The sequence below is a fragment of the Poromitra crassiceps genome, assembly GCF_964638095.1.
Source record: "Poromitra crassiceps genome assembly, chromosome: 1".
Taxonomy (NCBI): Eukaryota; Metazoa; Chordata; class Actinopteri; order Beryciformes; family Melamphaidae; genus Poromitra; species Poromitra crassiceps.
The window spans coordinates 25,915,435-25,987,523 of record NC_139623.1 but is presented as its reverse complement, the minus strand read 5'-3'; positions in this window follow the sequence as shown (position 1 = coordinate 25,987,523).

Here is a 72,089-nt window from a genome sequence, read left to right as displayed (position 1 = left end):
ACACAATTATCGAAAGTAGGCTACAACACCACAAGAGTTAAAACGTAAACATTTAAAGTTTAACACAACACTGCAATACTGCTGATGCTCCATGTGAAAAACTTAAATCTCCAAAACAATAATAATAACAGTACTAAACAAATGCCGTGTTTTTTTATCTTCCTTTTTTAAGAGAAGAGCACAATACACACTAAATGGCCAACGGGCGATTTTTACCAAACAAATGGTATTTCACCTTGTCTGCACCAATACTGTAAACAATAATTTAGCAATGCACTGGTATAACCACTTTATAAAATACAGCATCAAAAAATAAACATCACTTTTTCACTGTGATATGATGACACAATAGCTACGATTCCCGAAGTAGACTATAACAACACCAGAGTTAAACAGCACTATATATAAGGCAATGATGTCATATAGGCTACTGCTAATGCAAAATTTGCATTATAAAACATATATACCAACAACACAAACATGGGTTCCAGCCTCTAAATTTCCCCACTGGTAAAAAGAAAAAATCCTTTTTTCTGCACGTTAAAACAAATAGGCAGTCTGCTCTCATGCAGTCTTGAAACATCACCGACCGGACAGATGCGCTCTGTCAATAAAAAAATAAAATGTATATTCAGTTGCTAATTCTAAAATATGAGACTATGACAGTCACAGACGCACAATATACAAAATAACCGAACAACTAATACCCTACTGTAATAGCCTATAGCCTAATATCCTGCATGTATTTATGGGGTTTATTCAGCCTATTCATATTCCTTTTTCGGTCATATCATGATGATTTAAGCTGCATATTCACACAAATTATTACATTTTTGTCCATTATGATGTATGACCAAAATAAACCATTCATTCATCCATTAGCCTAATACATTAATCCGTTAGGCTACTCACCAGTGTGTTGTTTTACAGAAGGACGATGCGTCTGTTGTTATGGTTCAGAGCAAATGCGTCGATGATCTTCTGGACATCCAGGGCCTTGGTTCTTTCTGCATGTATGGAAAGGCAGGCAAGGTTGCTGAGACGAGGGTTTGCCATTCTGTTTCTCAACCAGGTCTTGATGCGCCGCATGCAGGAAAAACTGCGCTCACATGACGCAGAGGTTACTGGCAGTGTGAGAGATATCCTTAACAGTTTATAGATGTCCACGAATGAGTCTTTGTAAGGTTTAAGCATGGACAGAAACTCGTGTGTGCTGCCAACTGTTTCACCCTGTTCTTTTTTTCGTTCCAAGAGCCGGCGCACTTGGTGCACCTCTGCCAGCAGGTTATCCTCTTTGATCCCATAGTGCTGTGCCATGGGCACAAGATTCTTTTTGTCAATGAACGTGGCATGCTTTGGGTTGAGGGTGGATATGCCCATGAAAACTGGGTGCCGCGCCTATGTGCCGACAGGCCGCAGTGCCGACAGGTCGCAATGCCGATAGCCCACAAGCAGAACCAGCTGAGCGAGGCGGCGGAGCTAACCAATCCCAGCCCCCACGCCAAACCTAACCTCCCCCCATGCCTAAACCTAACCTCCCCCAGACCCTAACCCAAAACCTAACCTCTCCCAGCCCCCACGCCAAACCTAACCTCCCCCCATGCCTAAACCTAACCTCCCCCAGACCCTAACCCAAAACCTAACCTCTCCCACCCCCACGCCTAAACCTAAGGTCGGCATTGCGGGTGGTCGGCATAGCGGGTGGACCCCGAAAACTGCGCCTGCTTCTGTGGAAAAGCGTTGGGTCATTTCATTCACCAGTCGGTCAATGAAAGGGTAGTATGAGGAATCTTCTTAGTTCATCAGGAGAGGACATGGATGGATGCTCGGTTTGAATTGGAGCTTCAACTATAAAGTTCTCTAGATGGCGAGGCCTTTGGGATTGTCTCTGCGGGGGCTGCAGCGGCTGTATGGCAACACCGACCTTTACGCACAGAGCCTCTGCCTTGCTCCATATGGCTCTCCAAGACTCCTCCGTGCACTTCTCTTTTATGCCCGCATTGACAGAGTGTGCAAGGTCAGTGGCAGTCTCGAGCAGAAGATCAGGGGACTGTAGAGTGTCAGACATGAACTTTGCTGTGCGGAACAGATCCTCAAACATGACGAGATGTAGGATGAATTCAGCATCAATGAGTGCGAGTATCGAGCGCGCGTCGGTCGATCTGCGTGGATTTGGCTGCGACTTAATATCCTTTAGGGTCGCAAGGATGGCGATGGGAGTTTTTTTTTTACTGGCCACAGGGTGCCGCGTCTATGCGCAATGCCGATAGCCCATAAGCAGAACCAGCTGAGCGAGGCGGCGTGCAGCGTGTCGGTGGAGCTAACCTCTCCCAGCCCCCACGCCAAACCTAACCTCCCCCCATGCCTAAACCTAACCTCCCCCAGACCCTAACCCAAAACCTAACCTCTCCCAGCCCCCACGCCAAACCTAACCTCCCCCCATGCCATGCCTAAACCTAACCTCCCCCAAACCCTAACCAAAAACCTAACCTCTCCCACCCCCACGCCTAAACCTAAGGTCGGCATTGCGGGTGGTCGGCATAGCGGGTGGACCCCGCCCACAGTGAGTCATACTGGCAGGACCATCGCGTATCAGAGAGCCCTTTTAGTTCAATGGGCTGCTGTGAAGGCTCAAGTTCCCATTGCTTCTTAACTCATTGTGTGCCAATGACGACTTTAGTCGTCAATTCGGATAGTAACGTTGAGTGCCAATGACGACTAAAGTCGTCAATTGCGTTTTTTGACGGTGGGACGTGGATCAAAGCCAGATCCATCTCCTGTAAAATTTTGGGGCATGTTGAATGTGTATAACCTATTTTACCGACCCATTAAGTGGCGACAGTGCTCTCCAGATTAGAGAAAGTTGAGGAAAAAAAAGCAGAAAAAGCCCTGTGATCAAAGAGAAACCGATGCATGAGCCAGAGCGGCACAGATTGCTCTGGCTGCCTGGAGCCAACGCTGCGAACAGCAGTCAATCCGCTCCCACAAATGTCTCTGTCTCTGCTGCATAGCTTCTCCACACGATTAGCCGCCAGAAAATAAAACCAAAGCCAATGGTTTGGCTTATACAGTGTCGCGCTGGGAGCCGGCGCACAAGGCTGAGTGCTCCGAAAATAGACTGGGTGCAGCGCACTTTGAAACGCGCAGCAGAAAGCCTATAATCGGACGCAGCTTCATCCCAGCTCACAACCGAAACCCCAGAAACGCAGACGAACGCGAGCCCCATCCAGACTCCCCCGACGAGCGGCCGCCATCTGAACGTGGCTCCGTGAGGCAGCAGAGCCTGCCATAGCAGGAGGCAGAGACTCGCCTGACACACGCAGCAGCCAGCACAGCGAGCAGAGCCACCAGAGACACTCCCACGGAGGAGGAGTTTGGAGTTGAGGGGGGTGTGGGTGCTGTTTATTGAAGGAAATTACTGTTCAGATGTTTCAGGTCAGAAAATATTAGTTTCAGAGTCAGTGATTTGCTTGAAATGCTTCATTTCACAAAAGGCTCAATATCTCAGCTCCTAGATGGAAACGCCTTTTTTGCTGTTTTTGACCTATCTTCTCCGGCTGATAACTAAAGAAGGGAAAATGATATCAATAAACTTTTTTTTGCTGCTCTGAAACTCTGGCACTGGGAGCGTCCGTTCTCCGAAAGTGGCTGGCACTCAATGAGTTAATGAAATGGTCATGGACATATGAACCTGAGAAAAAAAATTGTACAGATCTCGAACAATTACAAAAAAATCCCCTGCTGGCTTCACATTTCTGACACAGTCCACCAAAACAAGATTGAGACGGTGTGCGTGGCAATGAATATAGATTGCCTGAGGAACCTCTTCTCTGAATTTGTGTGGTCAATGTTATATTTACTCAGGGTGTCTTTGATCGTAGTGAAAAGTGACTCGGCATCTAATCCATCAGCTGCAGTAAAATGAAGAAATTCTTCCACAACGTGTTCATTTTTTAAGAAGCGCACCACCACATACACTTGTTCAGTTTTACTGATGTCCTTACTCTCATCTACCATCAGCGCAAATATTTCAGCATCTTGTATTTCACTACTTATCCGAGATTTTCTTTGCAACCGTTTTGTTGAATTTGCCTATGACATGTAAAAGTTCAAGGAAGTTCCCCTTGTTGACAGCCATGTCATTTTCTATGTCCCCTCTCTGTGAAAGTCCCTGGTATGCAGTGAAACGCAATGATTCCACAACTGCTCTCATATACTCTGTTCTCTGTGACTATTTTCGCATGTCCATCACTCAGAGTGTTGCATATTGTTGAGCCAGACTCTTTCTGAATTGTCCACTCATTCCAAGCTGTCATTGCATATTTATGATCCACACTAGCGTTGTGTGTCTTGAACGAGCTGGTGGCCTTCTTCCAATTCTGGTAACCATCATGTGTAAATGCCACATTTTCCCCATGGTTCCCAAGACGAGGAAAGTGCCGACATGCAAAACAAAAAGCCCGGTCCTTAGAGATTATTTTCTTAGAGAGTATTCCAGCCATGTGTAATCCTTATACCAATTACGGTTGAAGTAGCAATCCTGTTGTCCAACTTTTGTGGCTGGATAACGGCGAAGAAGAAGCCGTCTTGGTTCTTCAACAGGTGACTGACTCAAATCTGAGATGGAGCCGGAGCTAGCACTGCAGCTAGCAGCCACTGCGGTGGCTGGAGCAGAGCAGCTAGCCGCGGGAGTGGGTACCTGCTCGGCCTCGGGGCCCAGCTCTGGTCGCGGCCCAGGAGTTTCTCTCTCCGAGTCCGAGTCTGAATCATCATCATTATCTCTATCTTGTTCTTTGTCCTCCTCGTCCTCGACAGGATCTGGATTTACTTTTTGTTTCTCAACTCTTTTCAGAAAACGTAGCATGGACATGGTAGCATCTTTCACTGTCTGCCGGTGACAGCTGACAGACAAGCAGACTAATGTTGCCTTCAGGTGCTCCTCGGATTTTCAGCTTTCAGGTAGAAACTTCAAGTGCTCCTTGGATTTTACCCTTTCAGATTCTAAACTTGTTCATGTTGTTTGGTGTGTTCATGAGCTTTTAAATTGTAATGTGAAACAGACACTACAAAGAACAATTGTTATATTTAATTTTATTATGTAGAGGATTTGCAAGTTCATAGCTGTTTCCAAAATAATGCTTTACAGTCTGAATCATTTTCCAGATTATTCAAATTACACCTGAGGGGGCTTAACTGGGGCTAGAGCAATTTGCGAGGGGGCTTTAGACCCCCCTTGCCCCGGTTTATCGCCGTCACTGGTCATGAGTAGCCTACAGCTGAAGTCCCTCTCGCCATCAAGCAGACAGTGACGGAAGCATGTGTCTTTATGTGTGTAGAGGAAAATGACAGACTAAATTGGTGGGATTCAATGTATATATATTAATAGAAACAAATAAAAAATAGCTGATTAATAAAATGTGTGCTGGTGGAACGAAATTCAACTTCAAATAGAGCGGCATCACTCAGCGCGGCTCTCAGTACGCTGCAGGAGAGAGAGCCCGAAAAGGGATAAGCATACGTCCATAACAGCATGAAAGCTGAAAAACATTTATGGCAGTAACACACATACATACTGTTCCCATTATTTGAGCAGTGCAGCATTAATTGCACACTTTTTATAATGTCCTAGGTCTAATAACTGTTTGTTTTGGTCGGCCTGAGTCGGTCTCGGGCTGGGTGTATGTGACAATGGCGGGCGAGTTGAGCTCGGTCCGTGTCTCAAGCGGGTTGGGTTGGGTCGGATTAGAATTTTTAGGACCGTTGAGAACTCTACATGACAGCCATCAAGAAAGGAGGACAGCACTCCAAGTTGAATACTTTTATTGCCACACAGACGTTTGGGCAGCAGCCCTTCTTCAGCGTGTGAAGGTGAAATGGCAATAATACACAGGTGATTCACAGGTGGGCATGAGCACGTTTTATTTGATTTCTATGCATGACAGCCTCACATCTCTCTCTCTCTCTCTCTCTCCCCCCATCTCACTCTCCCCATCTAGGCTATCTTTTCTTTCTCGCCCTCTTTCTCTCTCTCACTCTGTCCCGCTGCTTGTGCACACGAGAATGACACTGTGGCTTTGAAGGGGGATAGACATAATCATGATCACACCTGCAAACATACTTTTGGGCATAAATACGCCTATGGAGGTTTATGTAGGTACCACTTTATTCACCTATACTTGTCAACCATGTCTGGTCTCAACGGCACTACAATCTCTCAACATACGTGTAGATCGATATTAACACATACCAACCCATTACTGAAGAGACAAGCTACTCGCGGGGAGATAGACTGGGGATAGCACTCAACCTGTTGCTGTAACTCAGTCTCATTCAAATCAAGGAGCGCCACCCAGTGACTTAATCTGGTAAAGCAACCAAATAATGTTCCAAAAGCAATAGTAGGCATATTTGCAACTGTTACACAGATCTGGCATTGCCCTTTGAATTGGTTTTCCCATATCCATATCTCTGTGTGTTTCACTTTGAGGTTTAGCAGTGTGGGCTTGACACTTGAGGTTTTCCTGAGGGGATTTCATATTGCTTTATGACAAAGGATTAGATCCCCTCTGCACATAGCGTTGAGTCTGTCATGCACAGTGCATCACTGACAGACTCACACGATCAAACACACACTTTATATGCAGTGACACCTTTATTATAAACACATGAATGGTTAAAACGATGATAAATAAGATGGTTACCGTGGTTGAATGAAAAGTGGATTCCAAAGTGCTGACAACAAGAGTATTGAAACAGTAAGATTGAAGGCTGCTGACGCCTGTAATGAAATATGTGACATCTTTCTAACTGAAGATGATGGCGGTGTTATATTCAGTGGGCTGCTTCCACTTGGGTATGTTTTCATATCCAGCTCAGTGAAACCAAGGGAGTGTATACATGTATATATATATATATACACACACACACACACACACACACACACACACACACACACACACACACACACACACACACACACACACACACACACACACACATATATATATATATACATATATATACACATATATATATATATAGATATAGATATATATACACATATATATATACACATATATACTGTATATATATATATATATATATATATATATATATATATATATTAGGGCTGTCAGCGTTAACGCGTTAATCGCGATGCGATTAAGGGCCGACCATAACGCGTTACTTTTTTTTCATTGCGTTAATCGCATGCCGCTATTTTGTCCCTTCGTCGCACCCGTACTTGTAGTCAAGCCGATCGCAGCGGTTTCCTGTCTCCTGCCTGTGCAGGCATGGAAGAGAGAGACAGCAATACGCTTCTAAATGGCTCGTTTTACTTAAAAAAAACTCCCAAATGGCACAGTGGACAAGTCAACAGTAGTTTGCACCTTGTGTAAAACGGAATTAAAACATCACCGAAGTACATCGAGTTTGAGCTATCACCTAAAAGCTAAGCATACCGGAGCAGCTAGCGGCCAGCTAGCAGCCATCGGGGTCATCCCTATGTTCCCCGGGTCCTATGTTCCCCGGGTCCTATGTTCCCAGTTTTTCCCAAATGGTGTCCACCCGCTATGCCGACCACCCGCAATGCCGACCTTAGGTTTAGGCGTGGGGGTGGGAGAGGTTAGGTTTTGGGTTAGGGTCTGGGGGAGGTTAGGTTTAGGCATGGGGGAGGTTAGGTTTGGCGTGGGGGCTGGGAGAGGTTAGTGAAAAACGGGGAATATAGAACCCGGGGAACATAGACATGATCCCCAGCCAGCTAGCTAGCCCGAGACTCATCAGTCATTCTTCCTTCAGAATCTCGGATGCGCGGGTCCTCTAACCACTGGGAGGTCGGCTCCAATGGCTTCACGCGATATACACGTTATCAATATACACAGTTTCCAATACCGAGCCATTATTCACATGGAAGTGCCAAAGTTTTTAGCTCAGACATAGCCTTCTTCGGTTGTGTCATTTTGGGTTTCGACTGCTCCACAGTGCCGCCGCCGGAAGTATCGGTTCTGGAGCGTGCACTGCACTGTTTACAATTATGCATTTATTTTCTATTCAAGATATATTTTTAGACATTGTTACCTCCTGTCTACATTGCACTTCTATTGAATTGAAAATAAATCTTAAAATTCAAGATCACAAAGTACATTTATTTGCATTCATTTGATTCCCAATCACGACACACTGGTAAGAATTATTAATATCTAATTAAAAATGCTTTGAAATGCAAAATAATGGCATTTTAAACATGCGATACAAAGATGCGATTAATCGCGATTAACTATAGTTAATCGCAAGATTAATCGCGATTAAGAAAATGAACCGTTTGACAGCCCTAATATGTATATATATATATATATATATATATATATATATATATATATAAGCATCCACACCTGAGAGCCTTACTCGAGGACACTTTTAAGTCATTTCCAAACATAAAGTCTGGACTATATGCCCGTTACATCAGGTTACCCTTCCAGACATGAGGGATCGTTATTTCTAAACATAAGAAAATGTTCTGGTGTAGAGACTAGAGAGTGGGGGGAGGTGTGTGTGTGTGTGTGTGTGTGTGTGTGTGTGTGTGTGTGTGTGCGCGCATGCGTGGGTGAGTGCGTGCGTGTGTGTGTGTGTGCGAAAAAGTAAGACCATTCTGGCTGGTCCTCATTTTAAAGGTCAGGGGAGTTTTTTGAGTCACCATTAGGATTAAGGTTATGCATAAGGTTATAGAAGGACAAAAAACCAGCACTCAAAATAAATCCTTTTGGGTTGTTTTAATACCTTCAAGCAGCAACAGCAGTGACAATGAACGTTTCGGCGTAAGCCTTCCTCAGCATTGTGCTGATAGTGGACGGACATGACGTATAAATAGTGTCAAACCGGAAATACAATCAATTACATTATCAAGTACTGGAAATGTCTCACATCATAAAATATCAAATAATACAATATCAAAAACATCAGAGAATATCAAAAAAGATAAGATACAATTTAAACAGTACACTTGTATAGATAAGTCTGTATATATTACACAGCAGGAATGCATCAATGTTTTGCATACGAGAAGAATGAGGCTGGATGGCCACACTTGTGTTATATAAGCAAGGATAGAACGTCAACATATTAGAAAAAATCAGTAAGAAAATATTAAAATAGAATTAGAAAAATACATAATAAAATGTATACAAGTGAATGCATTGGATAGAGATACTGCAGGTCCACACATGACGCTCCCACACTGCATTACAGTGCAAGAGCATCATGTGTGAACCCACAGCACATCCACCAAATGCACTCCCTAAAGAAAACAACCTAACAAAAGTTCTTCATTCAAGCCCTTGGGGTGTTCTGTCTGTAAGGTATGTATCCAAAATGCCTCTCTTTGTAACAGGGCCTTGTCTCTGTCACCCCCCCTCTTCAGTGGACTTACATGTTCTATACCCTGGAACCTGAGGGAACACACGTCGTGACCCAACTCATTAAAATGCCTGGCGACAGAGGACTTCACATCTCTGTTTCTAATGCTACTCTTGTGTTCTGAAATGCGAGTTTTCAACTCTCTGATAGTTTTTCCAATGTATACTAGCCCACATGGACACTTCAATAGATACACAACAAATTTAGTTTTACACGAAATCCTACTCTTAATTGAGTACTTTCTTCCAGAGTGAGGATGGAAGAATGTCTCTCCTCTGATCATAGCATTACATTGAATACAGTTAAAGCCAGAGATGGGAAGTAACGAAGTATTTGTACTTAAGTAGATTTTTCGAGTATCTGTACTTTACTTGAGTATTTAATTTTCTGACGACTTTTTACTTTTACTCGTTACATTTTAACACAAGTATCTGTACTTTTACTTGTGTACATTTTCAAAACAGGTTCGTTACTTTTGTTTAAATGCACGAGAATGTAATTTAAAAACGAGTAGAAACGGGAGAACGGAGCAGAAGTAATAGACGAGTTTCCCAGCGCTGCTGATAAAAGCTCATTCCAGCTCCGCCAATAGTATGACTTGGCACTCCTCCGGGGCGTGGACAAAGAAGAGAAACACGGATTTTCTCTGAGGGGAGACACACGCAGACATTAGGAGCCGTGCAGACAGCCAGCACTTATTAGCGCTCCTCTTTTTGCAATTTATTCTCTATAAGTACGCGCTTAGCGCGCATCTCTTTCAAGAAGCATTTCATCGCGTTTAAAAGCTGGTGGTGTTTTTTTTTAGCGCAGCGCTCTGGGCGCTGAAAGCTGAGGAAAGATTAACAGGAAAAGCGCCCTGCTCCTCTTCACTCCTCCCACCTCGAGTCTTCTCCCAGGAGAGGAGGATTTTCATCTCGCTGCTTCCAGAGTTGCCAATAATCTGGCTTTTCCAAGCGTTCTTTTTTAAATAACCGCATGGCCCCTTATGGTGTTGTTCTAACACATACATTCAGTTTGTGCACTGTCAACATTCAGCTAATATGGAATATGGTGGTGTTCTAACACCAGAGACAGTTCTGTCTTAATAATAAACCTTGAATTTGTGAATGTGATCAACCTGTGGACATTCAGTTCCTTATCCATTAGGTATCAGTATCATATCAGTCTCGAGTATTGTGATTCTGCACTTTGTAAGGGACACCTTGTATCCAGCAGTTAAACTTGTCTAACTATTTGCACATTCATATATCATGGAAATATTAATGAGGGAGGACTAGATATGATTTTAATGGGGGTTTTTGTGTGGAAAAACCATAGCACACTATTTAAAGTAGAGTTTTAAGATGTGTAAAACATTTGTAGGGGATCTTTTATCCTCAAATTATATTCTATGATGTGAGGTTCAGTCATTCAGAAAGATACGGTAAAAATACTTTTACTTTTACTCGTTGGGTACATTTCAGAGCCTGTACTTTTTTACTTTTACTTGAGTAAAATAATTGAATCAGTACTTCTACTTTTACCGGAGTAGTTTTTTACACAAGTAACTGTACTTCTACTCAAGTACAGAATGTCAGTACTTTTCCCATCTCTGGTTAAAGCAAGGAAAATTACCATTCTGTATATCAGACAAAAAATGAGAGGGGCCAGGGGGGCGTGTGTAGCAATCAGCTCTGACGACCATATCTCGGACATTTCTAGCCTGTTTTTGAGCAAACAAGGGAGGCTCACCAAATAAATGGCCCACTTGGGGATCACTTTGCAAAATCTTCCAATGACTTAAAACTAGGGGTGTCACGATACACTCAGTTCACGATACGATACGTATCACGATACTGGGTTCACGATAACGATACGATACGATACGATTTTAACAATATTTTTTTAAACTTGAATAATGACAATATATGACTGGAAAAGTAGTATTTTATTTGAAATGCACAAATACAAAACATGCTGTTGTGGGAAATTGTTATTACAATAACAACTAGAAAAAACATGAGATTGGAGATAAGGCTTATCTTGAAATAGAATGAGTTACACCGTCACTTAGATTTACTTTGAACTAAAAGGTTTCTCAGCAGTATAAATTCTCATGCATCTTCAGTTTTTCTTCAAACTCAAACAACAAGACTTTTCTTAATCTATTTTTTATGCATCTTCAGTTTTTCCTGTCAAGTAAACAGTTTTGCCAGAAACTCAATTGAATGGTTTCTCTCCTGTATAACTTCTCATGTGTCTCTTCAGAGACTTGTTCAACTGAACTACTTTCCACACATTGAACTTCAACAAACAAAGACGTATAGTCTATTTTTTGAAAAAAAAAAAAAAAAAAAAAAAAAATTTTTTTTTTTGCGATATGAGATTTCATCTCAACGATACATATCGTGACGTTTTACTATCGCGAAATTTCGTGGGACGATATATTGTGACACCCCTACTTAAAACACATTTTTTTATTTCCTGAGAAGCAGGTGAAAAAGTAGTGGCACACATTATTCTAGACCCTCGGGCAGGGGCGGACTTCGGGACCAACAGGTCCTCACGTTTCAACCCCCTCACTCTCTGTAGGCTGTTCTCAAGGATTGTGTTGTTAAAACCTTTTGCCCTAAACCTTGTACATAGTTCAGCAGCCTGCTCTTCAAACATGTGGTCAGAGCTGCAAATCCTCCTAATCCTCAAAAGTTGACTGTATGGCAAACCTCTTTTGAGGCTGGGGGGATGATAGCTAGAGTAGTCCAAAAAACTATTCCTGTCGGTCTGCTTTCTATACACCTTTGTCAGTAGTTGTTCAGATTTGTTTACAGATACATCAAGGAAGGAGACAGTGTCTTCACTGTATTCTAGTGAGAATTTAATAGATGGTAGTCTGGAATTCATATAAATATTGAACTCCTCTAGTTGAGAGTGTGTCCCAGAAAACAGAAAAAATACATCATCAATATATCTGAACCAACACTTCAAAAAATTGGAGAAGGGGTTGTTATTATACACAAAGTCTTCTTCAAACTTTCCCATAAAGAGGTTTGCATAATTAGGAGAGCATGGACTACCCATAGAAACCCCCTGACATTGAAGATAGTAAGCATTCTCAAATTTAAAATAATTGCTATTAAGGATCAAGTTTGATAAATCAACCAAAAAGTCGGTCGGGGGCTGAAGCGTCGATCTTCTATTCAAAAAATGTGTTAGAGCTTGCAAGCCCTCCACATGAGGAACATTAGTGTAGAGACTGTTGACATCCATGGTACATAAAAATACATTCTCATCAGTGAGCTGTACAGCACCTAACTTATTCAAAAAGTCAGTGGTATCTTTTAAATAAGAAGGAAGATCAGATACCAACACTTTAATGTGTCTGTCAAGATATTGAGAAATCGGCTCAGTAAGAGACTGTGTGCCAGCCACAATAGGCCTACCAGGCACTGGCTCAACACAGCTCTTATGGATTTTAGGCAAAGTATAAAACACAGGTCGCACAGGGTGCTTCTGTAACATGAATTTGAATTCATTCTGGCTGATAAGTGAATTAGAAAGGGCTGTACTAAGAAAATGCTCAACATTCTGAAAAAATTTAAGTGTGGGGTCACCCATTAGGGGAGTATAAAAATCTGTATTACCAAGTTGTCTCAAGATCTCTGTTCTGTAAGCTTCTTTATTCTGGATGACAACAGCGCCCCCTTTGTCGGCATGTTTTATAACAATAGTCAAGTCAATTGAAAGTGCACGTAATGCTTTCTTTTCTTGCAACTCTATATTAGAATAGAGTCTCATTTTATTCTTGTACAAGTGTACCTTTGTCGTTACATCCTCTTCGACCAGTCGGCAAAAAGTGGCCACGGAGGGGTTCAGGGCAGGCGGGACAAAAGTACTTTTAGCCCTCAGGCCTGGTTCAGGCGTGGATATAGGGACAGTCTGTGAAGGATTTAAACAAGGACGTGAGTGGGGGGCTCCCTTATCAAAGAAAGCACGTAGTTTAATGTTCCTCAAAAATTTTAACATTTCAATCCTAGTTCTAAAAGAATCAGCTTTAGCAGAGGGAATAAAGGATAAACCTTTTGAGAGGATGGATGCTTCTTGTGGAGACAGGGCCCTGCTGGATAAGTTGATCACGTTTTCCCCCTCTGCCGCCGATTCCCTCTCCCTCTGCCGGTGCTGGCGGTGTCACTTGCCTCCCCTTCGGGTTGGGCGGCGTTTGAGGCCCATATTCTGGTCTCGTACCTGCGTTGTGGGGGTACGCCTAAAAAAGGCTCCCGTCTGGAACCCCTCATTGGCCCGTCGCTCCCCGAATCATCCGTGGACAGCCCATTGAAGGCTGTGTGTTCTTCTCGTCTGCGTTGGTATCTCTGATAAGAACCTGAGCCGTCTGATGACAACCAGGAATAGACGCGTTTGTTCTTATAGTCAAGGGTGTCTCTGCGGTATTTATTTATTTTGAGTGCTGGTTTTTTGTCCTTCTATATATTGTTTGCGCCTTGCACCGAAACTTTTTGAAACTTTTGAGAGTGCTCACCAGTCGTGACTTGCAGTCACTGACTCTTTGGACAATTATGCATAAGGTTAGCCAGTAGTGCCAAACGTTAAATTTGGAGTAAGAGATTAGGGAATGCATGTGGTTAATTGAAGGTTTATCACACCAGATGCAGTGTGTGTGTGTGTGTGTGTGTGTGTGTGTGTCTGAGTTTTTATGAGTGTGTGTTAGTGTGTTTGTTTGTGTTGGTGTCTGTATACGGGAATCCCCAGCTGTTGTTGAATATACACACGCGTATGCATGCACACAGACACAGACCAATCAGCTACAGTAGGAATATGTCCTTAAAACAGAGGAGGCAGACTTACTGTAGAAAGAAAGCAAAGTGACAGAGCAGCAGAGAGAGAGAATGAGAAACTGCTCTCCTCCACCACCAATACCCCCTTGAAGATCAGATTGCTCAACCAGTTGGGCAAGCCCTCAGACACTAACCCCCCCCCCCCCCCACACACACACACACACACACATAGGGCTCCACCCACAGAGGCATGGACACGTACACACAAAGACAAGCAGAGCTATACGCACGTCTTCCCCCACAGAGGCATGGACACATACACACAAAGACAAGCACACAGAGATATACAGTACACACATGTCTCCCCCCACAGAGGCATGGACACATACACACAAAGACAAGCAGAGATATACACACACGTCTTCCCAGAGGCATGGACACATACACACAAAGACAAGCAGAGAGATATACACACACATGTCTCCCCCCACAGAGGCATGGACACATACACACAAAGACAAGCACACAGATATATGCACACACATGTCTCCCCCACAGAGGCATGGACACGTACACATAAAGACAAGCACACAGAGATATACACACACGTCTCCCCCCACAGAGGCATGGAAACATACACACAAAGACAAGCACACAGAGATATACACACACGTCTCCCCCCACAGAGGCATGGAAACATACACACAAAGACAAGCACACAGAGATATACACACACGTCTCCCCCCACAGAGGCATGGACACATACACACAAAGACAAGCACACAGAGATATACACACGTCTTCCCCCACAGAGGCATGGACACATACACACAAAGACAAACACACAGAGATATACACACACGTCTTCCCCCACAGAGGCATGGACACATACACACAAAGACAAACACACAGAGATATACACACATGTTTCCCCCCACAGAGGCATGGAGACATACACACAAAGACAAGCACACAGAGATATACACACATGTCTCCCATGTGTGTGTGTGAGGGGGGGCACCAAGTGTGGATTACTGTAAAAGCTTCACCGGTCAATTTAATTTCAGCTGCCAAGATAGTTTTAAGAATAGAAAAGACTAATTGAACTGAAGACAAGCTACCTACTCAAGCAGCTGATATAGTCACAGACTAATTGAAGACAATCTACCTACTTAAGCAGCTAAGATAGTCACAGACTAATTGAAGACAAGCTATTCAAGCAGCTAATAGTCAAAGACTAATTGAAGACAAGCTACCTACTCAAGCAGCTAATATAGTCACAGACTAATTGAAGACAAGCTACCTACTCAAGCAGCTAATATAGTCACAGACTAATTGAAGACAAGCTACCAGGGCTGTAACCAGGGTTCCGAAATAGGGGAGGTCCAGCAAGGGGAGGCGGATTGAGTTTTTTTTTCCCCTTTTTTAGCCATATTTAGAGTAATATATCATTTTAAATCAACATTAGGATTATACTGTTGTGATGTCATTATTCAGTATATTCTCTTTCATGTCACCACCTGCTCAGCTCTCCTGTCAACATAATTGTAACTAACAAACACAAACTGTTTTAGCCAAATTCATATCAAAATGACACCTACAAACACAGGTACACAACCCAAGCCGTACACAACACACAAAGTCATCATCAATAATAAAAAAAATATACAGAGGGACATTTATTTATTCCTGATGAAACGATTGAAAAATAAAATAAAATATAGTATGTTGTTTTTAACTTTACACCACCTCTTTTTGTTACTTATTGGGTCATGAAACTGAAACCATGCATATAGCCACCTGCATACCTGACTTCGGGAGCTTGGCAATTGGCATCATGCATGATTAGCCAGTAGCATCCCAACATGTCACACAGGTAACATTACTTAAGAGACAGACTAGACACTTACTTTCTTGGTTGTTGCTAAAAAATCTGTCAGTCTCACTCACTGTCTGTCGTTCACTCGCTCACTGTCTCGCAGCTCGCTCACCTTCAATTATCTCGCCAGGCAGACAGACAGTCATCACTCACCACCATGCTGCTGCTCTCTCGGAATCAAGTTACCACGGACGCAGCGTCAGATGACTTCCTGCCTGACCTGCCTTTCGTTTCAAAATAAAAGCGATCCCGTGTTTTTCATGCTTTTCCATGCAGATTGTTTTATTTTTTTCTCTGAAATATTAGGGGAGGTCCGGACCTCCCCGTCCTCATAGCTAGTTACGGCCATGCAAGCTACCTACTCAAGCAGCTAATATAGTCACAGACTAATTGAAGACAAGCTACCTACTCAAGCAGCTAATTTGGTCACAGACTAATTGAAGACAAGCTACCTACTCAAGCAGCTAATTTGGTCACAGTCTAATTGAAGACAAGCTACCTACTCAAGCAGTTAATATAGTCACATAATTGAAGACGTGGGCCCCTATCTTTGCATCGGCGTAGTTTCTAGGCCGAGCGCCTGGCGCAGTGGGCATGGACCAGCGCACTTGATATCTTGGTGTTGGCGCTCCACGCAGCCTAAAGCATTACAACCACACCTTTTAAGCGTAAAATTATGCACCGTCATGCTCATTGGATAAGTGCAATAAACGAATCGCACGCTTGCCTTTTAAGCTCCAATTCCAGTGGTCCAGCAAAACCAGACAAAAGCCAAGCGCTCTGCCCCCCCCCCCCCCTCCCTTCATCCAGTCTGTCTGTCTCCATATATAGGCTATTATTCCATATTATTATGCTTCTCAAACCAATCTAACTGCAGTTTAAATACTGCAAGCATGTAAATACCCTACACTATAGCAAGATCAAAGTGAAAAGAATGTTCTAAATGCACCAGCTAGAAAAATATAGCCTATTAGATTGGTGAAAGTTTGTCCAGAAAGATATCATTTTCTCTCGCCTGCTGCAGGAAGGATGATGCACATAAATATACCCTACATTATGTAAAGTCATTGCATAAATGTGTTTTTATTGTAAAACTAAATGTGAAGTAGGGCCAAGTTATTGGAGCGGACATCACAGTATAGCAGATGACAGTAGAAGTCTGTCACTTATCTAAATCACGTTAAATCGACAAGAGATATATATAGGCCCAGGAGGACATATATGTTTCACATAGGGTGGTGTTTTCATTTCGATGTTTTATTTGGTCCAATATTGAAATGTTCTACAATTGCAGGTTGTGTTACCATTACACATTATTTAGATCCTCCCTTAATATAGGTTTTCGGCTCATTTGGTTGCTATTTAGTAGCGAAATGGAGAAGCACAATGCATGCTGGGACATTCACATTGCAGTGAACTTACAACTTATTTTTTCTATGGGACGTGTTGTGTCTGTCTGAGCGAGGGAGTCAGAGAGAGAGAGTCGTATTGTGCCTGTCAGACTGATATGAGCAAGAGAGAGGGAGTGACACAGAGAAGGGTGACAGAGGACAGCCAGAGGAGTGCTCCGCGCAACCGGCGCACTGAATAGGCCTGCTTTTCAAAAGCGCAAAGCTCTAAATTTACGCCAGGTGGGAAGATATCATTACGCCGATATTTAACGCCGAAACGCCCATTCCCGCCCATTCAGGGAGTGCGCCACGCCCATTCGGCCTAAAGCGCATTTGGCAGCGTAAAGCCATATTGATATCTTCCCGAGGCAGGCGCAAGGCACGTTTTTTAGCGCCGAAGGCCCGTTTTAGCGCCGAAGGCCTGTGGGAGAATAGGGGCCATGCTACCTACTCAAGCAGTTAATATAGTCACATAATTTAAGACATGCTACCTACTCAAGCAGCTGATATAGTCACATAATTGAAGACAAGCTACCTACTCAAGCAGCTGATATAGTCACAGACTAATTTAAGACAAGCTACCTACTCAAGCAGTTAATATAGTCACAGACTAATTGAAGACAAGCTACCTACTCAAGCAGCTAATATAGTCACAGACTAATTGAAGAAAAGCTACTCAAGCAGCTGATATAGTCACAGGCTAATTGAAGAAAAGCTATACCTACTCAAGCAGCTGATATAGTCACAGACTAATTGAAGAAAAGCTACCTACTCAAGCAGCTGATATAGTCACAGACTAATTGAAGACAAGCTACCTACTCAAGCAGCTAATATAGTCACAGACTAATTGAAGAAAAGCTACCTACTCAAGCAGCTGATATAGTCACAGACTAATTGAAGAAAAGCTACCTACTCAAGCAGCTGATATAGTCACAGACTAATTGAAGAAAAGCTACCTACTCAAGCAGCTGATATAGTCACATAATTGAAGACAAGCTACCTACTCAAGCAGTTAATATAGTCACAGACTAATTGAAGAAAAGCTACCTACTCAAGCAGCCAATATAGTCACAGACTAATTGAAGAAAAGCTACCTACTCAAGCAGCTGATATAGTCACAGACTAATTGAAGAAAAGCTACCTACTCAAGCAGCTGATATAGTCACAGACTAATTGAAGACAAGCTACCTACTCAAGCAGTTAATATAGTCACAGACTAATTGAAGACAAGCTACCTACTCAAGCAGTTAATATAGTCACATAATTGAAGACAAGCTACCCTCAAGCAGTTAATATAATCACATAATTGAAGACAAGCTACCTACTCAAGCAGCTGATATAGTCACATAATTGAAGACAAGCTACATTCTCAAGCAGCTAATTTGGTCACAGACTAATTGAAGACAAGCTACCTACTCAAGCAGCTAATATACATGTAGTCACAGACTTACCAGCCTTTTGTCTGTATAGTGTTTATTTCTCAGCATACATTATACAGGAGTAGCCTGTGCTTATAGAACAGCACGTACAGTACAGTGTAGCCTACACTCCCTACATGAATGTCGAATTGATAAATTGTAAACTGGGAAAAGGAAAGGGAAAGTAAAAGGTATCTGGGTAGTGTAGAGGTAAAAGCCCTTGCCTACCACCGCAGAGGTGTGTTCAATTTCTGGCAGCGGTACTTCTGGCTTGGTCAGATGTTCCTACAGGCACAATTGGCCATGTCTGCACATGGGAAGCTGGCGGGATATGTGGTCGCTACACAAGCACCTCTGGTCACTCCGGGCGCCTGTTCAGGGGGGAGGGGAACTGGGGGGAATAGCGTGATCCTCCCACACGCTACGTCGTGTTGGTGAAACGCATATGTATCAGAGGAAGAATATGCTCTACAACTCTCCCCAGATCGGCAGAGGGGGTGGAGCAACGACTGGGATAGCAGGGGGAATTGACCAAGTACAATTGGGATGAAAATGGAAGAAAAATCAAAAAAACTTGATAAAAGAAAGTAAACTGGGAAAAGAAACATACCTAAGAAGAATTCTGGTAAATCTTTCAGTGAAGGATTATGGCCAGGGGGATAGGCTGCACAATCTAATGGATAATCATCATGTTAATCTATGACACACACACATACACTCATGTAAGTACACACGCACGCATGCACACACACGCACACACACGCGCACACACACACACACACACACACACACACACACACACACACACACACAGCGTTTATGTCAGGGGTTTTGTTCTCCCGGGACAGATTTCACTATGATGTCAGGGTTGAGGGAGGGAAGGATTGTGTGACCGTATGTGTCCTCCATTTGAACATCAAGGGTCAGTTGTTCAATAGTCTTCTGACTGTTCCAAAGGCCAGATTAAAACTAAAATTGATCAAGCTTTTGTAGGCAATACATTCATCTAACTCTAACTGTATCTTATGGGTGTGGGGGCGGGGGCTGGGGTGGGGGTCATCGGTGCTCTCCATCATTGGTTGAGGGATGCCGGTATAGGTCAGAATAGTTTAGACTAGATGATTCCAAAGTCTGAGGCCATGGGCCTCCTCTCAGAAAAAGAATGGAAAAGTTCCAGGGAAAAAGCTGCCTTCACTCTTATTCACTGATGATGTCATAAGTGATGTCATCAGTGATGTCACTTGAGCAATTGTGCATTTTGACATCACTGATGTCATCAGTGACATCATCAGCATTGTAACATCACTGATGATGTCATCAGTGATGTCATAAGACTGATGGATGTAAACTTAAGGGGCGCACACACACACACACACACACACACCCGTGCACATGTAAACTTAAGGGCAATAATGCGCAGCGGCTGAGTGAGCTGCAGGGCGGGCGAGGCCGCGCAGCCCTCGAGCTAGCAAGCCCGTGCAGCGGGCGAGCCTATCGAGCGCGCATAGCGTGTGAGATTAAACTATAACTGAAATAATTAATGATTAATTAATTCAGTGACTGATTAATAAATCAGTCACTGAACCTGTTTGAGCTCCCTGGGGAGGCCCACCTACCACTTTGGAAACCTCTGAGCTGGACCTTTTGATTGTTATAGTGTTCAGACCAAGATTAGAGTAGAGTAGAGTAGGACAGGGCAGACTAGGCTGTAGATTAGTTAGATTCCTTGTGTACTATTAGCTCCGGTTATTGACTAGTAGTCAGATTGTCTGAGCTGTTGCTTGTTTGGCCTGGCCGCTCTGCTGCCGGTTCTAGTGTGCCGCTGCTACCTCTGCCTCGGCCGCTACTGCCCTGGCCGCTGTAGCAGGATGGCGAGGCAGCTTGAGTATCTGCTGTATGCCCTAGCGCTGGGCGATGAATGTCAGACTAATCGTTTGCTGTCTATTTAGTGGCTCATATCGCCTGGTAACTATAATACATAACTTGATTGCTAAATTTTACTGTCCCCTGTGACTATTCGTGACCATATCGCCCAGCCCCAGTATATCCTGTCTGTTCTGCTCTCTCTCATCTTCGCCCCTTCCCCTGCTCTCCTCCCTCACTTTCTCTCCTCCTTTCTCCCCTTCCCTCTGTCTCTCTCTATCATAAGATTGGTCAACCATGTTATTATTATTATTAGATTCAAGATTCAAGATTCAAGATTTTTATTGTCACTCCATGGTACAAGTATCACGTGTGAAATTCTTGTGCTGTGGACTCCGTTTGCTATTACTGTAATTTGTTATTGTTGTGTCAGCTAGATTTAGCTAGACATATTCTCTTTGAAGCCCTCTGAGACATGCTTGTGAATTAGGGCTATACAAATAAACTTGACTTGACTTGACTTCTCTACATACATTTTAAGTTGTCTGTGTGTCTGTTTGTCTGTCTTCTATGGATTGGGCAAAAAAATTGCATGGAGGTCGGTTATGATCCGGGGAAGGTCTTGGGTATGCCATCATACGGTGGGGGTACGGTGGCTCAGTGGTAGAGCTGTCGCCTCGCAGTCAGAAGGTCCTGAGTTCGATTCTCGCCTGGGACACTGCGGGCGCTGTGGTTGTGTGTGTTCCCCCCATATCTTCAGTGCCTACTGCCCAGGTGGGGTATCTCGTCGTAAGGGCCTTTCTGTCTGTGTGGAGTTTGCATGTTCTCCCCGTGCTCCCCCAGGGGGGTTCCTCCGTATATAACCCCCCCCCCCCATTAAAAACATGCAGAAGATCAGATCGTCATCGTCATCCGACCAGTGACGACAACATCCGAAGTCGGTCCCCGGGCGCTGTACGAGAAAGCGACCACTGCTCCTGGCCTGCCCCCCGGAGGAAAGGACAAAGCCAGGATGGGTTAAATGCAGAGGACAAATTTCACCGGCCACCGTCAGCATGTGTGTGTTTGTGGCCCTCCGTGCATGTGTTGATGTGTAACCGTGTGACAATAAAAGACGGGCTTGTCCGTCTAAAATCGTGTTTTTTTTATCAAGCTGGTGGAACCACCTGGAAAGTCCTGGAAAATCCTGTAAACCACCTGGACAACACCTCACGCCCGCACCCCAGGACGGATTGGGCTGAAATTTTGCCAGTCAAGGTCATGGGCACGTCATCAAGTCTTGGAACCACCTGGAAAATCTTGGAAAACACGTCACGCCCAGTCACCCACACCCCAGGTGGGATTGGGATGAACATTTTCATGGCGATGGGTTATGACCCGGGGACGGTCATAGGCAGGTTGTGTACTCCTGGAAACCATCTGGACACCACCATAATTTCTGGCCAAGCAAAAGGCGCAGTTGTATTGCTTTGTGCTTATTTAACCCGGGCAACACCAGGTACATTGCTAATTTACTATATATCGGTATAAGCAACCAGAAACAGATGTTTTGTACAGTAATGCCCCACCACCCAAAACTTTTACTCTAGATATTACTTGCCAAGCACCTAACATGTACTTAAATCTTTGAAGCATTCAATATGCTCATCACATTACACATGCAATACACAAAGACACATTGATTGAACAAGACTTTACACACGGAGCCCAAACTCACATCATTTCAAGTCGACACGTACCATTGTAGGCAAGCCCTTGAGGATCTACGATGTCACTGTGTGACTGAGGAGGGTGTTCACCAATCGCAATGACATCATTATAATTGTTGAATGATTATTCTATTGAAATTGAACTGGCATGACTCTCTGTTCGAAGCTGCACATCATAACAAATCCCTGCCAGTCACCGCTGCTGCTGCAACACTAGGCCTAGTTTATCTGATATCCATGTAACTGTCTCACCAAAGTCATTTCTGTCACTTAGGGCCCTATCATCGCAACGGCGGTAATTTTGCCTCAGCGCCTGTTTTGCGCTGGGATAGCGCCGCGCAAAGCCCTAATTGTGGGCGTGTTGGGCCGCTGCGCTTCACGTCATCTCGGCGCACATCTCTGTATAGGCGTGTTTATGCCCAAAAGCATTGTGGAGGTGTGGTCATGCGGAGGTGTGGTCATGCCCATAAAACCACAGTGTCACGTCAGCAGCCTAGATGGGGAGAGAGAGAGAGAGAGAGAGATGTGAGGCTGTCATGCATATAAATCAAATAACGTGCTCAGAATCACCTGTGTATTATTGCCATTTCACACGCTAAAAAAGGGCTGCTGCCCAAAAGTCTGTATGCTTATTCCTTTTCGGGCTCTCTTCTCCTGCATCTCTGCTGCAGGGCTATACTGCATGCGTGATTACGCAGCGTACTGAGAGCTGCGATGAGTGATGCTGCTCTATTTGAAGTTGAATTTCATTCCACCAACACACATTTTATTAATCAGCTATTTTCTATTCGTTTCTATTAATATATATACATCGAATCCCACCAATTTAGTCCATCATTTTCCCCTTGGCGCACATAAAGACGCATGCTTCCGTCACTGTCTGTTTGATGGCGAGAGGGACTTCAGCTGTTGGCTACTCGTGACAAAACCAGACATCGACCTGTATGATCGGGAATTATGTAGCCTAATAAAACCAGACAAACTAATTCTAATTTTTAAATTAAGATGTGTTTTTTCTGCAATGTAGGCTATAGTTGAAAATCAATGTGGCATTCTGAGAAGGGAAGAGTGTCTGCGTGCGCGAAGTGTTGGAGAGAGAGACATCCATGTCGTGCGTAGTATCCAAGCAAAGATTTCCTCCCACGGAGAATACTGTCTGCGTTATGCACTGCGTACGCCTTGTGTAGTGGGGTTGTTTGCGCTAAGACCAGCTATTTGTTGGCGTTAAAATTGAGAGCACCCAAGGCCCCTTTTTCTAACACATTGCGCTGGAATGCCTATTTTGGGACGGGCAACGCCCAAACCTCTCTTTGCGCTCTGAACATACTGACGGTATCCCAGAGTGCTAAATGACATTTGCGCAAGACAGGTGATAGGCTAGAGGCCCACGGACATGCCTGGGCCACGCCTACACCTGTGTCTGCGCTTAGACCCCAGCGCAAAACTGGACGGTGGAGGCAGACGATAACTTAAGACACTGGGAAGATAGCAATAAGAGGCGCGCAAACGGCAGCACAAACAATTGCGCCATACGACGATAGGGCCCTTAGGCCTCTATCTTCCCAAAAGCGCTAATTTTGCATTGCTCGTTTAATGCCATGCGCAATGCAAATTGGGGGCGGACACAAGCGCATGCCTGTGATAATTGTACTGGGCATTGGCTGCCCCATGCCAAAGCACACGTTTCAGCGCTAAAATGTGGGATAGATGGCGTTACCCTATCGTCAGCAGCGCGCAATTACTTTGCACTAAGAGCTTTGAAAAGGACCTCTTACGCGCAAATACCTCTCTGCGCTGGGCACTCTGCACGGAGATTACGGCTGCGCTCCCAGCGCAGAGAGGTATTTGCGAGTGGAAAGTGGAATTCCTTTTGGATATTTCATTAAGCACAGCCTTGCTTTTTAAAGATACTTTATTGAATTATTCAGTCAGGGGTAACAAACATTTCAGTAATACATTTTATTTTTATTTTTATATAAGACATCAAATTATGCTGCAAAAATTGGGTATTAGCAGATAATTCAGTGAGGCAATCAACTATAACTCACTGAGAAACTTTTATCACATCGCAAAGAGAGAAATGAATTGAGAACACTTGTGGGACAATGGACATAGGCTATTTACCTTCATAACCCGAAGGGTCATTGGCACCACAGACGATCTGTCAATAAGCTCCCTCTGTCCTCGCACAAGTGAGTACACTCTATTACGCATGGATAGAATTACAGCATATTGCATGCCTCGGCGAGGCAACCTCGTGCAAACAACCATTGCGAGATGGAAATGTGATTGGTTTTGATTGACGTAATCCCCAGCCTTGCCTGGCCACACCTGTGAATAATTCTGGTAGTTAAGACCGCCCAAATCCCGTTTGCGCAGGCATTTTGGGGCGCAGATGATTTTTGGCAGAATTGGCACGGCTCTAATTTGCGCTTGCGACAGGTGCCATGAACGTTTCGCCGAGAATTTCATCCCCAACATATTTCGGGGCTGTTTTAACTTAGAAATCAGCGAGGTCACGTCTACCAGACAATTATATCACTTTGAATCAGTTACATTTCTGTATACATCATTACAAGTAGCTCCCGTGAGTTGGGGATGTTTTTTTTGCTGCTCGGCGGGGGAGCAAAACTCAGCAGAACACCTGGCGAACGGCCCAAGGCGGAATGATATCTTCCGTGCCTTAAGGCACGCGCAAACAGTGCGCAAAGCGCTATTTAGGGATAGCGCCTGTCGGAAGATAGAGGCCTTAGTGTTTCTTGCTATAGGGTAGCCTTCTGCCGTCTTCAGCATCAGATACCTATAAGTATGAGCTTGTTCCAGGGGTGACATAAAGCCTTTTTTGTAAATTAAAAGTAACATGTGGAACTTAATATGCACCACCAAACTTACTCCAATGCAACACACATCAAAATACTCGACACAGTAAAGATAGAATTACAAGACATAAAAAGTTAATTGGCAACAGTCATAGAGCATTTTTGTGGCGCTAATGGGCAGTGGCGGACTGGGACCATCTTTCAGGCCGGGAGTTTGACTCCACCCAGGCCAGGCCAACACACGCGGACACACACATGCCGTCGCTGCCGAAAAATTTGGGCTGTTTGAAGCAAGATTTAGTTAATATAATGCTAACGTGATGTTACATGTTACCTATTTGTTCACTAATAGAATTCAACATTGCCTAGATAACTGCATGTATAATATGAAGACGTAAAAACAAAAACATGCCTCTCTACAAAAGCTTCACAGCAAACTTAATTTAAAGAAGAGTGCAGTGTCCTGTCTTGTCTTATCTGAGGTGAAATGCAAATACAAAAATAATAAAATCAAACTGCTTCATCTTCCCTTTAAACTGTATTGTGCAGTCCTACTGATAATCTCATAAAGCACATTAATGTGAAAGCAATAAGCATAGTCTACATGTTTCACTTTATGCTCTGAAATTGTAGCCTACCTGAAGGTTCCTGATTCTGATAAATTCAACAAATAAAAAATACAAATTAGTGTTATTAATTTAATTTATCTCGAATATTCTAGAGGCAATAGACAATTGTCTACCACTGATATTGTAGTTTAGGCTAAGACACAACATTGCTCCTCTCTTTCCACCTCTCTGCACCTATTTTCTTCTCCATTTTGGCACCGTTGAACAGCAAGCCCCGCCCACCCGTGCTGGGGTCTCAGCAGCTTCTGACTGACAAGTTAACTCATTCCTGCCTGCTTGCAGCCTGCTATCCGCGCAACTAGGAGCACTTATACATACTGGCCTGCCTAGCCTGCTGTTCAGTGAGTGGCCTGACTGCACTCCGGGCATTTTTTTTTTTTTTTTTGCAGGGCAGGCCAGGCCACCGGGAAACGGCCAGCTGCTCCCGATGGTGCAGTCCGTGCCTGCTCATGGGTGCCACTTACACAATAGAAGACTTTCAGATAACAAAGTTGACATGTATTTGCTAGTAGCCTAGTTGCATGTTAAAATTAAGATTAATGTTATTTTGCTAAATTAGCTTGCTGGCTATAAAGTGGTTGGGTTGTGTAGATTTGGTCTTCAAATTAGCCTGCCTGCTAAAATTAAACACAATATATTTTACTTGCTTAAACGTAACCGTTAGCTAACTGTTTCACATGAAGAATACACAACCTCTATACCCTTACCTTCCACATTACATTTTAACTACAGTCCTCTTATTGTCCTTGTCTGAAAGTTGCATACCTGTACTTATTCCTGTAAGTTGGCTATACTAACATTATTAAGAGTTTTAAGACCCTTATTTATTTATTTTATAATAAGACCTTTATTGAGACTGTTGCACAGATGATTTCACTACTGTTGACAAAATGTACTATTGTAAGTCGCTTTGGATAAAAGCGTCTGCTAAATGGTGTGATGTAATGTAATATAATGTATTAAGGTTATTCAAATATCAGATGAAATGACCCACACATGGCTACAGATGAAGTTGCATTATGGATGGAGACTATTGTGTGGATAGTTTTTGTGAACGTCCACTGCATACGAAAGAGTGTGCAGTGTGAACTTTCGGAGTAGTCAGGTGAAACTGGCAGCACTCACAGGTAAAGTTAAAAAAAAAGCTTTTAATCCGCACAGCAGCAGTAACAGATGTGTTTCAGAGTAGCCAGCTAATCAGTTTGACCTCAACATAACTACAGTCGCTTCCACATGAGCCTATTTGTCAGCATGTTTCCACGACGATAATTACTCATTTACGATTGGCGCATGCCCTGGATGGGACCGGACCTCAGACCCGGTTGGCTGGGAAATCTGAAGGCGGGGTCACACCCTGCAATGAAGTCATACCGGTTGCAAAGTTGTTTTTCAATGCAGCTCTCCTTATCACTCTTTCTCTCTCTCTCTCTCTCTCTCTCACTCACTCACTCACGCACATGCATGCACGAATGTGCACACCCAGACCCACACACACACACACACACACACACACACACACACACACACACACACACACACACACACACACACACACACACACACACAAGGGCGAATACCTGGGGTTATTCAACACCCAGACACACACACACACACACACACACAGGCAAACATACGCACATGTACCATGCTGATTGCGGAAGTAGCCTAGTTTACAATTCAATTTAACATTTAGTAAAAAAGTTACATAGCAATACATTTTTCTGAACTCCTCAGTGTTGACAAGGCTGTCTTCGGATTAAGTGGATGCTCCATGGGGGAATTGCGATTTCTACTTCCACTACAGAGCTGGCAGGCCCACAACCATCACATCTCACCCACTGGTTCTATGTGTCCGACATGAGTTCAACAGGGGGTTAGTTATATGTAACATTAAAAAACAACAAATAAACCAACACCCATCACTCCAGTTTTGAAAGAAACTCGTGGATACAATTGTTATTGGGGGGTTTTGCCACAGTTTTTCCCACATGACAATCACTTTAGCCAGATTTTCTCCTTGTATTAGCAGAATGAAGTGAAACAAAGTACAAAGATGTGTGGCATGTAACGTAAACTGAATTAATAAATAAGGAGGCAACGGTGTATTTAACATTACTGTATTTGCCTGCCAAAGTTCAGAGAAAAAGATAGCTAACAAGCTAGGCCTATGTGACAAAATAACATCACAAATGCTACCATAGTAGTCTTAAATAATCAATTTGTATTAGACTATTGTCTTGATAGATAGTATTTTAATTCGTTCCTACTTGCAGTCCACTGGCCTAAGTGCTACAGTCCTCAGCATTTTCAAAATGTCAAAATGATAGTCTCATAAACCACAGCTTTTTGTGACATAACAGTCAAATACCAGTAAAATAAGTTCCTTTAGTGTGATTTCAAGTGTGATTTCATTTTTGGAATATTTGGAAAATCCCAATAGACCAGACCAGCACATCCGGGTAATTTGCAAAACATGAAGGCTGCGCCCCTTTTTAGGGGATAACACAAGCCACTCGTGTTGACTTCAATGTAAAATAGCAGTACCCAAAAAATCGGTAACACTTTACAATAACGTACACAAATACTGTAGTAGTTACTAGTAAACTAATCATTAACTAATAGTTAGATAATGAGTAGCTAAGCAATAATTTGTCATTAGTCAATCACTAGTTAATCATAGTTAATGAGTACAGTCATTAGTTAATGATTAGTATCTAAGTTCCTGAGTAGAGTAGTTAATCAATACTTAATGATTACTAAATGTCAGCTCGTGAATATAGTAGTTAATCATTAGTTACTGATTAGTCGGTCAGTTCCATGAGTAGAGTAATTAATCATTTGTTAATGATTAATAAATGTCAGTGCAAATATATTAGTTAATCATTAGTTAAGGTCACATTGTGAGTATAGTAGTGAATCATTAGTTCATGATTAGTTGTTAGTTCCTTAGTAGAGTAATTACTCATTAGTTAATGGTTAGTCAATGGTCAGTTTGTGAGTATGGTTAATTGTTAGTTATGCATTACTTAATTATTACCTGTCCATTAGTTACTCTTTTTGTGTACCCTATTGTAAAGTGGTGCATCATACTCAGTAGTTTATGAATACTGAATTATTACTTAATTTTTATCTGTCTATTAGTTAGTCTTTTTGTGTACCCTATTGTAAAGTGGTGCATCATACTCAGTAGTTTATGAGCACTGAATCATTACCTGCCCATTTGTTACTCTTTTTGTGTACCATATTGTAAAGTGGTGCATCATACTCAGTAGATTATGAGTACTGAATCATTACCTGCCCATTTGTTACTCTTTTTGTGTATAAAGTGAAAGATATCCATATCAAATAAACACTCGCTCCAGGTGAGATTTGAACCCTCAGCCCCAAGATAGTTACATTGTAAGTCTGGTTCTCTACCATCTGAGCTAATCAGCCTAATGCTTGGTAGAGCCATACTATGGATATGTAGATCCGGAGACCAAGTATTATAGTTTTGAAGGTATATTCCACCCAAATACTACTTTCTCTCCTAGTACTTTTGAAGGTATATTCTGTGCTTTAAAACACAAGTACTTAGACATAAGTAGTATGTGGCTGAAACATACCTAAGTACTTGGAGAGAAGGTAGTATTTTGGTGGAATATATCTTAAAAACTATAAGTACTTGAACAGGTATATGGATATAACATAATACTTAGTCTCTGGCTCTACAGACCCCTAGTATGGCTCTACCAACAATCAGGCTGGTTAGCTCAGATGGTAGAGAACCAGACTTACAATTTAACAATCTTGGGGTTCAGGGTTCGAATCTCACCTGGACTGAGTGTTTATTTGATAAGGATATATTTCACTTTATATTAGGGTACACAAAAAGAGTAACAAATGGACAGGTGATTCAGTACTCATAAACTACTGAGTATGATGCACCACTTTACAATAGGGTACACAAAAAGAGTAACTAATGGACAGGTAATAATTAAGTAATGAGTAACTAACAATTAATTATACTCACAAACTAATTACTCTACTAAGGAACAAACAACTAATCATGAACTAATGATTCACTACTATACTCACAATGTGACCTTAACTAATGATTAACTAATGATTAAGTAATATATTCACGCACTGACATTTATTAATCATTAACTAACGATTAACTACTCTACTCATGGAACTGACCGACTAATCAGTAACTAATGATTAACTACTATATTCACGAGCTGACATTTAGTAATCATTAAGTATTGATTAACTACTCTACTCAGGAACTTAGATACTAATCATTAACTAATGACTACCTACTCATTAACTATGATTAACTAGTGATTGACTAATGGCAAATTATTCCTTAGCTACTCATTATCTAACTATTAGTTAATGATTAGTTTCCTAGTAACTACTACCGTATTTGTGTACGTTATTGTAAAGTGTTACCAAAAAATCTATAGAAAAATAACAGAATTAATTTCGTTTATAAATGACCCAAAGACACCATGACATGACAATATATTTCAGCTCGGCTGGCCATAGAATGCGCAAGATACATCGACACGAGGTACTTGCCTTATATGAACGCTGTATCCAGTTTCCACCAGGGTACATGCATCGTCCACATTGACGGTGTCACCCCTACTCTATCGCAGACCAGTTTTTTGTTTTTTTATTGTTAGTGAAACTATAACAACACAGCAACTCTTCGGCATATCTCTATAAAATTAAACCGTTTTAAATAGTTTGTTTGAAGTGGTTTCGGCTTCTTGTACCGTCTTTTACTATGGTGGGTTTCCCCTAAAAAGGGGCGCGGCCTTGGCGCTGGATGCTTGAAGACGCGGCGCAGTTCTGGTCTATGCATTTTTAGTAGACCAGGCTGTATTACTGTCGTCTCTTTTACGCCAATCTGGGAGGATTAACATTGATGACGTTTTTAGTAGCGCTGTCAAAGGGTTACATGCCGCCATTCCGACAGTTACCCTGTCAAAGTTAACGCGTTAACGCAAATTCCTTTTAACGCCACTATTTTTTTTTACGCGCGATTAACGCATGTACTTTCTGTGATGTTTGCGCCTTGGTCCGCCCCGTAGTTTTGGAAATCAGGAAGTAGCCTCCTAAAGCAGAAATAAATCTCCGTGAGGAGCAGAAAAAGAGGAAGAAAAGGGTATAAAATGGCAAGTTCAGCTTCAAGTAGGGTGAGCAGATTCAAGATTCAAGATTTTTATTGTCACTCCATGGTACAAGTATCACGTGTGAAATTCTTGTGCTGTGGACTCCGTTTACAACATAGTGCAAATAGTACAAATATAACAGGGCATATGGGTGCAAAAACAACAAGAGACACAACAAGCATAAGGCAGTATAGTGATAAGACAAGTCAGAGACAGTGGCATATTCACTGCACATAGGTGCACGTGTCGGGTGCATACTTTAGACGTGCTTAAACATTTTAAATTCTGCGTATTTGACATACAGGTGCAAATAACATATTCCTTATTAAACATACAATTAAACTCGGCATTTTAAATTCGGCGTATTTGACATACAGGTGCAAATAGCATATTCCTTATTAAACATACAATTAAACGTTAGACATACGTAATGGTAGCAGCTACAGTACGGTACAGTGCGGCTACTACACTATTTGTGTATGTTAAGGAGTCTCGTGGCCTGCGGGAAGAAACTGTTCCTCAAGCGATTTGTGCGTGCTTTCGGAACCCTGTATCTTCTCCCTGAGGGTAGCAGGGAGAACAGGCTGTTGTGGGGATGGTTTGTGTCTTTGATGATCTTCAGGGACCTCCTGAGGCACCGCTGTTTATACAGTTCATGCAGATCTGGCAACTCACATTCTGTTACGTGCTGTGCCGCGCGTCTCACTCTCCGTAGCGCCCTGCGGTCCATGGTGGTACAGTTCCCGTACCAGGTGGTGAAGCCGCCAGTCAGCAGGCTTTCAATGGTGCCTCTGTAGAAGTCCCTGAGGATTTCTTTCCTTAGCCCAAATTTCTTCAGGCGCTTGAGTCCGTGTATTCGCTGTTGAGCCTTTTTGACGACAGTGGCGGTGTGGCCGGCCCAAGTCAGGTCCTGGTGGATGTTGACTCCCAGGTACTTGAAGCTGTCCACCCTTTCCACCACTGTGCCGTTGATGGTGATTGGGGGGTGTGCGCCCCCCCCCCCCCCTCCTGTAGTCTACAATGATCTCCTTGGTCTTGGAGACGTTCAGAGAGAGGTGGTTATCCTGGCACCATTGTTCCAGGGCCCCCACCTCCTCTCTGTAGGCCGTCTCGTCGCTCCCCGAGATCAGCCCCACAACTGCTGTGTCGTCTGCAAACTTCACGATGGTGTTAGAGGTTTGAGTCGCCACGCAGTCGTGGGTGTAGAGGTCGTACCCGAAGGGGCTGGAGACGCACCCCTGGGGCGCTCCTATGCTGATGGTCAGTGGGGAGGAGGTGAGGTTGCCCACCCTCACCACCTGGCGGCGGTCTGTCAGGAAATCCAGGATCCAGTCGCACATTGCTGTGTTAAGTCCCAGGTCCTTGAGCTTGCATACCAGCCTGGAGGGTACTATGGTGTTGAATGCTGAGCTGTAGTCCACGAACAGCATTCTTACGTAGGTGTCCTTCCCCTCCAGGTGGGACAGGGCGGTGTGGAGCACGTGTGCTACTGCATCCGCTGTGCTCCTGTTGGGGCGGTATGCGAATTGTAGCGGGTCGTGGTCCGGGGGGAGTGTGGGGCGGATTTTTGATATGACCAGCTTTTCAAAGCACTTGCTGGCTATTGGTGTAAGGGCTATTGGGCGCCAGTCGTTGAGGCTGGTCACTTTCTGCTGCTTGGGAATGGGGATGATTGTCGCTGCTTTGAAGCAGGAGGGAACTCGTGGGGGGGGTTGGTGGTTAGGTGGGGATGGGAGGGGGTGCTGAGGGGTGGGGGGGAGAGGTGGCGGGGAGAGGAGGGCAGTGGGGGGGGGGAGAGGAGGAGGGGTGGTGGGGGGGCGGAGGGGGGAGTGGTGGTGGTGGGGGGGGAGGGGAGGGGTGGTGGGGGGAGAGAGGTGGCAGGGGGGGAGGAGAGGAGGTGGCAGGGGGGGGAGAAGAGGAGGGGAGGGGTGGTGTGGGGAGAGAGGTGGCAGGGGGGGAGGAGAGGAGGGGGGGAGGGGGGGTGGTGGGGGAGGAGAGGAGGAGGGAGGGGGGGGTGGTGGGGGGGAGGAGAGGAGGAGAGGGGTGGGAGAGGAGGAGAGGGGTGGGAGAGGAGGGGGGAGGAGGGGAGGCGCTCTGGCAGAGGGGTCGAACCTGGCGTAGAACGCGTTGAGTTCGTCTGGCAGGGTGGGTGACTCGTTGTTGTTTTGCTGTTTTGCCCCTTTGAAGTCAGTGGCAGCGTGGAGTCCTCTCCACAGGTGTTTGGGGTTGTTGGAGTCCAGTTTTGCTTCCAGCTGCCTGCCATATTCTCTCCGTGCTCTTTTTAAAGTGCTTCGGAGGGCATATCTTGTCTGTTTGTATTCCTCTGGTGTTCCGGAGTTGAAGGCGGTGGTCCTGGCGTGGAGGGCTGCCCGGACGTCACTATTGATCCAGGGCTTCTGGTTTGGCATTATTTTGATTATTTTTGGGGGGATTATGTCCTCTGTGCATTTTTGAATGAAGCCTGTTACTGTGTCTGCATACTCGTCCAGGTCTCCTGCAGCCTTGAACTCTTCCCATGCTGTTTGGTCGAAGCAGTCTCTCAGAATGTCCTCTGATTGGTCTGACCAGCAGTGGGTGGTTCGGAAGGCCGGGGGGGTGTCGCTTGAGCTGTTGTTGATACCTGGGAACGAGCAGGATGGAGGCGTGGTCCGATCTGCCAAAGGGGGGGCTGGGGGTCGCCTTTTAGCAGTGTTTGATGTTCGTGTAACACTGGTCTAGTGTGCGTTCTCCCCTTGTGTGGAAGTTGATGTGCTGATGGAGTGAAGGCATGCGCTTCCTCAGGTTGACTCTATTGAAGTCGCCTGCCAGGATCATTGCTGTTTCCGGTTGTTTCAGCTCCTGTGCGCTGATCGCGCGGTGGAGTTCTTTGGCTGCGTTTATCGCGCTGGCCTGGGGGGGAATATATACTGCAGCAAGAGTGACTGACGTGAATTCACGGGGACTATAATGCGGTACACATTGGAGCATAACGTATTCCAGGTCCGCTGTGCAGTGCGTTTCGATGTTAGTGGTATTCGTGCACCAGTTATTGTTTATCATCAGACAGACGCCGCCGCCTCTCGCTTTCCCGGAGCGCTCCTGGTCTCTATCCGCTCTGTGTATACTGAAGCCTGGGATAGCGATGGCCTGATCCGTAGTGTCGGCTGAAAGCCAGGTCTCAGTCAAACATATAACGTTGCATTTCGCTATGTCCTTTTGAAACTGTGCCCGTGCTCTCAGTTCACATAACTTATTTTCCAGTGATTGAACATTAGCCAGGAGAATACTGGGCAGTGGTGGCTTATGCGCTCTCCTTCTCTGTCGTGCAAGAAGACCCCCTCTATTTCCTCTCTTTTGCCGTTTAAGTTCAGGGTATTCAGAGAGGTCGGGAGCCGTCCAGTTTTGTTTGGGGTGTTTTTGCGCATTTCTGATGTCTAGCAGCGCTCCCCTGTTGTACCTACGTACGGTGGTACTGCTGGTGCCGTCGTTGTTGTTAAAGCTGCTGTTGTCGCTGTTGTCGTTGTCCTCCATTGCTGGTGGTCCCTTTGGGGGGGGGGGGGTGCAGTGGGAACAATAGCGCGATCGCCCGGCGGTAATCCACGCTGTAATCCACGCTGTTGTTGTTTTCCCTTTGCTAAAAAAGTGCACTTACGCTACTATGTACACTGTATAAAAGACACTGATATATACACTAGGGTCCCTATTCTCCCACAGGCCTTCGGCGCTAAAACGGGCCTTAAACGCAAAAAAACGTGCCTTGCGCCTGTTTCGGGAAAATAGCAATAGGCGTTAGGCTGCCAAATGCGCTTTAGGCCGAATGGGCGTGGCGGAGTCCCTGAATGCGCCAAAGTGGGCGTGTCGGCGCTAAATACCGGCGTACTCGTATCTTCCAGCCATCTTCCGACCTGGCCTACTTTTAGCGCTTTGCGCTTTTGAAAAGCAGGCCTAAAGCAGGATTCTGTGCACCGGGGACAGGAAAGTGAATGGAGAATACAATATATAGAAAAAAATACTTTAGAATACAATAGAATATAAGATTGCAACCCTTCTCAGGCTTTGGGTGAAGCTGTAATGCAGTTTCATAAATTTAGTTTAGGCTATCATAATAATCCCCATTTATGTGTAATATAGCTCTACGTTTTATTACCCCCCCCCCCCCGAAATTAGCTAGGCTACTAATATTACTAATATTCCTAATTAATATGTATTATTATTTCATTCAGATAATTGACATTATAGGCATGTACCGTAAAATACCAATTAGAAGCCGACTTCCAAATTGCCGCGGGTCCCATATATAAGCGGGGTCTGGATACATATTTTGTACATAAAAGCAGGTCCCAATTTGACGCCCGGTTAGTTTTTTCAATGTTTTCTTTTTACCTTTGCGACATCCTGTTGAATGCATCTCCCAAACACAACGAAGAAGAAAAATCGGATGAAGAATACGAACAACGAGGAAACGGGAACAACGAGGAAAAAAAACACATGCACGAAACTTGCTGATCAAAATTCGTTTTCCCTCAACATCTGATGATTCTGAAAATTGTGTAGGCATTTCCTGAAGATTTTTATACACTAAAACCGACATCTCTGGTGTAATAATTATTTTGAGAAATGTGCCTATGGTATATTTCCCTGCCAGCGGGCATAGAAGTCCGCTTCTAATTGGTATTTCACCGCTCTTTCACATGTGCGCTACTGAAGAGGGTGCTCCGTGAGTGATGAACAGCGGAGGAGGCAGCGCATGCAACAAATAATCTGCTCACATGATGATCATGTTCTCTCACCTTCAGCGGAGAAAGTTTAGTGGTAAATACCGGTAGGTCACAGTTCAGCTCAAATTTTATTTGATTTCATGTACAGGCCAGAACTGGCATGCAATGTGCTCTGCTGCGCTGAGAGGGAGGCGCGGCTCTCCCCATAGACAAGCAATCGTGTGGGGTGCTGACTGTAGCCAACTCATTAAAATAAATGGTTTAAATAAACAATTTCATACTATTTACAATCTTTGCTGAGCAATATTTTTGTACAAAAATAATTAAAGCAGGTCCCAAACTGCCGCAGGTCCCATATTGACGCGGGGTCTGGCTACATATTTTGTCAATTAACGCCGGGCTAATAATTGGTATTTTACGGTATTTACATGCTTGCAGTATTTTAACTGCAGTTAGATTGGTTTGAGAAGCATAATAATATGGAATAATAGCCTATATATGGAGATAGACAGACCGGATGAAGGGAGGGGGGGGCGGCGGAGCCCTTGGCTTTGTCTGGTTTTACCGGATTTGTCCAGGAATTGGAGCTTAAAAGGCAAGCGTGTGTCTCTTCCCTGCAATTCTCCAATGAGCGGACAATGCATAATTTTACGCTTAAAAGGCGTGGTTATAATGGTTGAGGCTGAGTTTAGCGCCGATACCAAGATATCAAGTGCGCCTTTCCACGCCCACTGCTTTGCGCTGCGGCTGGCGCTCGGCCTAGAAACTGCGCCGCTGCAACGATAGAGCCCTAGATATTTACAAAGCGAATAGAAGTAACGAAATTATAAACAAAACGAAATTACTCTAAAAAAATACCTATTTCTCTACGAAGTTCACGGAGCTCCACAGCCGGTCGCCTCTCTCTCTAGGCGCCCTCCTAGGGATGTCCTGCTTTGTGCAGGACTGCACAGCATTTTCATGACTTCACACGTCCTGCAAATTGAGAAGATGTCTGAGACAGTGAGAGAGCGAGAGAGAGAGAGATAGAGAGAGAGACCAAGACAGCGAGAGAGAGAGGCGGGGAGAGAGCGAGGCAGGGAGAGCGCCATGCCTCGCTCACGAGCTGCGGCTGGTTAACTAGTCTCGCCATCGAGACTACTTGTTAACAGACTGACACTGCAGTCTCAGAGATGCTTAAGTATTCTAACTACAGTGTCGCAATAATAACAATAGCCTACCAAAGGCCAATTACATACTAATAAGCAGGGACATGCGCAGAACATTAGAGGGGCTGGGGCTCAAATTCATAAAAGGGCACTACAGCCGCCGTCCGGAGGGTGGCGGTGGAAATTTGAGGCAATTTGAAGGCCAATTTAGGGGTATAACTCATTTTAAATATTCCGATTTTAACCAGATTTAGAGGAATATCTCATTTTAGGATGAGACTTGTCACGGAAAAACAACTCCATAACTGAATAATATTAGTATATAAAAGTTGCATGCTGTTGCAATACTGTTGTGAAATCATTTAAGCATCAATATGTATTTGCTCCTTTTCTCCCTTTAGGTTGTTGTACTACAACAGATAGCAACACAGGCAGAAACATTGAACGATACTGAGTGAGGCTTGTAATATACCATGCATTTTAACCATAATTCTAAAAAGCAAGACAGAAGATTTAGATAAGGTGTATTAGAATTTTTTTTATTTTTTGCAGATTCAACAACACAACATCCCTTTCCAATAGTGTAAAGTAAAAAATATTTTCAAGAGCAACAATTCTGCATTTGTTCCCTATATTTTGGTTATTTATTTATTGGGTGGTTTATTTATTTATGTATTTATTTATTCATTCATTTTTGGGTTCATTTTTGGGTTGGTGCCTTCAGGGGCAGTTTAGAAAAACACTGCTCCATGCAGAGGCCTATTACAAATGGTGCATTCAAGGCCAAGAGAGCTCGGAAAAGGCATTTCTCTTTGAATGCTGCCTTCAGTGACGTCATGGAAAGGGCAATTTCCATACAAAGCACCATTAGAAATGCATTCATGGACAGGAAAGGGCACTTTTTATTTTATTTTTTAATGTGTCTGAGCTGTTTGTTTTGTTCATGTGTTCTTGGAATGAAAATGAAAAATGTATTATAATTAAAAAAAAAAAAAAAAAAAAGGCACTTTTTACAGACTGAAAAAAAGGCAGGGGCTCAAGCCCCCTTTCATGTCTATGTGTGCACGTGCCTGCTAATAAGATACTACCCATATTCTTTTCACAAACACAAAGCTCTCCTATGTTATTCCGCACAATTAAAGACAGCCTCAAATCTCAACAGCATCCAGTCTTTGAGATTTAGTCTTCATTTGCCGATATTTACTGTAGTCTACACTAGCCTACTACACTGCTCCTATATTACAAAATACATTTATAAATGCCATTCTAAGCTGTGCTCTTTGTTTTGTTCAGATGAACCAGTAGGCTAATTATGCAGCCTACTACAGTAGCCTATATGCTTCTTCACTATACAGTATGGTTCAGCATGCACACCCTTGAGGTTATTCTGAAGAATATTCTGGACAGTATTTGTCATTGTTCCAATAATAATAAACATATCCGCATAAAGCAAGCATATTCATCTACTCCCATGTTGATAAGAGTATTAAAAATTTGAAAAATATTGGTTTAAGGTAGATTCAGAACATAAAGAATTGTGCGATTAATCGCGATTAACTATGGACAATCATGCGATTAATCGCGATTAAATATTTTAATCGATTGACAGCCCTAGTTTTTAGATCTATGCTTATAAGTGGTGCACAAACTTGCAAGAATGCAATATTAAAGATTGGGTTTATGACATACTGTAGAGGGGAAACAAACAAACAAACAAACAAAATGCACAAAATCACATTATTGCAAAGACCAAATCAGAAATGGGCTGGTGTGATAAATGCCTTGGTAGGTATTACATTCATAACCTCAGTCTTGTTTCAAGTTGTTTGCAAAATAAAACTGTATGTGTAATTGCATTGACAGATTATTCAATGCCTCATATTTGTTGATAGAAGCTGGACTCACATCACATGTAGGCATACTGTAGAAATGACACCATCAGTCAGTCAGTAGACTGTTTCTATAGGAGTGAGTCAACCACTTCATAACCCAAACAACATGCTCACACTTATCTCCATTTATTCTAACATCCAAACCAGGTTTCTATGTCAGCACTTATCCTCACAAAGGGACAATTACATCACATCCTGTGTATTGGTAAAACATATGTTGATGTTGATTTATTGGAAGGAAACCCACCACCTTGATTTCTTTCCTACCCACCCAAATGTGTCAACAGTTGTTCCATGATGCCGGTAAGCTGTGTCTCAATGGCGAATAGTCAGCCAGATGAGACTGGATGGCCTCTCTGTCTGTAGGCTGTGTCTCAATGGCAAATATTCAGATGAGACTGGATGGCCTCTCTGTCTGCACCAGTGGAACATTAGCGATTATAAGGGGGGCTGCTTTGAGCCCCAGACAGACCAGTGACAGTTAGAGGTCCTTGTATTACACCAGCAAGTATAAAACCAATCGGTTCAGCAGAATCACTAGAGACCACTTTTTTTGGGGGGGGGGGAAGGGGGGGGGGGGTGCTGATGTTATATGGTCGCTTGTAATTCTGAATATAACTGAATCTCTTTTTATAAGGATTTTACGAAACAATTATAGGAAAATGAATCCGGCTTAGGCCCCATGCCGAACCCGAAAGAGGGTGTGACTTAGGCACTCTAATGGTATGCCAAGGAGTGGGATCAGGTGTCCCTTGAGAGTTCTCATCAAATATAAACATTGGGTGGCTTCTGCTATAATAGTCTTCATCTGGTTTCACACATGATCAATTCAATCAATCAATCAATCAACATATCAGCGCCTTCAGAATGTGCCCATTTTGAGTAGTATGACGCCAATCTCTTTTTAGTCTATGTACCAAACAGATGTACACAGGATAATGTCCTTGCTTCAAACAACTGTTTTGATTTGCTACAGCAACGAGATCACAGACATGGGAAAGATCTCAGCCAGGTAGCTCAGGTACAGTATGCCAGGGACATAGGAATGATCTCAGTCAGGTAGCTCAGGTATGCCAGGGACATGGGAAAAATCTCAGCCAGGTAGCTCAGGTACAGTATGCCAGGGACATGGGAAAGATCTCAGCCAGGTAGCTCAGGTACAGTATGCCAGGGACATGGGAAAGATCTCAGCCAGCTCAGGTACAGTATGCCAGGGACATGGGAAATATCTCAGTCAGGTAGCTCAGGTACAGTATGCCAGGAACATGAGAAAAATCTCAGCCAGGTAGCTCAGGTACAGTATGCCAGGGACATGGGAAATATCTCAGTCAGGTAGCTCAGGTATGCCAGGGACATGGGAAAGATCTCAGCCAGGTAGCTCAGGTACAGTATGCCAGGGACATGGGAAATATCTCAATCAGGTAGCTCAGGTATGCCAGGGACATGGGAAAGATCTCAGCCAGGTAGCTCAGGTACAGTATGCCAGGGACATGGGAAATGATTTCCTCAAATGAAACACCAATCCCCCAAAGGCAAGATGAAGTGTGTGTGTTCACAGTTTACAGTGTGTGGGTGTGGGTGGGTCATTCTAAAATTACATTACAGACTGGAGTGGATAACTGGACTGCCCCCCCCCCCCCACACACACACACACACACACACACACACACACACAGATAGGCAACAGTGACTCTGTTCCAGATAAGCAGAGGTGGAAACACACATGTTGGCGTGTATTTACGTACATACTGATGTCTCGTGAGCTAATTTTCCAGTGGAAAGAAAAGAAAGGAACACTTCCTCTGTGTGTCTGTGACCCACTGTAAGGGTGGACTGCTCGGAAATTGTGTGTGAATGCATGTGTGTGTGTGTGTGTGTGAGAGAGAGAGAGAGAGAGAGAGAGAGAGAGTGGAGACAGGGTTTGAAAAAGTGTTTGAGCCTCTGCCCTGCTGTATCCAGTCAAAACGGATGTGGCAATTCCACATTTTCATTACGGATAGTGATTCTAAGTTCTAAACTTTTAATAATTGGTCAACTGGAGTACCAATCCAACCGAATCCTATACTTTTTTTAACATCAAAAATACATTTTATTTTACATCAAAATCACACACACACACACACACACACACACACACACACACACACACACACACACACACACACACACACACACACACACACACATATATATAGCACAGGTAAACCGCATGTGGTAATCGCCATTGACACATTCACATCGCCTCCCAACCCATTCAGCTGCTCCCCCAGAGCATGCTCTTCACCCTCCCTCCTCCCTGATCAGTTTGCTCACACGGCTGCTTCCGGTTAGAACTTTCAAAATAATGTAATTTAAATACAAGTAAATAGCCTTATTGATGCACGTTGGTCGTTGGAGGAGAAAAAGGAGCAAACCTTGTATCAAAATCCTCGTAATATTAAGATTACATATGGAGTGAAGCTGTGGCTGTAAAGCATTACTCAAAATCAATATTAACGTTACAATAAGGGTTTTATTTTAAAAGCCACACCCGTCTCATCCTAGGAGTGCTGTAATGCACGCTTTTCTTCTTTTTTTCTGTTACCATCGCACCAGAAAAGGGGTGGCAAAAACATTAAATCAAGAGGAGAAGAAGAAGAAGGTGTGGAAAATAGTGCTTTGTAACACCATGTGCTATTTACTATATCACGTGCCGTTCACAGCTGATACGATAATCAGCCGGGTAGCTTGGAGGGTCGCGCTATTGGCTAAACTTAACGGTTGACACACTCTACACTGTTGACAAACGTTTGGGGTAAAAAAACCTACCTACCTTACCTATTTCCCCATATCACATCTTATGTGTATAAGATTTCAGTTTAGGTTTTTGACATAATACCTCCTACTGAATTTTAGAGAAGTTCTCAATTTTGTCTGGTATCAACCTGTTTACCAAAGACCACAATCATACAAATGTGTTTTGAGTTCAGATTTGACATTAATTTTTGGGTAAACTTTAATACAATCTAAACATGGCTGACTGCAGATGTTTGAACTCTGGAATAAATAGTCTGGGGCTCGGATTCTCTCTCTCTTTCACAAGCACACACATGCACGCACGCACGCATGCACGCACGCACGCACGCACGCACGCACACACACACACACACACACACACACACACACACACACACACACACACACACACACACACACACACACACACACACATACACAAACGTCCCCCTAGTTCCCACTGCTTCATTGAGCATCTGGGCTCAATTTCACACTTCAAAAACATCAGGAAAAGCACAACCAGTGTTGGCCAGCAGTGTGTGTGTGTGTGTACAGTGTGTGTGTGTATACAGTGTGTGTATACAGGGTGTGTATTGGACAGCAGTCGTCCCATCGGAGGGAGATTTGACTGTTGATGTTCTCCTGCTTGTTCATTGTTTAGGGACTACCGCCAACACAATGCCAGGGACAAAAGCTGGCACAGAGACGTAGGGCTGTTGCTTTGCAGGAGGTGGGCTTGCATTGTGTGTGTGTGTGTGTGTGTGTGTGTGTGTGTCAGAGCTGGGGGGCGTGGAGGTGGGCGTTGGATGCCAAAGCTGCTGCCCACCAGCTCTGACCATACAGTTTACAGTAACACAGGAACACACACAAAGTTAGTTATTTCCACCATTATTCTATGTGGACCAGTACCCCCCGAAGAATCTTTGTAACATTATGTTGATGTATTCTTGCATTCAGGGGATATCGCCAAATTTGAATGCCTCGCTTGTAAATACCTGCCTAAATACATTGCTTTAGAATACAGCCTGCACCCCTGTAGTTACCCTGTAATTACATGTAGGAGGGAATTAACATTGCTTTTTAGAATACAGCCCGCGCTCCTGTAGTTAACCTGTATAATAGGTACCCAATAGTTATGGAATAACTACAGTATAAGTTCTCCTAAATTGAAATGAAATGTAAATTATTATTTCTCATATGTCATACCCTGTAGCAACAGAATAGATACCCATTAGTTAGAGAAATAGCTACCGTATGATAACAATAGGTACCCGGTATACAACAAATACACACGTTATAAGTTCTTTATAAGTCCCCCTTTATTACCCCCTTATTCCATAAATCCACATTTTGTTACCCTGTACTTACCCTGTAAGTTCAGATTTTGTTACCCTGTACTTACCCTGTAAATTCAGATTTTATTACCCTGTACTTACCCTGTAGGTTGCGGGCTGTATTCTATAGTGTTACTAGCTACAGCAAGATGGCTTGTGAAGAACCATATGATCCTGTTGTAGTCAAGATATCAGATATTCAGAAAGAAATAGAATAGCCTTGAAACATTTTGCAGCAGTGGTTAAGAGGAACACTGAATAGAAACAGGTTAGATACAATATTAGCTGATTCTAATGCTACACAATCCATTGAGCCTTGGGTAGAAATGTTTTTGTTTGTTTGTTTTTGTTTTCTTTTTCTTTTTTAATAATTAAAATTGATTAAACACAACACAAACGTCTCTACAGTGGGTGTAAACAAACAATGAGCACACTTCTGGACAGGCTGCTATTAGCCTTCATGCGCTGGATTCCGTTGACAGTTGCTTTCATATTGTTTGCACTCAATTAGGTAATATTGTGACAAAATGAGGTAATCTAAGAACTTTGTAAGTGCCTTGGCAAGCTCATCAAACCATTCTTGAGTGTGTTTGACAATTCTCTTATTGAGCTTGCAGTCAGGCAGGCGTTTACCGTAGATGTGCAAACACCAGCTCGTAATGAGACAACTATCAAAGTGTGGATATGTGCCAATACTAGAACATATCAACGTGAGGAAAAATACATCTAATGTCATGTAGCGTAGTGTTGATATCTGCTAATACTAGAACATATCAACATGAGGAAAAATACATCTAATGTCATGTAGCATAGTGTTGATAATATCTGCTAATACTAGAACATATCAACGTGAGGAAAAATACATCTAATGTCATGTAGCGTAGTGTTGATATCTGCTAATACTAGAACATATCAACGTGAGGAAAAATACATCTAATGTCATGTAGCGTAGTGTTGATATCTGCTAATACTAGAACATATCAACGTGAGGAAAAATACATCTAATGTCATGTAGCGTAGTGTTGATATCTGCTAATACTAGAACATATCAACGTGAGGAAAAATACATCTAATGTCATGTAGCGTAGTGTTGATATCTGCTAATACTAGAACATATCAACGTGAGGAAAAATACATCTAATGTCATGTAGCGTACTGATGATATCTGCTAATACTAGAACATATCAACGTGAGGAAAAATACATCTAATGTCATGTAGCGTAGTGTTGATATCTGCTAATACTAGAACATATCAACGTGAGGAAAAATACATCTAATGTCATGTAGCGTAGTGTTGATATCTGCTAATACTAGAACATATCAACGTGAGGAAAAATACATCTAATGTCATGTAGCGTAGTGTTGATATCTGCTAATACTAGAACATATCAACGTGAGGAAAAATACATCTAATGTCATGTAGCATAGTGTTGATATCTGCTAATATACTAGAACATATCAACGTGAGGAAAAATACATCTAATGTCATGTAGCGTACTGATGATATCTGCTAATACTATGTAGCGCCTCCTAGTGTTAACCGATGATAAAACAATGAGTGGCACTTACATTCACCTAGGTTCGTAAAGCAGATACCTTGAATATATATTTTTGGAATGACTCACTAGAAGAGAGTTGGTATGAAGTTGAACAGTTGACAATATTTATTGCCTCAACAATGATATAGCAACGCTGGAACTTGCATAGAAATATAAAATGAAAATACAAACTAGAGCTCTTCAAAAACAATTAATAAAAATAAATAAAAGGTTCAGAAAAAAGAGTGCTTCGTTTTGTGTGCAATACTCCTTTAAGAAGGAGTTCAGAGTTCAGTTCCTTTGGATTGGGGATACTCCGTTAGGGAGCACGGCATGTGTTCAAGTCGTGTGGATGAAGTACTTTCGATCTGGTTCTCCCACTATTCCTACTACCCGGGTAGCTAACTAGGGGTTGTGTTCTTATCTGGTCCTGAAAGAATGGAGTGAAGTGAGTCGGTCCGATGTCATCTGGGGCGGATCCTACGGCTGGCCACACCGTGTTATGGGTCCGTCCAGTCTTTATCGTCTCTGGGCTTCGGCTCGCCACTGAACCCTCCAGGGTTCAGAATGAATCAATCTGGTCAAAAACCAATCTACACACATAGTGCAGAATATATCAATTACTATTTATCATCTTTTTCCATTGATCATGAGACCTAATTTACTTATTTCCATATTTCAGAATATCTTATTTTATGTAATCCAATAGCTAAGGAGGTACAGTACTTCATCATCATGAAATGTATCACAACAAAGGTTTCTTTAGTGCAAAACAAAATAATTATCCTACATTACAATTGGTATTTTAAAATAAACAAATGAAATTATTTATCTTTTTAAACCACTATTTATCCTTTTAAACCTCTTTTTTAAATGTACATATTCCCTTTTAAACATACATCTTTCTAATATATTTCACCAATTAAATAATCACCTAATGGTTTTAAATGAACTGAATTATCATTTCTATTTTACTAAACATTCTGTATTTTAATAACCCAAATGAAATCAAATAGAATGTATTTATATCATAAACATCATAGTGACTGTAACCAACTGTTTCAGTCTCAGCATAACATCACAGTGAATGTAACCAACTGTTTCAGCAGAGAGTGGGGTGCAATGCACCTTTAACTGCACCACGCCAACTTGGCATAGCCACAGTGCTAACACAGTGCTGCTAGTTAGCTAACAATGCCATCTATTAACATTGCAACTAACGTTAGCTTCCATTGTCCGCGGCGGCTAACGTTAGCTTCCATAGGACGTCTTAATCACTCTTGAGTGTTTACAATGATGCAAGCTGCACCACTGTAGTGTTAAACATTAGACATTTCCATATCTCCGATTGGTTTTATGAAAGTATCTCAGGTGTGTTGTAGGAAAGCTACCGCCATTAACTAAGGTGGGCTTTAACATGCTACCAATAGCTGCTGCTTACCGGAGATCATAACGAAAGGGCCCACTTGGCAGAAGCGGCTCCTCACGTTCAGTTTCTGTACAAGATTGGGTCCTGAATAAACAACAACGTACAGTATTAGTAGTTGAGGTGATTGGATTAATCAAGGAATTATGGCTTTTATGTATCATTTCCTACCGGAGGTTCTTAGTTGGGTCGAGACGTGCGTTCAAGACGGATCTCAGATCAAAAAGGAAGTTGGAAAACGGAAGTCGCACATAAGAGCGTCTTTGACCTGAGAGATACAGCGAGTGCGCCGCCTTGTGGTATAAAGACCAAATTACACCCCTACACTACATATACAGGTTTAGTAACCATATATTTCATGTGGGTTACACCCTCCCGCCTTGAATCAGCATGAGTCCCTTCATGAGGTCTGGGGTTAACAGGGGAACTATCATAGTCACCAATTGTATCAATTGCTTGATTAAAGCTTTGTAGGATACTCTGCGCAAAGGAGATTAAGGGTTTCCCTAATTGGATGTAGTGAAAACGGTCAGGGGGTTGTCGTGATCTTTTGGATCTACGCGTGGGGTCATTTGTGTCTACATTGGTTTCAGTTTCACTTTCCTTCTCTCTATCAGTTGTTTCGGAAGTTGATGCATTGTTCTGCTCAGTATCCTGTTGAACTTCCACAGTTTCTCCATCTGCAGGATCCTCCATATTAATAGAAGATGCATCCTTTCCATCATCAGCGAGAGCTGGATCTTCATTTGTCATGTCCGGTTGATTTTCATTTGTCATATCCTGTTCATTTTCATTTGTCATATCCTGTTCATTTTCATTTGTCATGTCCGGTTGATTTTCATTTGTCATATCCTGTTCATTTTCATTTGTCATGTCCGGTTGATTGTCATTGAGTTGCTGTCTCTTTGGGATTTCATACACTGTAACAAATCTTTCCTCAGGAATGACAGACAACTGGGTAGGATAGATAAATGAATCATCCTCAGACTCTGAGTGTTCCTCTAAGAGTTGAGGGTGACTTTGTCTGGTTCTTGGCCGGCGGACCCTGGGGTTGGCCGGTTCAGTTTCCTCTGCTTCGGATAGGTCACCACAAGGAAGTAGGAGGTCCCTATGTAGAGTTCGAGTGGGGCCATCTCCACTGATGGGCTGTACTTTGTACACAGGTAGGTCTCCCATTCGTTCCAGAACTTTGTACATAGTTGACTCCCACTTATCCGCAAGCTTGTGTTTATTCCGCAGCCGCAGGTTTCTCACTAACACTTGATCTCCTTCCTCTAGTGTTGATTCTCTTACTGCTTTGTCAAAGCGACGTTTGTTCCGATCAGCAACTTTTTTTGAATTCCTGGTGGCGATCTGATAACTCTCCTCTAAGCGTGCTTTCAGATTTTTCACGTATTGGGAGTGAGATTTAGGAGAGCCATCTTTTACGGGTAACCGGAACGCAATGTCTATTGGCAGGCGAGGCTGACGGCCAAACATTAACTCATAAGGGCTGAACCCTGTGACGTCATTCTTGGTGCAGTTATAGGCATGAGTTAGTGGTTTTACGAAATCACGCCAGTGAGTTTTCTCCTTTTCTTTCAAGGTTCCTAACAGGCCTAAAAGGGTCCTATTATAGCGCTCTACGGGGTTTCCCCTTGGGTGGTATGGACTTGTGCGCACTTTAGTGATACCAGCTAGGGCACAGAGTTCTTTGATCAGTTGGGACTCGAAATCCCGGCCCTGATCACTTAGCAGGCGCTCTGGAAACCCGTAGTGCACAAAGAATTGTTCCCAAAGACTCTTTGCGACCGTTGTAGCCTTTTGATCTTTTGTTGGAATGGCTACGGCGTACTTCGTAAAATGATCGGTTATGACCAAGATGTCTTTGGTATTGTGACTGTCAGGCTCTAGAGATAAATAATCCATGCACACCAGTTCCATAGGATGAGATGTTTGGATATTCACAAGAGGTGCTGACTTTTCAGGTGGTGTTTTCCTTCGGACGCAACGTCCGCATGACTTGATCTTCTTCTCCACATCCGCAGCCATTTTAGGCCAATAGAATCTTGACCTGACCAAGTCCAGGGTTCTCTCCAAACCCATATGCCCCATTTCGTCGTGCAGGCACGTGAGAATGGCAGATCTGAGAGACTTGGGGGCAACGAACTGGTATGTTATGTCCTCTTCTGCTTGACGGGCTCTATAGAGAAGGCCATCTCTCAACTCCAACTTTTTCCATTCCCTGAGCATCAGCTTGTATTCTAATGAGTTGGGAATGAGATCAGGGTTGGCTTCATCTCCAGCCTCCAAGACTTCAACAACCTGTCCAATGACTGGGTCAGACCTCTGATGTTGTTGGAGTTCTGCCTGGCTGTAAGTAGGTATGGTAGAACAGCCTAGGGCTTCGTCATCTCCATAGATGTCTGGGACGGCATCAGGATGGAGAGCGAGGGATTCCACCAAGGTGATAGAAGGTAGGTTGTCGTCAGCTTCACCCAGGAGATGGCGTTGACACAAGGCTGTGACTGTGTCTGCTGGTAGGTCTTGTTGGTCAGGAGATGAAGAGAGATGGTGTGAAGCGAATTGTTTGATTCGCTCCATTTCTTCAAGAGAAGCATCGTCATCGGCCAGAGTGTCATGAGGCCGTCTGGAAAGGCCGTCTGCATCTTGGTTGCTTTTTCCAGCACGATACTTAATGTTAAAGTCGAAGGTGGAAAGAGCGGCCAGCCAGCGATAACTAGCTGCGTCGAGTTTAGCTGACTTCAGAACGTACGTCAATGGATTGTTATCAGTTATGACCAGAAATGCGTTTCCATAGAGATAGTCTTGAAATTTCTCCACGATAGACCACTTCAGCGCTAGAAATTCTAGTTTATGGGCTGGGTACCGCTTTTCACTGGAGGAAAGCCCTCTGCTAGCGTAGGCGATAACTCGCATTTCGCCATCCTGTTCTTGGTACAGGGCAGCGCCTAAACCATGAGTGCTTGCGTCGGTGTGGAGAACATACGGCAATTTCGGGTCGGCAAATCCGAGGACGGGTGAGGAAGTGAGTTTTTCTATGACGGTCTCAAAGGCTTTTTGGCATTTAATTGTCCACCGCTCGTTAAAGGGTTCTTTGGGGTTGAAGTACCCTCCGATGCAAGGTGTTTTATGGCCCTTCCTATAAGGTGGGTAGCCCCCGGTAAGGTCATTTAATGGTTTGATTATTTTAGAATAATCTCTGACGAAGCGGCGGTAATAGCCTGCGAAACCTAAGAAAGACTTAAGCTCACTGAGGGTTTGGGGTCTAGGCCAAGTGCGTAGAGCACTGACCTTGTCAGGATCAGTCTCTACTCCTTTGCATGAGACTATGTGGCCTAAATAGCGCACTGAGCTTTGAACGAAGTGGCATTTTGTTGGGGAGAGTTTCAAGCCATTTTCTCTGAGTTGCTGGAGGACATGCTTAAGCCTATTTTCGTGTTCTTCTAATGTGCTTGAAAACACAATAATGTCATCTAAGAAAACCAGTACTTCTTTTAGATTAACGCTCCCCATGACTCTCTCCATTAATCGTTGGAAAGTACTGGGGGCGTTGGTGATGCCCTGGGGCATGCGATTGAATTCGTAAAACCCCAACGGACATACGAAGGCGGTTTTAGGCTTATCGCGCTCCTCCATCTCTATCTGGTAATACCCAGATTTTAAATCCATTACGGAAAACCACTTGGATCCGGCAAGGGCTGAGAACGCTTCTTCTAGGTTTGGAAGTGCGTATGCGTCTCGGATTGTCAGCGCATTCAGTTTGCGATAATCGATGCAAAGACGGATCTCTCCATTTTTTTTACGAACTACGACGATTGGCGAAGCGTAAGGGGATTCTGATTCACGAATCACTCCTGCATCAAGGAGTGTTCGCAGATGTTTTCTCACAGCTTCATAGTCGTTTGGGTGGATTGGTCGGGACCTTTGCTTGAATGGTGTTTCGTCTTTTAGATTTATATGATGTTTTACTTTGGACGCGTGTCCAAAATCCAGATCGCTTTGGGCGAAAACGTCACTATAATCATTTAGACTCTGTGTTATTCTATCCTTCCACTCTTCTGAGAGAGGAGACTCACCAAAGTCAAATGTAAGATCTGACTTGGCAGGTTCCTTTGCTGATTGAGGAGTAACAGCGCAACATTTTACAGTGTCTGTGTCTTTATTTGTATCTGGTAAGTTGTCATATATCTTATCAGGAGTATGAAGCTCAGCTATGACACAATTTGACGGAAGTGTTACATCATGCTCAGTTTCGTTTCTCACCCACACAGATAATTTGTGTGGACGTTGCTCGGGCAGGGTGATTAGACAACTCTCTACAAATATTCCACCGGGCAATGCCGATGATTCAGGCTGTTCGACTATTGCACATTCGCCGGTGGTATTTGCTTTGACGTAGCCTTCAAGGCAGACTCTCTCTTGTGCAGGAATTACCTGCTGCACTTTACCCCTAAGGGTTGTTAAGCCTATTCTCCCTGTGGAGTTCACTTTGTTCCTGAGCTTGAGTATACGAATAATCTGCCTATAGCCATAGACAGAGGACTCTGTTGGGTTTTTATCATTACAGTGTTCCTCATACAAGACGTCGAGCGCATTTGTTCCTATGAGCACGGGTAAGTCAGAATTACTGCGCAAGTCTGGAACTACTAAAGCTAAAGCAGAAACTTCAGGCTCTGTTTCAACAAATTCCTTTGGGAACTTGAGGCTAATGGGTACATAGCCTAAGTACGGAACGTTCTGACCATTTGCACCTTCAACATCTAGGGCTGTGAAGGGTTGGATGGGGTGCTCTGACAGATGGCGGTTATAGAAAGAGGCAGATACTGTGGTCACTTGAGACCCAGAGTCGAGGAGACAATTACAGTCGACTCCTGATACACCGATATTAGCTATACATTTCTGTCCTACAAGTCTCTTAGGTAGCTTAATTGGGTGTTCTACTTTATGGGATTGAATTGATGCTTTAGTCTTAGTTTTTTGTTTGGGACATTCGTGTTCAGTTTCAGTTCCTGGTAGTCCCTCGACAGGAACTGCATTCAGTTTAAATTCTGTTCCCAGGCTGCTTGCTTTTGCTTCAACTCTTTGCGCTTCTTCTCGACTAGTTCAGGGTTCGCCTCATTACTGCAGGAAGGTACGATATGGCCGTCCTCGCCACACTTGAAACAATACCATGGTCGAGGCTTCTTTGAGAGTTTTGACTCTGCAGGGTGTGATGGTTTCTCCTCAGTGAAGGCTTTGGGCTTAAACTTTGGTTTCTTATTTGGCTTAGCAGACGCTTGGCCTGACTCATTACTCAATGATGCTTTTAGAGAAGCCATTTGGGCTTGTAGCTTTGCCATTTGTTTTTCTAGCCTCTGTGAGTCACTGGGGAATGGCTTGTTTACAGCTGTTGATGAGTCCATATCAGTGGGATATTCTTCCACTGTGAGTGAGTTTGACTGGGCTCTTGATTTGGTAGCCCCTAAGTACTGTTTCATTCGGCTGGACTTAGCAGCTTGCCGGTCCTCTTCAGTACGTAGCAAGAGAAGTAACTCGGAAAAGGAGGGCGGGTTATCCTTCTTTTGCTCAAGCTGGAGACTGGTAATTAAGCCATTGTTCCAGCAGCCTCTATAGAATTGCTTAAGCAGCTGGCGTTTTGAATCAATGGCAGCAAGGCCACCTCTTTTGACAACTTTAATCAAGGCTGTTTGTAAGCGTTGCAAATAGCCAGAAGGCTTTTCACCAGGGTCTTGGTTCGTGTTTAAGAATTTTGCAAAAAGTTCATCCCTGTCATCAACAATACCATACGCAGAGTCGAGTAGGCTAACATATTCATGGGGGGTGGAGTTGGGCGTAAGATGCTTGACAAAGTTGGTGGCGGGTGGAAGAAGGCTCTCTACTATTTTTCTGGTGGTATGTTTGTCAGACACAGTAGGGTCTGCGAGCTGGAACTCAACGTTACTGCGCCAGGTGTCATAATCAGACTCTGAATTTGGACATGGGATTTTCCCTGAGAAGGGTCTGATCTTGGTGTGGCCATGATAATGGGAAGACAAGTCACTATTCTTAATGATATGTTCAACCACTACTTTTTGCACTTCAGGAGTGGTGAGGTGTTCAGACGGTATGTAGATACCTTGCTTCCTAGCCAAGGATGAGGCTTCTGCACCTATATCGAGACGGAGTGAGTCACGTTCAGGGGGGTGGGTCAGATCACTACTTATTTTTATAGGACTTGCATTAGATGCTGGGTCAGCTGTAGGTGCGGGGCTAACTTTAGATGTATCTGGTTCGGTGGTCTGAGTTTTGGTGGACGCCTGAATCCTAACCAGTTCATCTAACAGAACCTTCTCAAAGTCTGCCCCACTTAATTTAGCAACAGCTTTCAGTTCAGTTAAGAAAGTCTGGGTTATGGTAGACCCTCTGTCGGCTGTGTACAGCTCAGACAGAAGCTGAAGATGGTGGGTGATGTCTGGGTTACTGGTGGGTCTGTCGCAGGGTAGGCTATCCCTCATGAGCTCAATAGCTTCACCTGATTTAAATTCCACTATGGCTGTGTTGTTGAACCTATCATCACCACTGGTTACTTTAATTATCCTTTCAATTTTACCAAACTGCTCTAAGTGCTGGATGAGTTCATCATCTACATCGTCACCAGTTATACCTTTGACTAGAAGAGAATTAGGCACTTTAACGTTTTCAGAGATAATTATATCCATGTTTGTATTGTTACCACAGACTTATTGTAGATAAGCAGTATCAGTGTTCACAAATGAATGCAATAAAAATGTCAACTGTTCAACCTTCATAAGACAAGGACTTAAACTAGCTCCTGGCTGGCTCGCCAAGTTTTATGTAGCGCCTCCTAGTGTTAACCGATGATAAAACAATGAGTGGCACTTACATTCACCTAGGTTCGTAAAGCAGATACCTTGAATATATATTTTTGGAATGACTCACTAGAAGAGAGTTGGTATGAAGTTGAACAGTTGACAATATTTATTGCCTCAACAATGATATAGCAACGCTGGAACTTGCATAGAAATATAAAATGAAAATACAAACTAGAGCTCTTCAAAAACAATTAATAAAAATAAATAAAAGGTTCAGAAAAAAGAGTGCTTCGTTTTGTGTGCAATACTCCTTTAAGAAGGAGTTCAGAGTTCAGTTCCTTTGGATTGGGGATACTCCGTTAGGGAGCACGGCATGTGTTCAAGTCGTGTGGATGAAGTACTTTCGATCTGGTTCTCCCACTATTCCTACTACCCGGGTAGCTAACTAGGGGTTGTGTTCTTATCTGGTCCTGAAAGAATGGAGTGAAGTGAGTCGGTCCGATGTCATCTGGGGCGGATCCTACGGCTGGCCACACCGTGTTATGGGTCCGTCCAGTCTTTATCGTCTCTGGGCTTCGGCTCGCCACTGAACCCTCCAGGGTTCAGAATGAATCAATCTGGTCAAAAACCAATCTACACACATAGTGCAGAATATATCAATTACTATTTATCATCTTTTTCCATTGATCATGAGACCTAATTTACTTATTTCCATATTTCAGAATATCTTATTTTATGTAATCCAATAGCTAAGGAGGTACAGTACTTCATCATCATGAAATGTATCACAACAAAGGTTTCTTTAGTGCAAAACAAAATAATTATCCTACATTACAATTGGTATTTTAAAATAAACAAATGAAATTATTTATCTTTTTAAACCACTATTTATCCTTTTAAACCTCTTTTTTAAATGTACATATTCCCTTTTAAACATACATCTTTCTAATATATTTCACCAATTAAATAATCACCTAATGGTTTTAAATGAACTGAATTATCATTTCTATTTTACTAAACATTCTGTATTTTAATAACCCAAATGAAATCAAATAGAATGTATTTATATCATAAACATCATAGTGACTGTAACCAACTGTTTCAGTCTCAGCATAACATCACAGTGAATGTAACCAACTGTTTCAGCAGAGAGTGGGGTGCAATGCACCTTTAACTGCACCACGCCAACTTGGCATAGCCACAGTGCTAACACAGTGCTGCTAGTCAGCTAACAATGCCATCTATTAACATTGCAACTAACGTTAGCTTCCATTGTCCGCGGCGGCTAACGTTAGCTTCCATAGGACGTCTTAATCACTCTTGAGTGTTTACAATGATGCAAGCTGCACCACTGTAGTGTTAAACATTAGACATTTCCATATCTCCGATTGGTTTTATGAAAGTATCTCAGGTGTGTTGTAGGAAAGCTACCGCCATTAACTAAGGTGGGCTTTAACATGCTACCAATAGCTGCTGCTTACCGGAGATCATAACGAAAGGGCCCACTTGGCAGAAGCGGCTCCTCACGTTCAGTTTCTGTACAAGATTGGGTCCTGAATAAACAACAACGTATTAGTAGTTGAGGTGATTGGATTAATCAAGGAATTATGGCTTTTATGTATCATTTCCTACCGGAGGTTCTTAGTTGGGTCGAGACGTGCGTTCAAGACGGATCTCAGATCAAAAAGGAAGTTGGAAAACGGAAGTCGCACATAAGAGCGTCTTTGACCTGAGAGATACAGCGAGTGCGCCGCCTTGTGGTATAAAGACCAAATTACACCCCTACACTACATATACAGGTTTAGTAACCATATATTTCATGTGGGTTACAACTAGAACATATCAACGTGAGGAAAAATACATCTAATGTCATGTAGCGTAGTGTTGATATCTGCTAATAACATATCAACGTGAGGAAAAATACATCTAATGTCATGTAGCGTAGTGTTGATATCTGCTAATACTAGAACATATCAACGTGAGGAAAAATACATCTAATGTCATGTAGCGTAGTGTTGATATCTGCTAATACTAGAACATATCAACGTGAGGAAAAATACATCTAATGTCATGTAGCGTAGTGTTGATATCTGCTAATACTAGAACATATCAACGTGAGGAAAAATACATCTAATGTCATGTAGCGTAGTGTTGATATCTGCTAATACTAGAACATATCAACGTGAGGAAAAATACATCTAATGTCATGTAGCGTAGTGTTGATATCTGCTAATACTAGAACATATCAACGTGAGGAAAAATACATCTAATGTCATGTAGCGTAGTGTTGATATCTGCTAATACTAGAACATATCAACGTGAGGAAAAATACATCTAATGTCATGTAGCGTAGTGTTGATATCTGCTAATACTAGAACATATCAACGTGAGGAAAAATACATCTAATGTCATGTAGCGTACTGATGATATCTGCTAATACTAGAACATATCAACGTGAGGAAAAATACATCTAATGTCATGTAGCGTAGTGTTGATATCTGCTAATACTAGAACATATCAACGTGAGGAAAAATACATCTAATGTCATGTAGCGTAGTGTTGATATCTGCTAATACTAGAACATATCAACGTGAGGAAAAATACATCTAATGTCATGTAGCGTAGTGTTGATATCTGCTAATACTAGAACATATCAACGTGAGGAAAAATACATCTAATGTCATGTAGCGTACTGATGATATCTGCTAATACTAGAACATATCAACGTGAGGAAAAATACATCTAATGTCATGTAGCGTAGTGTTGATATCTGCTAATAACATATCAACGTGAGGAAAAATACATCTAATGTCATGTAGCGTAGTGTTGATATCTGCTAATACTAGAACATATCAACGTGAGGAAAAATACATCGAATGTCATGTAGTGTAGGTGTGGCACAGACATCATTAACACGACTGTAAGCCGACACTACATGACCATCATGAGAGACATCATGGGCCCTATCTTGGTACAGGCGATATTCCCTATTTGCGATTGCTTACTTGTTTGCATGCCTTAACGATAGCAGACTGCCTTGCGCAAGTGTTCAGGTGTTATGCCGAGTTTTGCACCCCCGCCCGGCAGCAGCTAAACACATCCCCACCTCACGGGAGCATATTGTAATGATTTATACAGAAATGTGATATAATTGTCTGGGTAGACGTGACCTCCCTGTCTTCTAAGTTAAAACAGGCCGGAAATGGTGGGGATGCAATTCTCGGTGGGGATGCGGAAACGTTCACGGCACCTGCGGCAGGCGCAAATTAGAGCCGTACCAAATCATCTGCGCCCCCAAAATGCCAGCGCAAATGGGATTTGGGCGGTCTTAAGCACCAGAATTATTCACAGGTGTGGCTTGGCAATGCCTGGGCATTACATCAAACAAACCAATCAGATTCCCGTCTCGCAATCGCTGTGTGTGCGCCAGTGTTGGGGGCAACGCGTTACAAAGTAACAAAGTAACGCGTTACTGTAATCACATTTCTTTTGTCGGTAACGAGTAGTGTAAGGCACTACTGTCCCTAAGTGCAGTAATCACATTACAGTTACTAATCAAACACTTAACTTTTTACTTTCGTTACTAGCAAGATAAGTATAGAGAGAAAAGATCTCCATTTTAATAACAGATCCTGTGCCCCATCAGACGGGGTCACTTAACTGCACACCAGAATCACCCATGGTGCCAACATTTCAACTTTGTATTAGCATGCAGAACAGCACTATTAGTCGACACATAACTTTTCAGATAACTAACATCATGCATATAGAACAAGAAATCATTTTAACCTCCAAAACACATTGACAAACAAACAATTGACAAACATTGACAAAAAAATCTACAAACAAAACACACTACCCCAGGGCATGCTGGGAACTCCGTCCACTTTCCTCTTCCACAGGTTAAATTTCCCAGAAAGCTTTGAGGGGGCATAACTTTTTACACTCTGTTTTACAATTAAATCAGGCTAAAAAGTGTTAGATAGAAATCAGATTTATTTTTAACACAACATGCAATTCTGGAATATTTGAATATTAGACAAAATGAAATGAAATGTAAACCATAAGAGAAACCCACATACAGCGATGGGGTCTATAAATACCCCTCGCAAATACGTGTTATAGTGAAGTGGGCACAGTGGCAGTATGCTCCTTAATAATTGGATTGCAATCTGCCAAAAAACGGCAGCAGCAATAGCACCCGCCTCGCTATCTTCTACAACAACTTTTGAGGGGTGGAGATACGCACATTACTTGGAATTTGTCACGGAAGGACAAGAATGTGACACTGCAAACTTTGCCCTGGACAGAAGCAGCTAGCTACCGCTGCGAACATGACATCAAACCTCTCAAAGCATCTGCAGAGGCAACATGCTAACACAAAGCTGGTTGCAGAGCCAAGCTGAGTCGCCCGCCTCGACCCCAAGCAAGCAGCAAAAGCTTGCTTTTCACCAGAGCCGTTTTCCCACATGCGTACCGGAAAATTACCTGTAAGTCAATATCGGACATTTCCCTTCACACTTCGCATGTGGGAATCTATCAGCGAATTTGCCTGTATGTTGGGGGGTGGGGGGAGGGGGGAGCTTATTTGGGGGGTCGGCAAAACTCGAAATAAGTTCGCTTGTCAGTTGTCACACAATAAATCACACTCGTTTGACTTAAGAGGAGCGTCAAGCCGCCAGCGTAATAAACACAGCCGATTTACCCCCTCCCCTCTCTGCTCGAGAGCAGCAGCCACGGACAGACACAGCGAGAATGGCAGAGGCTAGCAAGCTGCTCAACGCTTATATGTATGTAGAGAAAGCAAATGCACGAAGCGAAATGTGGAAGTAGTTTGCTTTGATGTGCGCGAATGATTAGATGATGCACTTTGAAGAAGTTGGGATCCGTGTCTGAGAGAAATAGTTGCTGGTTCGATGTTTATCCGTTCACCTGCATCGCGTTGAAGCACTTTTTACAGACTGGCTTCGTTTGATGTGTCCGGGGTTGCCTTCGGAAATCAGCAAGCTGACATACTGCTCTTATTTAGGCTATCACAAGATAATTTCGCCAGTTTGCTTTAATGTGCGCGAATGATTAGATTATGCCCGCTGGAACATTAAGCAATGTGTGTAGGCTACACCTCGCCCATGATTGAAGGACCGCTGTCGCGGAAAATGACTGGACCCGTTTCCACTTGCGTCCCCTTAAGAGCATACCGCTCTTCTGACTGGCTCGAAACTGGTGAAATGTCGGCGATGACGGGGTCGCGCTTATACCGGCACGGCGCCTTTCCCACATGCAGGCATTAGACCACGTTCCGGTCATTTTGCGGTACAAAGCGCATGTAGGAAAAGGGCTCAGGTAACATCAAAATCAGAGATGGACAGGCTTGTTGCCTCGTACATGGTAGAGGAAATGTTGCCAGTTTCAACAGTAGAATCGCCATTTTTCAGAAACATATTGAGCAAAATACAGATGGACACCATCAGACAGGAAAGGTTTTGCAACCTATTATGATAGAGATTTGTGCTAATATATGGGCATATGTAAGGTTAAATGTTGTATTGTTAACTGGCAAATTACGTGACAATGCATCTCAGGCGATACGGAGTAACGCAAAAGTAATGTAACGAGTAGTGTAACAAATTACTTTTTCCAGGGAGTAATCAAGTAAAGTAAGGCATTACTTTTTTTGAAAGTAATGTGTAATACATTACTTTTTTGAGTAACGGACCCCAACTCTGGTGTGCACGAGGCATGCAATATGCTGTAATTATCTCCATGCGCAATAGAGTGGACTCACTCCTGCCGAGGACAGAGAGAGATGGAGAGACCTTATTGACAGATCGTCTGTCGTGCCAACGACCCTCCGGGTTATGGGATAGGTGAAAGTGAATAGCTTATGTCCATTGTCCAACAAGTTTTCTCAATTCATTTCCCTCTTTGTGATGTGATAAAAGTTTCTCAGTGAGTTATAGTTGATTGCCTCACTGAATTATCTGCTAATACCCAATTTTAGCAGCAGAATTTGATGTCATGGTGTGGCAAGGCTGTGCGTAATGACATATCCAAAACCAATTTTCCTCTGCACTGCGCTGCGCAGCACGGAGATTATGATGCACTCAAGTGCAGCGGGGTATTTAGCGTGTAAGAGATGCTTTTAAAAGCTCTTAGCGCAAAGTAATTGCGCTTGGGCATGCCCCCAATTTGCATTGCGCCGGCGTTAAACGAGCACAAATGCTAAATTACCGCTTTTGCGAAGATAGGGCCCCATGTGTCTGACACTCGTGTCTCCGCTGTAAGTTTATGTTAATTTTTGGTGGACTAAGTTCTTGCCATATTTTGAAGGTCCTGATTCGATGCTGTGTAGGAATTATAGATACTGTTTTTGGGGGGGATATTGTCGAGCATGGAACATTTACACTGCCTCCTACACAATGAGAGGTAGGTGGCTTCAATGAAGCCAAGAAGCCAATTAAATCTTAGCTGTAAGCAGACAGGTAGATTTAAGGCAAATATGCTGTAAGTCGGAACATATGACTGTCATACTGTGTAATGGGAATAGTTGTTTTAGCATCAATTTTACTTGATTTCTTCTTTGATCAGTGGATCATCATTATTCTTAATATTATCATCATCATAACATCATTATCCAAAGCCTCTCTTGTTCCTTCATCTACTCAAATGGATGTACATCTTCATCATCATCTTCATCACCACCACCACCACCGCTATTGGTCGCTATCCAAACATCAGCATCATCTTCATTCTTCATCACCCTCCTCTACTCTTTCTCCTTCATAATCATCTTTTAAAGTTTAAAGCTCTCCTGTAATCAGCTGTGCAGCTCAGAGGGGAAATCCCCTTACAATTACGACAGGAACTACTCCAAAACTCATCTGGCTTTTAGTCACAGGATCCCCCTCCCTTCCCTTTGCTGTCTCTCCGTTTCTCTTCTTTCTCTATTCGCTTTCATCTGTCTCTCTTCATATTCACATTGATCTACCTTATCCCATTTTCTCCCTCTTGCCTGTTTGCTCCTTATCTGTTTTGTGTGTGTCTGATTCACCTGCATAGAAGACTGGAAAGAAACACTAATTCAATCAGGAGAGACTAGAGACCAGCGAATGAAAATAATATTTATTACAATACTGAATGAATGATGCATTACAGAAAATGTGATGAGAATTAGGTATTGTTAATAGTCTTTGGCACTTAGACACCACAGGGAGATCTTGAGAAACTGGACTCTAACAACCCCAGGCATCTATGGAGAGGACTCCATGCTGCCACTGACTTCAAGGGGGAGAAACAGCAATCCCCCCACACATCACCCTCCCTGCCGGACGAACTCAATGCGTTCTACGCTATAGTCAGGGATCCACAGGCCCAAAAGCTCAAGAAAATGGGTTGAACCTGACATGGCATGCTATACTTTTTGTTTGTGTTTTATCTCTTCATTTGGACATTAAGGTCCACTGAATGAGAGGTCTGCTCTGCCGGAAACCTCGCGAAAAAAAGTTGTGGCCATTTTTGTATATGAAGCCTTTATTTTTTGACCGAAAAATGTGAAAGAGTTTTTTTTCCTCAAAGTCCTCAGTGGGTTGCGTAGGCTGTCAATAAATTCATCCCAGGTACACAGAACATGTGTGTTGACAACACCAAGTTAAGAAATACACTTACAAAACCTTTCCAAATGATTTATAGCCATTTTCTATTACAAAAAAGCACTCGTTTTTTGAATTTTCTCCATTATTTTCATCTTTACTTTGTTAGTAAGCAATTATATCCTAAAATATGACATCAGCCAATGTGTCATTCTTTTCAGCCGATATTATAGTCATTCCACACTAAAGATTATTCAAATCAACCCAAAATCAATGGATCTGTGGTGATTTTATTACCTGTATGCTCGAAATTCCTGGAGACATGTTTTTAGTTTTAACAAAACCCTGTACCCCAAAGACAATACTTGTAACACAAGAAATTCAAAACAACAAAATGATTTTAATCACAAAATGTACACTGGATGACAAGCCAAGAAAACAATTATTGTTATACAGCTTTGGATAGATTGTGACCAGTATCTAGAAAACATTAAATTAAACATTAGCTGAACAAAATTATTGAACACAACACATTAAAAAAAGAAAGAAAAAAGACTGGCAACAAGGTCTATAATATAACAAAATTACCTTTGCAATGAACAAAATAACTCAATCACTGTCACTGTCTTCAAGTGTGAGCAGTGCATCCAAATTACCACTGAAGTCACTCCTCTCATACAGTGACACCATGTACCGCCTAGCCGCTGTCACAACATCTTTAACATCCAGGCTTTCCCCAGGGTTACCGTATCTGCACAGGGGCAGAAGGTCTTCCAGGTGATCAACGGCAGTTTTGTAGGCGTGCTTTTTTCCTCTTCTGTAGAGATATCTCACTGTGTCACATCCAGTCAGTAGGTGCTGAGGAGCATGGAGGAAAGATCTGCAGCTTGAACATCATAGTTCACTGCCAGGGCGTTTGCGATTGCATGAGCAGGTAGATATCCATCTTCTTTACCCACAGCTCCTGCAGGCCATCCATGTGTGCAATGTAGTATATGCACATCATGATCACGTCTGTGTCAGTAGCCACCACTACAGCCCGTTTGTGGTGCAGATGTTGTAATGAGTATGCAATGTGGGCAAACATCCTGGTATCTGCCTCCTCATGCTTCTCACAGGATAGTTCTGGAAGCTCAACCTGACAATCTGCTTTTAACAGAACAGTGCGACCAGGATCACGGAAAATTACATGGATGGCCTGCAGGAGCTGTGGGTAAAGAAGATGCAATCGCAGACGCCCTGGCAGTGAACTATGATGTTCAAGCTGCAGATCTTTCCTCCATGCTCCTCAGCACCTAGTGCTCCGTAGTACAAGTATCACGTGTGAAATTCTTGTGCTGTAGGCTCCGTTACAACATAGTGCAAATAACAGTATAACAGTGCAAAAACAGGGCATATAGATGCAGTAAAACAAGAGAACAACAAGCAATAACAGTAAACTTTTCCTTTTCTTTTCTAGCGTAGACACCTTAAAACATAATTAAACATTCTGTTTGCACAGGTGCAAATAATAGGCATAATTATCATATGTAATGGTAGCAGCTGCTACATGATTGTTTATTTGTGTGTGTTAAGGAGTCTCGTGGCCTGCGGGAAGAAACTGTCCCTCAGGCGATTTGTTCGTGCTTTTGGGACCCTGTATCTCCTCCCTGAGGGTAACAGGGAGAACAGGCTGTTGTGGGGATGGTTTGTGTCCTTGATGATCTTCAGGGACCTCCTGAGGCACCGCTGATTGTACAGTTCCTGCAGTTCTGGTAGCTCACATCCTGTTACGTGCTGGGCCACGCGCCTCACTCTTCTTAGCGCCCTGCGGTCCATGGTGGTACAGTTCCCGTACCAGGTGGTGAAGCAGCCAGTCAGCAGGCTTTCAATGGTGCCTCTGTAGAAGTCCCTAAGGATTTCTGGCCTTAGCCCAAATTTCTTCAGGCGTCTGAGTCCGTGTAGTCGCTGTTGGGCCTTTTTGACAACAGTGTCGGTGTGGCTGGCCCATGTCAGGTCCTGGTGGATGTTGACTCCCAGGTACTTGAAGCTGTCCACCTTTTCCACCACTGTGCCATTGATGGTGATTGGGGGGTGTGCGCCCCCCCCCCCCCCTCCTGTAGTTTACAATGAACTCCTTGGTCTTGGAGACATTTAGAGAGAGGTGGTTGTCCTGGCACCATTATCCAGGGCCTCCACCTCCTTTCTGTAGGCCGTCTCGTCGCTCCTGGAGATCAGCCCCACGACTGCTGTGTCGTCTGCAAACTTCACGATGGTGTTCGAGTTTGAGTCGCCACGCAGTCGTGGGTGTAGAGGTCGTACCAGAAGGGGCTGGAGACGCATCCCTGGGGCGCTCCTATGCTGATGGTCAGTGGGGAGGAGGTGAGGTTGCCCACTCTCACCACCTGGCGGCGGTCTGTCAGAACGTCCAGGATCCAGTCACACATTGCTGTGTTTAGTCCCAGATCCTTGAGCTTGTGCTGTGACACAGTGAGCTATCTCTACAGCTAGCTCTACAGAAAAGGGAAAAAAGCATGCCTACAAAACTGCCCTTGATCACCTGGAAGACCTTCTGCCCCTGTGCAGATACGGTAACCCTGGGGAAAGCCTGGATGTTAAAGAAGATGTTGTGACAGCGGCTAGGCGGTACATGGTGTCACTGTATGAGAGGAGTTACTTCAGTGGTAATTTGGATGCACTGCGAGCCCATCTCTTTGGCAATATCAAAGGAGACATGCGTTGCCTTCCACCTACCGAAGATGCCTTCCAGTTACACCTTCGCCGAGCCCTGCATCAGTTGGCTGTATGCAAGCGAGCACATATGTCTCAACCAACCTACCCTGTTGCCACTGACTTCGGCAGAGAGCTTGTCAGTGGTAAGCTGATGGCAACCATGATGCTGAAGGAGGCAAAACCTGCAGAATTCAAATGCATCAAATACTGTCACTGCAAGAAAAGCATGTGTGCCCGAGGATGCTCTTGTGTGAGAGCCAATGTCAAGTGTGTCATCGCATGTCTCTGCACTGGGGACCCCAATAAATGTTCAAGGAATGAACTCACACTTGAAGACAGTGACAGTGATTGAGTTATTTTGTTCATTGCAAAGGTAATTTTATGTTATATTATAGACCTTGTTGCCAGTCTTTTTTCTTTCTTTATTTAATGTGTTGAGTTCAATAATGTTGTTCAGCTAATGTTTAATTTAATGTTTTCTAGATACTGGTCACAATCTATCCAAATTAAGCTGTATAACAATAATTGTTTTGTTGGCTTGTCATCCAGTGTACATTTTGTGATTAAAATCATTTTGTTGTTTTCAATTTCTTGTGTTACAAGTATTGTCTTTGGGGTACAGGGTTTTGTTAAAACTAAAAACATGTCTCCAGGAATTTCGAGCATAAAGGTAATAGAATCACCACAGATCCATTGATTTTGGGTTGATTTGAATAATCTTTAGTGTGGAATGACTATAATATCGGCTGAAAAGAATGACACATTGGCTGATGTCATATTTCAGGATATAATTGCTTACTAACAAAGTAAAGATGAAAATAATGGAGAAAATTCAAAAAACGAGTGCTTTTTTGTAATAGAAAATGGCTATAAATCATTTGGAAAGGTTTTGTAAGTGTATTTCTTAACTTGGTGTTGTCAACACACATGTTCTGTGTACCTGGGATGAATTTATTGACAGCCTACGCAACCCACTGAGGACTTTGAGGAAAAAAAACTCTTTCACATTTTTCGGTCAAAAAGATAAAGGCTTCATATACAAAAATGGCCACAACTTTTTTTCGCGAGGTTTCCGGCAGAGCAGACCTCTCATTCAGTGGACCTTAATGTCCAAATGAAGAGATAAAACACAAACAAAAAGTATAGCATGCCATGTCAGGTCCTCTCAAATTTTGGGTGACTGGATCCCTGACTACTAGGTTTGACCCCTCTGCCAGAGCGCCCCCCCTCCTCCCCCCTTCCTCTCCTACCCCTCTCCGCCACCTCTCCCCCCCACCCCCCCCACCTCCCCCACCCCCTCTCCACCACCTCTCCTCCCCACCACCTCCCCCCCTCCTCTCCTCACCCCCCCATCTCTCCCCCCAATCACCATCAACGGCACAGTGGTGGAAAGGGTGGACAGCTTCAAGTACCTGGGAGTCAACATCCACCAGGACCTGACATGGGCCACACCGCCACTGTTGTCAAAAAGGCCCAACAGCGACTACACGGACTCAGGCGCCTGAAGAAATTTGGGCTAAGGCCAGAAATCCTTAGGGACTTCTACAGAGGCACCATTGAAAGCCTGCTGACTGGCTGCTTCACCAGCTGGTACGGGAACTGCACCACCATGGACCGCAGGGCGCTACGAAGAGTGAGACGCGCGGCCCAGCACGTAACAGGATGTGAGCTGCCAGAACTGCAGGAACTGTATAACCAGCGGTGCCTCAGGAGGTCCCTGAAGATCATCAAAGACACAAACCATCCCCACAACAGCCTGTTCTCCCTGTTACCCTCAGGGAGGAGATACAGGGTCCCAAAAGCACGCACAAATCGCTTGAGGGACAGTTTCTTCCCGCAGGCCACGAGACTCCTTAACATACACAAATAGTGTAGTAGCTGTACTGTACCGTACTGTAGCTGCTACCATTATGTATGTCTAATGTTTAATTAGGTAACTGTTTAATTAGGTATATGCTATTTGCACCTGTACGTCGAATTTAAAATGTTTAAGCACGTCTAAAGTATGCACATGACATGTGCACCTATGTGCAGTGAATATGTCTCTGACTTGTCTTATCACTCTACTGCCTTATTGCTTGTTGTGTCTCTTGTTGTTTTTGCACTCATATGCCCTGTTATATTTGTACTATGTTGTAAACGGAGTCCACAGCACAATAATTTCACACGTGATACTTGTACCACGGAGTGACAATAAAAATCTTGAATCTTGAGCAGCAGCCATATATATCCCACTGTAGAGTCTAGATACTGGTGGTGGTGGTGATGGTGATGCCTCTCCTTCTGAAACTGATGAGACTCTTCAGACTGAAGAATCTGATGGGTCTGCGAAAACTGTGTGGAGAAGGGGAGGTGGAGGGTGCGAGACTGTCAGCAGCAAGGTTGGGAGGCTGAATGGATAGAAACAAGCATTATTTAATAGGACAACAGCCATGTGATAGGCTTACGATGAGGGGTGAAAAGCAATGTGATAGGCTTACAATGGAGGTGTGTGGGGTGAGAGGTGATGTGACGCTATGCTATTGGATAATAGAGACCAGGGGCAACCATTTTAGGGCATCCTCCTACCTCAGAGTATTGGCTATCATTCCTCAGACTAAGCGTTTTCAGCTCTTGTGTATCATAGTAAACTGCATCGGGTGTGCTCTGAAACGCCTTCAGTCCTCACACGAAAACACTGTCATTCCTCCTGCAATACATGCCTCAGGTATCACAGCTCACTCAAACCTCTGTCAGTCATCACTCCTCACGCCTCACACGAAAACACTGTAATTCCTCCTGCAATACATGCCTCAGTTATCGCAGCTCACTCAAACTTCTGTCAGTCATCACTCCTCACGCCTCATGTGAAAACTCTGTCATTCCTCCTACAATACTGCCTCAGTTATCACAGCTCACTCAAACCTCTGTCAGTCATCACTCCTCACGCCTCATGTGAAAACTCTGTCATTCCTCCTACAATAGAGGGTATGCACACCCACTGGAACATGCCCCCTCAATCGGGAATGAGTGTCAAAATGAGTGTCAAGTTCCTCCCTGAGCAGCAGGTGTCAGTTATCTAGGCTGATTACTGCATTCAAGCTCAGTCTTGCTGTGACTCAGTGGGCGTGACCCCACAGACTTCTGCCTCTGTGACATCACATGCATACCCTCTATACTGCCTCAGTTATCGCAGCTCACTCAAACCTCTGTCAGTCATTAGGCCTACTCCTCACACACCTCACACAAAAACGCTGTCATTCGTTATTTTTTGTTTGTTCTTCTGTGTGTGATGGGGAAACCTGAAGAAGGCCTCCATGAATTGAGCAACAATTTTTTACAATTCCACTTCCGGTTGTGATTTTGCCTTCAAAATAAAAGTGTGATAAAGTTATTTTTTGTTTTTTTTGTTTTTTACAATATAGATTAAAGTAGTAATCTAACTATGAGACCCAACATAATTAACATAAGCCACTTCTAAACATGAAGTCTGGATCATGTCTAGCTAGCCAGAGCAGGATATTTTCCGGTTTTACCTTTCTAGACATGAGGAGTATGTGTTTTGAAACAGCTGGAAATGGTCAGTATTCTCTCTGCCAGTGGGCGGGGGGAGAGGGTGCGGTAGCATGTATCAATAACAAGAAATGTGATATGGAAACAGCTTTAGCGAATCTGTAACCAAACTCCATTCAAAAACATGCCGTTTTAACGGAGTGTCCATTCTGACCATTAACGAGGGGTGGCAATGTGCCAAAAATGAGCGCTTTGCCTTTGTTACCTAAAGCCGCCAGTCAAAATAGTGGTCGCACCGTCGTCAATCACTGTGGGTGATTTATTTTACAAGTGGCATTCAAGTCATATCTGACTAGTTTTCTATTTATTTCTCCCCACAAAAGAGGCTAGGCCTATGTCTCGATATAGGCTATCAGTCAGTCAGCTCTCTCCACAGCTGTGTTAGCTTGGACGCTCACAGTCACACAACACTGGACGCTCACAGTCACACAACACTGGCTGCCTCAAATGGCTGCCTGACACAATCCCACTCGAGAAAACTTTTCAGACCCTCCTGGAGACAATCTTTCTCAGAAGAGACTAACGTTAGCGACAAATCTGGAGACTTTTTCTGACATGGGAATGATTACCAGCAAGCAGCAGTAAAAGCAGGCAATGACGATAGCTGGGTAAGTCCCGCTAGCATCGATGCTAAGTTAGCAAAGCACAGCGAGAGCGCAGCTGAAGCTAATTAATATGGACGTTAACATCCATATTAATATATAGCCATGTGCTTGCGCGATGACATCGTGTATTGGTGATGTCAAAGGGTGGCGATTGACGATCTGACTGTGGTCAAGATCGCGCAACTCTAGTAGGTTTATCATCTCCCTTGTTGCATTTTTAAACTGGCAGATGGGGGACAAAGAAACGATTCAACTTTTAGTTGTTTACTCACCTAATTTGGCTCTCTTCCAAATAATCCAGCCACGTAACTACGTCCATTCATGAAAATAATGATCACTGGGACATTAATCGTAAAGTGCCACCACCCGCCCACTCAGACATAACAGCTACATGATCAGGATCATGACCTGCCAGTGTTTAACAACAGCCGCTTTTGCTATAATGTGGATTGGGTTTGAGATGGATATGATACGGACTCGCGGGAGTGCGGTAAGCCGGCTAATTGTTGTTTAACATGCAGGCCAACCGGAGCTGGTTATAATCCGGATTCCACTGCATGTTAAGAAGTGGCTATAGTAACACTAAGAGGAACATCTAGTTTAATGTTTGAATAAAAATAGACCAGCAGAACTATACAAATATTTTATATATATATTAGGGCTGTCAAACGATAAATTTTCTTAATCGCATCTTTGTATCGCATGTTTAAAATGCCATTATTTTGCATTTCAAAGCATTTTTAATTAGATACTGTATTAATCATTCTTACCAGTGTGTCGTGATTGGGAATCAAATGAATGCAAATAAATGTACTTTGTGATCTTGAATTTTAGATTTATTTTCAATTCAATAGAATTGCAATGTAGACAGGAGGTAACAATGTCTACAAAATTGATCTTGTATAGAAAATAAATGCACAATTGTAAACAGTGCAGTATACGCTCCAGAACCGATACTTCCGGCGGCGGCTGTGTCTGAGCTAAAAACTTTGGCACTTCCATGTGAATAATGGCTCGGTATTGGAAACTAACGTGTATAAGCCATTATAGAAGCCATTGGAGCCGACCTCCCAGTGGTTAGAGGACCCGCGCATCCGAGACTCTTAAGGAAGAATGAGTGATGAGTCTCGCGCTAGCTAGCTGGCTGCTAGCTGGCCGCTAGCTGCTCCGGTATGCTTAGCTTTTAGGTGATAGCTCAAACTCGATGTACAGTACTTCGGTGATATTTTAATTCCGTTTTACACAAGGTGCAAACTACTGCTCTTGACTTGTCCACTGTGCCCCATTTGTTTTTTTTTAAGTAAAACGAGCCATTTAGAAGCGTAGTGCTGTCTTTCTCTTCCATGCCTGTACAGACAGGTGTTATGACCCGGGGTCATATGTTTGGTTGTCATGTGTTAACACCAATCTTTTCCTCCTCAGTGTCAGTGTGTATTGCAGTGTGCTTCAGTGTGAGTGTGATTGAGAAATGAGATGCAGGTGGTGTTCACCCTGATTGGTCTGGTCAGGTGATGGGGCTGCTGATGACTGATTGGCTGGTGGAGATAATTTAAGCCAGCTGATGCCATCCTTCCGCCCCTTGCTCTCCACATTCCCAACAATGGCAGCCACGCTGCTGAACCTGTGCTTTAGTGCTTATAGACATGGATGCTTTTGTGTTAAAGTAACTTTTAACTTCTGTAAATGGTAAACTGCACTGTAAATTATTTATCTAAGCAAAGTAGCAGTATGTAGGAGTGAGAAGCCTCTTTTGTTTTTGCAACATCTTTTCTCATGTTTTTTTTGTAGGAGATTAGGTAAGAGACATGTATTTTGTTTAACCCATCCTTTTATTTTGGTAGGTAAGTTTAGGGTTGGGGTTTAGTTCATTTTGTTTGTTGTGTTGGCATTTTCTCTGCTCTGAGTCAAAATAAACTGTTACTTTGTGAACTTTTGATCCTGGTTCTGGCTGTCCATTCTTGGGAGTGGGAAGAGTGGGGGCACTTTTGTGTTGCGGACCGGTTCCCCTAGGCCGGTTCGTAACATAATTGGGGGCTCGTCCGCTTTTCTCGTTCGTCAGCACGTCGTCGGTGAGTATATATATTTTTGTCTGGTGGGCAGTCTTTGGGCTGGTGGTTAATGGAGTGTTTTACAGGTGCCTTTGCATGGAGCTCAGGAAGCTCATGGTGGCAAAGCTGGGGGAGAGAGGTTTGTCGGAGGTGGAGCCGATAATAGAGGGGACGACCGAGGCGGGGCCATCAGCGGCGTTTGACTCTGCCACAGATCTGCCCGAGTGGTGGGTATGTTGGGGGAGGAGCTGCGAGTGGCTCTCATATCAAGGAAGGAACTGGAACTTGAGGTTATACGCCTAAGACACCAGTCTGGTAACGCACCTCAGTCCTCTGGGGCTCCACTCCCGCCCTCTTCCCGCGTAAGCTTTGAGGTTAACAGGCAAATCTGATGACTCCAAGTATGATAAACCCACAGTCCTTCGTGGGGACTGCCACCAAGACATGGGTTGCGACGAAGAAATGTGCGCGTCGTCGTTTTTGGTTGCTACAAGCTTTTGTAGCTTGTTTAAATTTGGGGGGGTTTGTTTGTTATCTCAGTGGGTTTGTTCGTGCTGTGGGAGGGTTAAAGTTCCACCTGAAATCCCAAAGCGCCCTTAGTTCGTTTTCCGTCGACCGTGAATGCTTCAGGAGCTTTAAACTGAGGCAGGACTTGGCGCCTGATCACCGCTAGTTGCCCTGTTCTCCAGCAGAGGGGAGCACATTCGGTGGACGGCGACACAGGGGACAAGGGTTTGGGTTCATTTTGACTTGCCCTGTGTTGTGTCCATTTTGGTACTTAGTGTGTTCTGTGTAGTGAACGCACGGCATGTAGTGTGTGCTGTGTAGTGAACGCACGGCGTGTAGTGTGTGCTGTGTAGTGAAGGCACGGCCAAAAGTGTACTGTGTAGTGAACGCACAGTGTGTGGGTGCGCTCTGTGTGTCGGGACGCCAACGCACAGACTCTGTGCATTGTGATAACACCCGTGGTGTTAGTACTGGGGGGGACAGTTGAACATCACCTTTATCTGGAAGCGCCCTTAGTTAGTTTCTGTCAAACGGCTGTATATGCTTCACAAGCTTTTAACTGAGGCAGTACGTGGCGCCTGTTTACAGGTAGTTGCTGTTCTCTAGCAGGGGGGCGCAGTCGGAGGGTGGGGATGCACGGGACACAAGGGTTTGGGTTGTTCGTTGCAGTTGCCCTGGCATGTTTTTTTTTTTTCCTGTGAGGTTTAGATAACCTGTTCTGTGAGATTTAGTGTGAGCTAACCTGAGATGACTTTTGTGGGGTTGTGTGCTGTATACAGTAGGTACATATTCTTGGGGTGTTTCATGGTGTGTTCAGGCCTTAGGTAGTTTGGGAAAATCAAAATTTTTATTTAGGGGGAAAGTGTTTGATTTCTTTTGGGGGGGAAGGTGTTATGACCCGGGGTCATATGTTTGGTTGTCATGTGTTAACACCAATCTTTTCCTCCTCAGTGTCAGTGTGTATTGCAGTGTGCTTCAGTGTGAGTGTGATTGAGAAATGAGATGCAGGTGGTGTTCACCCTGATTGGTCTGGTCAGGTGATGGGGCTGCTGATGACTGATTGGCTGGTGGAGATCATTTAAGCCAGCTGATGCCATCCTTCCGCCCCTTGCTCTCCACATTCCCAACAATGGCAGCCACGCTGCTGAACCTGTGCTTTAGTGCTTATAGACATGGATGCTTTTGTGTTAAAGTAACTTTTAACCTCTGTAAATGGTAAACTGCACTGTAAATTATTTATCTAAGCAAAGTAGGAGTGAGAAGCCTCTTTTGTTTTTGCAACATCTTTTCTCATGTTTCTTTTGTAGGAGATTAGTAAAGAGACATGTATTTTGTTTAACCCATCCTTTTATTTTGGTAGGTAAGTTTAGGGTTGGGGTTTAGTTCATTTTGTTTGTTGTGTTGGCATTTTCTCTGCTCTGCTCTTTTGATCCTGGTTCTGGCTGTCCATTCTTGGGAGTGGGAAGAGTGGGGGCACTTTTGTGTTGCGGACCGGTTTCCCTAGGCCGGTTCATAACACAGGAAACAGCTGCAAACGGCTTGACTACAAGTACGGGTGCGACCAAGGGACAAAATAGCGGCATTAACGCGATTAAAAAAAACACACGTTATGGTCGGCCCTTAATCGCATCGTGATTAACTCATTCACCGCCAATGACGTCTTTGACGTGTTATCAGAAATAGCCCTCCCCGCCAATGACGTGTTTGACGTGTTTTTGTTTTTATTACTGCAGGGCGTAGTTTAAACACTTCCCCAGCCTGTCACATGGTATCAGGTCCCTATCATCTAAGACAACACGTGAACAAACACATACCGCAGCTGTTGTTTTGAAATTGAGCAGGAGGAAAAGCAGAAAACTGGTAACGCTTCCTTGTGCAGACAGGAGAAACGCCATTGAAACGCGCCTCGGCGCGCTGCACGAGCTGGAGTCGCCTTCCTCTGTGCCAGCCGGGAGAAAGTAATCAAGAGATGTGTTTGATCATCGGAGGAATGAGGAAATGATCGATCAGTTTGCGAGGGCGGTGAGGACGTGTTGAATAGCCGAGGGGAAAACGGGAACGATCAGATGACAGGGAGACATGGACGAGGACGGGTGCAAAATAAACACACAACAGCAAGGCACAAGGCAGAAGCGGGAGTCAGAGCAGCCCGCTGTCCTTTCTCAAGAGCTATTCAGTTGGTTCATGTAATCGCTGGGCTGCGTGCCCTCCAGTGTTGCTCCTGGCCAATCCCAGCGCCACAGGGCGTGGTTATTGCTTATCCTATGTGGGGTTAGAAATCTAAAAGGGGGATCGTGTGTGTGTGTGTGTGTGTGTGTCTGTCTGTCTGTCTGTCTGTCTGTCGGTCTGTCTGTCTGTCTGTCTGTCTGTCTGTCTGCACACTCACTCACACCGAGTA